Source organism: Anopheles bellator, chromosome 1 (genome assembly GCF_943735745.2).
Source record: "Anopheles bellator chromosome 1, idAnoBellAS_SP24_06.2, whole genome shotgun sequence".
In the NCBI taxonomy this organism is placed as follows: domain Eukaryota; kingdom Metazoa; phylum Arthropoda; class Insecta; order Diptera; family Culicidae; genus Anopheles; species Anopheles bellator.
This window is the reverse complement of record NC_071285.1, coordinates 19,736,127-19,808,215: the sequence shown is the minus strand read 5'-3', so window position 1 is coordinate 19,808,215 and position 72,089 is coordinate 19,736,127. Positions and strand designations below refer to the sequence as shown.

The following is a 72,089-nucleotide window of genomic DNA, read 5'->3' as shown; positions in this document are numbered from 1 at the left end:
ATGCTACATGTTTTATGCTACAGTGGGGTTCCCTTATGCGCATAACCTTACGACCTCGTGGTGTGATTTCGTGAAAGTTGAGAAGCATCAAATGCTGCAAATGAAAGCTCCATCGTACACGGCGACATGAAGCGGTTTTTCGGTCAGGACCTTAGCGCGTCGCATGCCAAAAGTCATTTGCAGGATGCGCTTCAAATAACTCTACCTAATTTAGTGCCTTGCCCAAACCCGTCGTTCTTCAGTCGAGGGCCGCCTGCCGCCGAAGAAGGTCCTGCGCGGTGGTCGGCTATCGGCTATTCACTTTTATAAGGCTTAAGCGCAGATATGTGATTCGTGTTCGGATTCAATATAAAAATGTAAATTTGCGATCATAATTTTCGGCGGTCGGCCCGACGCCGACGACACGGACGGCCACGGACACACGCGTGCGCGCACCACCAACGGCGAATCGAGAGCTCTCGGGCGGCCAAACGCATCATCTGGAGGAAGCGTGGAGCACCCCACCGCTACATGGTGCATTAAATTCAAATTTGATGCACCTTGATTCGAATTTATACCCACCGGAGAGGTGCGTACACATTTCGGCACTTACTCATCCCGTGGCCAGCGCGGTATCGCCAAACTAGGCGCGCATCAGTCAAGCTGATTGTGTGCCAAAGCCAAGGGAAAAAAGACGAAGGAAACCCGGAAAGACTCACCCTCAACCGGATTGACCCGAATGCATGCCAAGGGACAGCGTTCGCGAAATGCGCTCCCGACGGACGGAGACGAAATCCGTGTCATCCTTGTGCGTTGCTCTTTTTTTCTTTCGGTGCTCGGTGCTTTGACCCAGCGAAAGCCAACGAATCGGCGGTCCTGGCCCGGACTGTTTGTTCCTTTTGCTTTCTCGGCTTCTTGCCTTCGCCATGGACCACGACATTCTCGCGGGGTGCACGAAGGTCGTCGAGCAAGCGACCGGCGACCGGTGGGCTCGGGTGTGGTGGCCGCCAGCGGCCAAACCGAAGGAATTTATGTGCCAAATAAAACGTAAAGTTATTTACAGTTTGCCACGAGTACGCGGACGGCGCGGAGTCATTAAAATCGATACAGCCCGGTGTGCCGAACCGGTGGTGGTGGGCCGGTCTCGCGCGGAGTGGACGGTGGCCACCGAGGGGATGCAATCGATGTAATTATGCGGCTTTGCAACGCGACCGCATTGCGCGACGCTTCATAATGCGCGATGCAGCGCAAAATGTAAATTGTTCTCTCCGCTCCGGTTCGGGATCGTAAATTTGTGGAAAATAATTTGTACATTTTTGACGCTCATCAGTCGCCGTCTTACGTCGGTGGCCGCCATGCAACCTGCAATCCGATTTCGTTCGAAGAGCGCTTCCTGCTGCTGCTGCTGCTGCTGTGAGGCTTCTGGAAGGCTACAGATTGCGACATTGTGATTTCATGTTTTGGGCGGACCTAAGCTGAGCGGATACAGATTGCCGTCAGTATTTTTGATGAATCTCATCCGATTGAGATCAATATTTATAATATTAGGAAAATCCGAGTTTTCAAAATTGTCAAATGTCGCGAGAGTCATGAATCAGAGCGTCACATTTCGTTAAATACTCAAATCGTTAAAGTAGACTTTAAAATTGAATATTTTATTTAACACTTGTTGTTAGTACCAGCCCTATTAAATCTAAAAATAAAACAAAAAATCGTTGAACAATATTAATTGTAATAGACAAATAAATTTATAGACATTGTCGTATAAAAAAACACAACAGCCTTTTCGACACCTTTTGCGTACAGAAACTGTGCCGATTGTGGAAGTTCTCTGAAAATCTTCCCGTAAGATATTTCCTCCGGTTGTTTTTAACTACATCCATCTATTTATTCCGGTAAAATGAAATATTCAACAACACTTGAAGTGGCCACCTTCTGAAACCCGTATATTTCAGTGCCATTTGATCAGTGACAACAGAGACATAGAAGTTTCCGGATTGAAGCAGATTCAAATGTCTTTAATAAATTTTTCCCAAACGGCTAAAACTAAGCGGAATTTGTCTGTTCGTTAACGTTGATTCTTCTGATTTATTAGGCGAAACGAATGCCTCGCAGAACCTCACTAAATTCCCGTCTAGTGAAAGTTATGGTTCCCTATTATTGCTCCAAATTGCTCCATTATTGCTTAAAGTATTTTCTTCGACCAATATGGCAAGAAATTCCTTGAAGAAATTCTCAACTCCTTCCGAAATGCCTTCAATTTCTCCTTCCGAGAGGCTTTTAACTCTATACATATTCGTATATCTTCCATAATATGGCTTTCGGTCAGTAAAATGAACGTATTACATAGATTCCCATTAATGATGTTCATGTTTAGCGTGTGATGTTGGTCCTTGTACATTTTTAACGCACTCTGAACTGTCAATCTGCCAGCGATATCTTCTTCCTTAATTCTGGTCCCAATAGTTCCATCTGAAGCCACTTTAGTTTGCTGATTTAGTACGTTACTTCCACCGTCGTCATCAGAATTGGAAGGGAATCGCATGCACCGTCTCGAAGGATTGTTTGAATGTTTATTTAAGTTCTTTACACTTTGATTTTGTTACAAGACAGATTTTTTTCTTATAAACAAGGCTTGAGGGGTGAAGCCTGGTTAATTTCATGTTTTTATGCTTTCAAATGAAACTCGTACGAAAGTTAGTTGAAACCAATTTATGGCAACTTGGGAGAAACGTTAATGATCGACTGGAAATGTTCATGTTCTATTAAACCCTACGGTGGAGGAACACAAAAAAACGGAAACTAATAAATAGTAAACATAAAACATATCTCATAAGTCAAACAAAAGTACAACGCTCGAGAGCACTTTGTACCAACGGAACGGCCAACGAAACGTAAACAAAGCCCATTCATCTCCGGCACCGGCAGCTTTCACCTTCAAACCGCCGGGCGCCGAGGCAATTACGCGGCCTCTCCAAAGCCCAAAGCGCGTTAGTACCAATTAAACGTACCAAATCCAAATGTTGAGCGCCCCCAAAAACGTTCGGCGACCACACGCCGTAAACTGGATCGATCGCGGCCCCGGATGGCAGCCGCGGCCATCGCGGCTGTTGAAGAGCAATTACTTGGCATGTGCTACGATTGCTGGACTAATATTTGCGTCCCGAGTGGCCCGATCCATTATTAAACCGACCTACACGAGAAGCCGAGAGGGAACCCTATGGAGCCACCAAGGCACTTCGAGGCCGGCCCTCACGCACCGGACCCGGTTGTGCTGGTTGGCTTCAAACTATTTTAATGTTTCGCAAATATTTGATCAAACGCACGCACTCGGATGGCGTACCATCGCCCAAGCGATCAATGGTCGGGAGATGTGTGTACACAGATCGTCGAACTGAGCCAATTCGCCGGCCATTCCGTAGCTCTACATACCACGACCGAGCCGCCGTTTGATCGCTCAGAAAACATTCGAAGACGATCCGGTTTTTTCGGGGTTCAACTTTGTGGACAGCCCAAAACTGGAGTACCGAAACCTATCTTCCCCGTTGGCGTCCACGGTGGGCATGTGGAAATTTATTAACCTCATAAAAGTCTATCCGGTGACGCTGGTCAGCAAACGGTCGCTCTGAGGTACGGGAACGATTTGTTCCACTCCTATTCTTGCTTCGAGAAGGCTGCGAGCAACCCTCGGGCCTGCCATTGTGGCGGGCCTGGCCTGGTGCTCGAGTTCTTCAAAGGTCCTGGAACAAACGTTTAGCAGTCCTTGGTGAAAATCGAAAGGCAAACAGGGAAACGAGTACAAGGGAAACATATCAAAACATTGTTAGAAATTCATAATCAATGACGTCCCGGGTTCTCTTGCACACGGACCCGGCGTTTGGGTTCTTTACCCCGACCCGGTCGTCGCCCCGGTATGCTTCCTCCTCTCGCACACTGTCCCCTTGTTCGCCACACACCCGGGATCTGACACTTCGGGATCATAAATTATGCTCCGTTGGGTAATGAAAAATTGTCACGGCACTCGAACGGCGCGCGCAGGATCGCTTCACCGGGCCCTTCACCGGAGTCAGGACATTGTCTGGCGTCTGGTCGCTTGCGCACAATGCGCTAACCATACCGCCGTTCGTGGTGTGTTTGGAAGGTTTTTGTCAATATTTACACGCGGACCGGGTCCATTCCATTTTCAGGGCCCGGATCGGGATGGGTCAAATGTTTAGATATTACTTTGATGAACTTCTGGTTCCGAGCGGGCTCCGAAGTGATCCGGTTTGGGCCAGTGTTTTTCGGGAACCACTGATCGTTAGGCCGCCAAAAGCTGTCCATATCCATTTCGGGGGGGAATCAGCGAACCTCGGTTCGGTTCCATTTCTTTTGTAGTGAACATATAGTTCTTCTTCTATAGACTTTTGCCTTGATAAGTGACTCTGCTCCTTATTCGGCAATTGCACCGGGCGAGCGGTCTTGATTTGCAACAGAGACGATATTAATCGCTGTTGCTTACTGTAACGTTGTATCGGGAACGGGAAACGGTTGACCATGAATTCTTTCCAAACCGCCCAAACTGGGAATCAAGAATTCTATTCTGGTAAAAGAGATTAAATATTATGGAGGGCCAATTCTTGGTTCAACTTCCTCCGGATGTTTTGCATTACATTTTCGTGATCACCTTTTACAGTCAATATTTGTGTGATCGGAGCCGACACGAAGAATGTTTCGAAGGCTTGTGCTAAAAAATCATTCGGGACTGTTTCAAAAATTAAAACAAATGTAGACTTAGGTGTATTGCATAGAGTTGTGATCATTTTAAAGGCGATTACATACATTTAGAAGAAGCTTTGAGTTACAAGCAAATTCCCGATATTTTTTGGCCGCATTGCTATTCGAGTGCATCTCTTCGTATTTAGGTTCCTAATTGAATAAATTACACAAATTGTTGTACATCTTTGTCCAGCTTACGACATCTTGTTTTGAGTTGTTTTAAGCTTCTTTAGTCTACCGTAAAAATGAAATAGTCCGTTAGTTGACGTATGGCGATGAATCAACTGACAGCATAAATATGCTTTTGAGGCCTCGCGAGATCCAACCGATCCGGAACGAACGATGCTTGACATCCAGCGGCGGGCTAAGCCCGCCCAACAGTTGTCCCACGATTGACCCATTACCCAAAACAAAGCGCGGATTCCGCGGAGCCCTTTGCCAACCCGCCCGGCCTTCGGTGCCGGCCTTCGTTCGTTCGATTCCTCCGGCGGTTACTTACTACCGCCGGCGGTCCATAAATATGATTCCAAGTTTATCGTGTTGCGTATATTGTAGAATTAATTGGAATACATATTTTTTTCGGCAATGGCCCGGACCGGGCCGCTTCTTACACTTTCCACCGCCACCGCCCGCCTTAAGGCTCACGATAGCGACGAGCGAACGATTTCGACGAGATGCCTTTTGCGCCTCGCGATCCTGCGACCCAGCGCGCGAGGCCACATCACCTTCGGGCCACAAATGCGGTGCCTGCGAGTGTTGTTTGTTTTATAACGCCTGCGTTCGCCACACAGGGGCACGCACAGACACACATACACACGGCTCAAGGGAGGATTATCTCTTGTTCGCATGTAAAACCGTATCTTCTTCTCACTTTTTGCTGGCTTCGGGGCGCGATATATTGCACGTCGCGTCGCTCTCGGACGTCTCTCGGTGGGCCTAAAACCCTCCAAAGGTTCCTGGGGCCCGACGCCACACTCCTATTCGGGGTATCCTTTTTAAGGGAAAGGGAACCGGGCAGCAAGACAGCACGGCACAGACCCATTTGCTCATCCGCGGCACGGCTAATTGTTTTCCTTGCACCGTTATGTTTATGTTCCACCAACCGCCGGGACCGCGCCGGGGCTCCAGGGGCTAAAAAGATGCCGAAAGCGGGCAAAAAAGGTAGGAACAGGTTTTTGGTGGCACGTTTCGAGGATGTTGGCGCGCGTTTTGGAGCTGCGCCGACGCCGAGCAGACAGAGCAGAGAAACCCAAACCCGCTGTTACCGATCTGAGCCGGCCGCCGGGGAAGTGCCGGCCGCGAAAATGACAACAAAAATAAAATCGTAAAACCTAAAACCTGACACAGATTGTCAAATTTACATCCGTCAGGGTACACTCAGGCCGCATTGACACCCACGCACCCTCTGAGCCGGTGGCTGACCGACCTGTGGTCAGCCGAGTCCGCCGGGGGTTGCGTTGCGTTATGCCTGGTTTGGATTTATGATTTGATGCGTCTGACGCCAAGCGCCATTTTACGCTGCGGTTAGGGCGGGTGACAATGGCCAGAGCGCGTAGGTCTCGCCTCGAAGTAGTTCGCACAATGTCCAGTGTGGTAGCTGAACGGGGGCTCCATATTGCTACCTTCGAAATGGTGCGAAGAAAGTGAACAGAATATTATTGTGGGTAGTAGCAAGTGTACGTTACAAAAGTGTGTGGTAGACTTCCATTTCACCGTTGGTCGAATCGAATGGATTGTGCCGAATGTATTGAAGCATTATCGGAGTTTTAATTGTATTGTTACTATTTTAAGTTTGATATATGTTAGTAAGTTTAAGCCAATAACATTTTCATTGAATCGGATAAAGGGTAAAGCAGGACATTTTAGACCACTGTACTAATTAATTCTTGAGTTATTATGCATTACTTACTCTACGTAAAGCATAACATCTCAGGAGTTGTGCAATTTAAGAGCATTTATTCTCAGTTCAAACGAATAAGTTAAAATGTTGGTTTAAACTTTAGCGCAATATGAAGTAATCCAAAAATCCAACACTAAACGGACTACACTGTAAAAATTATTGATTTGTCATAACTAAACGTAAATTGTAATGTAATTAATGTTGCTGTTTATTATCCATGCTGTAAATAAATTAACATTGACTGAATCATAGTTTGTTAAAAACAGTCTTCATTAAAATAAAACACATAATTTTTGACATGTTTGTGAATCTGGTAAAGAAAAACGTTTTTAGTTGTATGTTGTTATTTGCAGTCTAAGACCACCTAAGTCTAAGTTAGTGTTTCTTGTAAACATTTAAAAAGGAATTCTTCTTTTCTCAAAAGGGCTAAAATTATTCTAAAACGCAGTTCCATTAAATTTTGTCTGCGGAGTTGAAAAGTGGTACAAAATGTTCTAACGAAAATTCAGGAAGACGAGGCACGGCCAAGACGTCCCTAAACATCAACGGAAGAGCTACATGGCAATAAAATAAAAAAAAGGTGCTCCAAAATTGTCGATTACCAGTCCGAAACCTTCCTGCGCTTGTTGGAATATTAGAAAGATCAATGGAATCCATTTTGAATGACCATTTCAGCCTCATAAAAGTTGATTGATTGATTTGGTGTACTATAGAGCCTCAGATAAGTGAAATGTCGATTAGTGCCAGAAACATTATGTTTTTAATTCAAATTTTGTGATCGTTTCTCCACAAACTTGATCTAGATCGTTCCGTCTCCGAGGACACCGTGTTGAATCTTTAGAAGAGATAGAGTTCGAAATGAAAAAAAGCATTGAAAGGATTACCGGAACAATTTAGAAGAATAAATATAAAGTTTTTTAGTTATGAGCAAGTTTTCATCATTTTTCGGCTACAGTAACACATACAGAAGGTCCATAGGCGATCGTCATAATAAACAATTAAGAGCCTTACCGTATCCAAAATGCAAAGATGTTTGAAGCAATGAAATCAGCACCCTGGCCAATAGAGAAATGGAAAAGCGAAAGCCAATTTCTGACAACATTATTGTTCAACAATCGAATAATGTAACTAATTGCATGTTTCAAATAACTATGTTTGCTATAATAATAAAAAAAAACAATGTATTTCACAATAGATAAGTTGCACTGCGATCGATTCTTACGCCAGAAAAATGTTACTCTTTGGAGGGCATTTTGGCCGTTTTTAACCTGTAAGTAACTTCAATTACGCGATGGAGACGAACCCTCTTAGTTTGGTCGTAGCAGAAACAGAGAATGGAACCGCCGACCTATGAAGACCCTGTTTAATGAGCCCGCGGCCTCTAATGGAGGCCGCACCATTTGTCACAGGAAACCGCGATGCCGCCGCGAGCAATTAGTGTGCGTGCTACAGCATCATAATAAAAAGAAGGTTTTTTGGGAGATACCACCACCGGACCGGAAATGAGAAATTATGCGCGCGGCCACCAAATCAGTGTGCGAATCAGGGCAAGCATCGCGCTGGGTTTTGAGGGCCCGGGTGACAGTTTTCGCATGTCGTAGAAACTGTGGCCATGGTTTGTAGTAAAACTGTCACAGGATTTTATGCTTATGCATATGCTTTTTGCGAAGTTTTTAAATTTCTTGTTAGAGGAACTGCCTGGTTGCGGCGAATTGTGTCAGAGGCAGACCACGGCGGGTCCAGCGGGCATTTCAAATATTTACCTAAATAATTGAAGGACGCCGTCGTGGTGGTGTGCTGTATCACGATTTCGTGATTGCGTTAAATCATTACGGTCCCTGCCAGGTTTTGCGCAAGGTGGCAAGTGTCGATAGACAGCCGAACACATCGTGTGGCCGTTCGCCGCTCGACGCACTTTCTTCTTGCGCATCGCTCCGCTCCGTACGATCGCAATCAGTGGGGACGCGAACGGACGGACGGACGGACGGACGGACGGATGGACGGGTTGTCGTGGCATGCCACTGTGGAACCATATCTCTCCCGGCGAGGCCCCGGGGAGGATGGGAGAAAAAAAAACAGAATCCAGGAAAAGTGGTAGTGGCTTTATTCGACAGGAGCTGCTGGACCTGCCGGGCGACGTCGTTGTCGCCGCTGGCAGCTGGCTTCACGCTGGACACCGGGCACCAAGGCAAACATAATCACCATTCAATAACTAATCGCGCAGCCAAGTCGAAAGTCAATTTGACCCACAAAAATGAACGGGCAACGCGCGCGCGATGGACGAACCCGGCCCGCGGCCCGGCGTCGTGGCGTTGGCGCCCCAAACCCGCACGTGAAAGGGAAGCGATCGTGAGGCTCGTGGCCGCTCCTGCGGCAGGGCCCCGCAATCGAGGCCCCCGAGCGGCAGCGCATGTTGGCATAGCGCATAGTGCATCCACCGTGCTGCCTGCGCAACGGTGGCGACAAGTTGGCCCGCGTCCGACATTGGCGCGCAGCACACACGCCGGGCCGGTATCCTGCCATTTTCGCAACCAGCGTGGATTAGAGCTGGACACACAATCCAATCCGCGCGATGGGCATCGCAAGAGGGCCGCTGCTTCATCCGTCCGCGACAAGATAGGCGAGCCACGGCACGGCGCACGAAGGAAAAGTTGCCGCTGACGTCGCGCCGTGCGATACGGAAGATGGTGCGCGCGAGCCGGGCCGTGGCAGATCTTTATGGAAATAAATACATTCGAATGGCTCACTCCAAAGCGCGTGAAGATGTGCAGCATCCCGACGGACGGGCGCAGCGCAGGTCCGGGTCTGCGGGCCCGGCGAGAAAGCGCATCGCGAATGCACTTGCTGCGTTCATTGACACACTGCAGCAACGTGTCGTTCGTGTCCGCCCGAATCGAGCAGGAAGGGTACTCCGGAGTACCTTTTGGGTTTTGTGCTGGCCGAAAAAGTTATCGTCGAAGACACTTTGCTGAACACTGCTGCTGCTGGCCGGAACTTTTTCGTGTGTCAAATTTACCGATCCTGACACACACTGACAGCCGTTTGGCCGAACGATGGGTGAGTTCATTTCTACCATTAAACATCGGTCAGCCAGATGTCTGAGGGCTTTATTTAATGAAGGCTGTGTAGTCGAGTGGTGCTCGGCTGTTGACTGACTCCCGAAGGAACCGAGAAACTTTTACTAAACATACTGTTCGATCCAAAGAATTGAGACGATACTATTTTGTATTTGAGTCCATATTCGAAATGGTGGTTGACGAAATCAAACAAAAATTAAAATTGAAACAAATTTAAAAAAAAATTAAATCGAAGAATAATTTTAATTCGGTTTGAACTTCATTTAAAAAATGTTTTTGTTAACTTTTGACTTTACCGAGTTCTTGAAAACGATTTATGGCTTCGATTTTGAAATGAAATCAAAATAAATGAAGTAGTAAATAAATGAATAAACAATCAGATTTAAAAACGGGGAAAAGTTGGATTGATTGGTTCGCCAGAAACTAAAATTGCGCGGTCGTCTCGAACCGGATATAATGACCTGTTTATATAGTGACCCGTTACTTTTTAATTTTATAATGACCCGTTACTCCTTGTTGTACGTATATCCATTTTAAGTCGTTTATTAAATTAAGTCTTGGCTTTAATATGCCCCTTATTAAGTGTCGTGATGTTTTTTTCTTTCGTGACGCCATTGTAACCGTTTACTTCAAGTTACTGTTTCACTCATGTACCAGGCTGTTCAATAAGTTTGTCTCATCGATAAGAAACACTCATTTTTATGATTTGAAATACATTTTTTTATTCAATATGGTCTCCCTGAACATCAGTACACTTGTTTCAATGAGACTCCAATTCATAAATTCCATTTTCTGACGAGAGAAACTTGAAGGGCTTCAAAATACGCCAAATTCCACAGTTGTTATGACCTCATCATTTGATGAAAACGCATTTCACGCACCAATTTGTTTAGGTCTGGAAAGAGATGGAAGTCACTAAGGTGAAAATGTGATGAAAACGCTAGATGCTCCAAGAAATTGAACATGGATTTTTAATCGGAGCTTTCTGCTTACGTTGCCGAATGAGATACGCAGTGCTTCTAGTAAATCTCTTTTAGTTACTCGACGAATTTCCAATAGGATATCCTGTATTTTTCTACGATTTCAGGAGTTGTGTTTTTGTTTGTTTTGCTTATTAATTCTGTTTATGGACGTCTTAGACGTACTTCATCACCCATGCTTGTAGGCGATCACATTTACACTCAGAAACACTCCTTTCAACACCCTTAATTAAATGGAAGAATCCTTACACTAAACATTCATAATTTTATTTAGCTAAACTTTAAAAAAAATTAAATCATCGCATGATACTTGATTTTTTCCATTGTAAAAAATACTTTGGCATGTCGATACTAAATGACTTGTAAAAAAAATTAAGTGAACGATTGAAATGAGACTTCAAATACGTTCATACGAAGAGTTGACCATTATAGCTCGTAGCTTTAACTTTAGCTCACCTCGTTATAAAAATCAATAGCAGATCCTTTTGTTATTGAAATGCAAAACTTATTGAACAGCCCAGTATGTCTTAGTGTACCAGTTAGCAGCTTGTTGTGATTAGTTGCGCTATTAGTTCAAAGTTAACCGTTGACTGTGTTTTGTACTAAAAAAATATATGGACAAAAAATACATGCTACTTGAAAAAAAGAATTATTTTCAAAGGATTCTTTTAAATATTTAATTCCAATAAACATCGTTTAATGAAGATCACCTTGAGATGTTATAAAATTTTCAAAATTGGTCCATTTGCAGGAAAGGGTCGAAAGAAGTTGTGCCCCTTCGCCGACTGATGGTTCGAAACCAGATCTAGTTCCTAGTGCAACTTCGTTCATTTCGCCAGTTCGCGAATCCTTTGCGGGAATTTAAAAACCGCACCCTTCAAATCTCGAACGAACGGACGAACACAAACCATGGTCGAGTTGTGCGAAAGTTTCGCCTTTTTCGCCATCTGACTGCGGCCACGGCCCGGAACGGACTGGGCGCGATGCGCACCCCGAAAGAAGATGCGCCAACCGAAACCCGAAGGAATCGTGTCGTCGGCAGACCACTCAGCGCGCGCGTCCTCGCATCGCGATCGGGGATGCTGTGTGGGCACTCAGTCGCGCGCGGAACCCAGCAGATGATCCGCTTAGGCGGCCGGGCGAGCGAAACGGGCGAGTGCGGCCGCAACATAGAAGGACCATCGCGTTCACCTAACGACGGACGGACGGACGGTTGGGTGCCACTCGGGGCCACTCAGGGCCACAACCGGCGGCCCGCGGCGAGGGCGACACACGCGCGCGGCGGCCGAGTGACGCGCGCGCGATGAGCGACGGAAGCGCGCACGGAGAAGAGCATCGCAGGCAGAGGCAGAAATAATAACACCGGACCCGTACCTTGATTTTACCTATATGATTCCCCCGCAGTCGTGATTTGACTCTTCTCCGTTACACATCTCGTCTGCGCGCTTGCGGTGCGCGGTTTGCGCGGTTTGGGTTCCGGTGCCTGTGTGCGACACCTTCCCCTAACCCCCACCTGACTGACGGCCCTTCGGATTCACACGCTTCTGTCCGGTTCGTCCGGTCTGGCTCCTCCAGCATGGTTCCGGTTTGCTCGGTTCCGGGCCGGGCCTGACTGCATCCCGGCCGGTCCCCGTCGGCTGTGAGAATTAAGTGAGCTGAGCTTTAAAGTGACCGTTTCGCTGTTAAATTGTTAAGATTCCCGCGTGAACATGTGTTGGTGCGCTGCTCGGTGAGCTAGCATTGTTGTGTTGTGAGTAGTTTCAACGGATGATCGAAGAAGTCACCCTTTGGGAAGGGAGGGCGCAACAAAAACAACGTGTCGCTGTGGGTGCGTTAGTGTGGGTGCTTAATGACGCCACCCTCCCCCAGACGACGATGGCGAGCGGCCCCCGAAGCGAAGAACGCACGTGTTAGACAAGTGATTTGAATGTGAGCGCAAGCGACGAACGCCGAGAGTGGATCGAATCGAGTGAATAGTTCGTCGGTTCTTCGATTAATCGAATCTCGCGTCGTCGAGGTTCTCGACTCGCAATATACAGTGCACTAAACACATACACACGGGCGCGGGTTCGTCAACAACATCCGCGTTGCTCAACTGACCGGTGGATTGCAGTGTGATTCCCAAAAATCGCTCACATTCCGCTCTAATTAGCTCACGCAGATCGCGCGTCCGAATCCGAGCGCGCCAAGGTAAGCAGCAAGTTATGACAGGAGTGACGGGCCGCCCGGGTCGAATCGGTTTCGGAATCAGACACGGCCAGCAACATGGACGAAAAAATGGAACAACACATAAAACTACGCGACCGAAAGTGACCGTCGGCCGGGACCTCCGGCGATGCTCGGTGTGTGCCGAGCTGAGCATCACTAGGTTTCTTTGGCGGGCTCACACAGAAAAAAGTCGACGAATTTTTACGCTTATGTTAATTACTTTGCGAAAACTCCGGCCCGGGTGAGTCGCCTCTCGAGGCGTATCCGGATCGGCCTCGACCGGGTGGGCCGCCCGGCTCTGGGCACTCCGTTCTGGGAAGTGGAATTGTCTCGGGGCGACCAGTCCAGGTTTATGGGTATGTTTATTTTTGGTGTTAGCGTGCGATATTCCTCAGATACGCCCTACGCCGTCCGTGACCGAAGAGGTGTTCCGTATCGATCTGGAGCTTTGTCGGGTCGGCCGCCTGGCCAGGCGACAAATTTTCCCATTTTCTGGGTAATGGCTGTCGCACCGGTTAAATGGTTGATAATGTGTTTAATCAACAACGTGCAACGTGCCGTGCCGTGTGAACCTCGCCGTCCTCCGGTTCCAGCGTGCGGAACTGGAGCTCCGCTGTTAACGCTGTGCTGATTAACGGAATTCCAGATCAAATGGCACCCGAAACCCCGGTGTGTGCTTGGTGGGCGTAACAGTGATAATTAGAATGGGGCCCTTTTTGTTGTTGTGAGGAACACCCGGTTTTTGGGATTAGTCGCCAGTCGAGCCAGGTGTGGAGTCGGGCAATCGGGACGATCGATGTCCCTGCGAGGCACTGTTCCGAGGCTGAAACCCAGAGACAGAGAGAGAGAGCAGGGGCCCATCTTCGTGTACCGCGCGGGAACCGGAACGGGCCCGGAATCGTAGCATTCCAGTAGATCAGCGCGAGCGCGGCAACCCGCGGCTAGGAGCCATTATCTTGATCGCTTGATCACCTGCCGCTGTAAAAGCCGCGGCGTGAGGCTGGAAGCGGTCGCTTGTCGCCCGACCGACTTCACTTTCAAAAGTCAAATTCCTGCGCGATCATCTCGCACAATGCGCGCGCGCCCGAACGAGATCAAAATGTCGTGAGACGGATTCCGGGGGCCTCCTCGCGAGTGGATCGTGTTGCACCAGATCCACTCCGTGTTTATGTGTCTGTGACTGTTTACACTTTTGGTAACACGCTCACTGCGCTCACGAAGGAGGTGCGCGAATGGGCAAAAAGATTTATCGCGGCGATAGGAGCGGACGACATCATGATCATAAATATCGACAAGCGTAAAAAGGCGGACCCTGTGGGGAGAGTGGAGCGGCCAGCAGCCCTGGGCTGGCCGATTGGCCACCGACTGGAGTGGAATGGATCTGTGGCAACTCTTTAATGCGTGCTCGCCTCGTCGTAACTAGGTGTAGAAATTGTCATCGTCGGGTCCGCGAGGGTCGAGCTGGCCAGGCCTGTCGTCAAGTCGGGGTTTTCCAGTTTTTCCCCGGAACACCCGGTAGAAAAGGCCACCAACAGAGAGCCAGAGAGAGCGACGGAAGACCGAACGGAGGGTTAATCCGATCGAACGCATCGCTTTGGGCGCGCCTATCGGCGAGTGACAGTTGGACGGGGAACCAGGGAAAGAAGAAAACCAGGGAAACCGCGGCGTAACGCGTCGCCGGGGTTTTCTAGCTTTTCCCGGATGGTAGGGGAAAAGTTGCACAATGACCGGCTGGCCGTGCCGTGCGCTAGCTCCGCCCATTGTTTACGCTTGATAGTGTGCGGTGGTCGGTCCATGAGTGCATATGAGCGCCACTATCGGACGGATTAGAACTCATCGCATTCGCCGTCTTCGGTTCTTCTATTGCGGAAAGTTTTCACGACCAGAAAGTTATCTCGAAATTTTGTTGACGAAAATGTAGAACTATTAAAAGTCGCCGAGTTTTCCTCTCTACTCAAGATCGCTTTCGCGGAGTCCTTTTTGTAACACATGGACTGAAAAGTCTTGAGCCCAAGGGCCTAAAGGGAGCAAAACGCTTTTTTTGTTCAAAACTGGCTTTATTCATCATCACTAATCTGCTTCAAGAGCCAAACAATCACTGCTCTAAGATTTTTATCGCACTTTTGTAGAAGGAGTTATCTTTCGCCTCAAAATAGGTGTCAATTTTAGCAATTACCACTTCATTCGGGAGATGTTTCTTAATTTTTTTTTGTAAAAAATTTTTGGTGAGCATTTTTTTAGGTTTACTAATAGAGTGAGTCAATGTGCAATAGTGCGAATAGTAATTTGAGGTGGTGCATGAGTGGTGCTATTTGAAGCTCAATTCATGAAGTTTTGCCATTGTTTTGATTGATTTGTGATACGGTGCGCTGTCTTGATGAAAAAATTGTTCTCTTTGCCATATGCGATCGTTGCAATTTATGTCGTCAACCGCTCCAATAATGCTGTGTAATATTCACTGTTGATGGTTTTTTCCTTCGCAAGATATTCGATGAAAATTACACCACCGCTACACCGCTTTTGGTGAAGTTTACTAGTTACTCTACACTCAGATGACATTCTTTTAAATTCTGGAGTGGAACATAGATTCGGAATGGAGCCATACTTCACCCATTACCACAAATCGATGCAAAATTTCCAATTTTTTACGTTTAAATACTGTTCATTCAACACGTTCTTGGTTTCGACTAACAGTGAGCAAACGTGGCACCTAAATTTAATGTACAATTTTCAATCAGGTGCCGTTTATCTGTAGCCGAGAATACTGCAATTGAAGTGAACGGTATTGAAAACTTGCTCCCAAGACAGTCATCTTAGTTCAAGGCAGGGAACTAAATCAGATTCATCAAGGCAGGGAAGTAAAGACGCTATGCAGAGTTCAAGTCGATAACCTTTAACCCACTCTTCAGAAGGTACTATGCCGCAAGCCTTGAGGGGAAACACATAACTACAATCTCGAGTTGGTGTTGTGATCCAGATATTTTTTTATTGTTTATGTCAGTGAGGACCATTTACCAAAACACTGTACACGTCCAATACGTTCTTTTGATATCTTTACAATGTCAGCTAACACACGGAACATCAATTTTTGATTATTCAAAACGATTCTGTGAATTTCTTAAATGTTACCGCCTCATTTGGAGCGTCCCTTCGCCCACGTTTGAAATCAGCCAATTAACGGTTTATTGTTGATTCTGACGGAACGGAACGGAACGGAGACACTTTTCCCAGCCATTATCTCCCTTGAGCGGTATTTTTCCCCCACCAAGAAGCAGTGTAAAATTAATACACGAAATTGTTTTGAATCCATTGTTTTGAAAATAAAAAAGTTGTGTCCTTCTTAGCAACTCCACAAACTTGTGAGTATCATGAAATTTTAACAGCTTTGTTTTAAAGCTTAGTACTAGCGAAGCAGGATCCAGGTCAAGCATTTCAGTGCAACGCTTTTTAACAGTAGAAGACCCGAAAGGCGTTTCTCTTGTCACCGTGGGGCAGAGCGTGTATCCCGATCCATAGACAAGTGGGTACAGTAAACAACATTTGAAAGTATCAAGGGTTTGTCACTATAAAAGGACCGTCCGACCGGGCCGGGACCAACCCTTTTCCGTTGAGCTTGGATTAATATCTGTCGAGGGGTGGACAAACAAGAGTGGCCTCCCGGAGCGATCCGAAGCAGTCCACTCGGCCAGCCGCCTGAAGGCGGCGCGTCTTCGAAGCGCTGGAGGACGTGGTGAAGCCGGGCGGCGGTTTGCTAGCTGATGGATGGACCAGAATGTACGGGCTTGGCCATTAGGTCAGTGATGCTAATTTGAGTGCGTACACGGCGCGCGGAATACTGATTAGTGCTGCGCTCGCGTGTGTTCGAAGGAATGGTAAATGATTTACGATTCACCGGCAGTGTCCGGCGGTGCCGATCAGAACGTCAGAAGTAACCTTCACCGCACGGAGGGAATGCACAAATGCTCGGGTCGCCAACTTCCTTATTCGTCGTCGGTGTCGTCGGCGTCCAGTGGCGGACATCGCGGAAAGCATTCGGTTCGGATTTGTGTGGGGTCGTAAAAGATTGAAGAGGAGCCAAATTCTTCCAGTGCTTAATGGCTGGTAGCTCAGATATTGCTAGAGTCTCTATCTAATTAAACTTCCTTGGTAGTTCCCGTAGTACTCGACTTTAGTTGACTGGCGCCATCAGCCAATGAAGACTGCCAACTTTCGTCCAGTGTTGGCCAAACGGTCCGAGCCGTCGTGGTTCCCATGCCATCGCGGTGACCTGCCGGCCAAGCGTTCCCGGGGATGAGAAGGTGATAAATATTCAAATTATTTATTGAATCGGCCACCAAGTGACACTTGTACTATGCTAATGCGGCCGATGTCCTGGGCCACTGTAACACACACATTGTCCAGACTTCGAGGTTGAGGTCAGGCGAAAAGCCCTCCCGCGGCCACTGAATAGGGTAGCCAATCAGCCCTCGGGTCCCCTTGAACCCCCACCCAAGCTTTCCATATTGTCGATCAACCGATCCTGCACCGCCGCGTTAGGCCAACCACGATCCAGATGCTGCTGCTGCGGTGGCGATCGCTTAGCAATTCATTGGAAATTATTATTGGTACTATATTACGTTTTATTTGCTCACGATACGAACCGCCTGCTCGAGTCACTCGAGGCCTAGCTTCCTAGCCTGGGGATCCTACGGTCGTTGAACGATTGTCGCCGGGGCCCCCTAAGTGCCAATCCGGTACGCTACATTATCATAATCTTCCGTTTGCCGGGCGGGCACGAAAACTGAACGCCCCCATAAGAGACGTTGGCGCCGCACGTCGATCGTCACTCGGGCCTCACGGGCCTATTGTAGGACAAGGTTATGTGGCACTGCCGCCGCCACGGCCCATCGCCAGCGCCGTTCGTCGTCGCCGACGGACGAAAGCCCCATACGTGAGATCTACGCTGGCGAGCGAGACAGAGGTTCTGGACGAGAATTGCATCCCGAAACGGACGAGGCGGGCGAGGATATGTTTTCATTCAAGCAACGGCCGGGCAGAGAACATGACTTCTGTTTATGATAATTTGCTCACCGAACATATCCTCGATCATCGCGCTACAAGTGCTGCTGCAGATCGCGGCAGCGGGACCCGAGGAGCAATTCGATCGTGTCCCGGCGATGACATCGATCGGCAACAGCAGCACACGGTAGCGGTGAAAAGTATGTTTTCTCATTGTCGACCCACGATGGTGCTCCGATGGTGGGAAGATCAACGATGGGGGCCAATGTTATTCAAATATATTTGTTGGGCCGATTGCGCCCAACCGTCAGCCCAAGCGAAGATCACGACGACCGGGCTCGGCGGTGGCCGTGAATCTCGTGAATGCTGGGCATAAAGAATCTCCCCCACTGCGGGGGGCTCCGAATCGCTAACGCCCCTGCGCCGATCGATGAGGGGCGAGCGCATTGTTTCAGTGCTACCAAAACCCGGGATCCTGAGGTGCTGAGTGCTCTCGAGCTCTCCGTCACGCCGTTCCCACTTGAGCGCTAGTTGCTCCATTTACTCCTACATTGTACAGTACTCCACAAATGTTTCCCAGTTTTTTCTCCCCGGGTTTTCGCAGGGAACGGTTGGTTAAGTCTCATTTCGTAGTGTTGATGATGGTTTTGTTGATAGAATGGTCGATAGTGACGTTTCGTATCGATCGATTTGCAACAGTCTTGTATCGAAGCAATCTGCTCGAATCTGCTCGAATCACGGGTTCCAACGGCCATCGCTGAGTGGAGCATGCTTTGAAAAGTTCCACTAGCAGTCTGGCCTTCCAGAATCGACTAGGGCGCTGTCAGGCGCCTTAACCTGGCCATCATTCGGTTTTTGCCACAATATTTCATCTTTTCTTGGAAAACAGCGATCGCGCTCTTTTTTCCTTGCGCTCGTCTGCTCCACATTACAGTGGTAGCGTCAATCAGTCGGCGTCTGAGGCGTGTGTTTCCAGTGTGTTAATGACATGTTCATGTTGCCCATAAGCAGAGGCCTCCGCTCGGTCCGTAGGTTGGTAGGCCGGTCGGTGGATCGGTGCCGATCACAGACAGCCGAGCCGATAATGAAGCATCCGATCGGGGCGAACGATGTGCACGACCCGATCACAATCGCGTACAATTTGACATCCATCCCGGGGGCTCCGAGGGAGTTAACTGGTTCATCCTCAAGCCCCTTAATTAGAGAAGCGCCAGGCCGGGCGTTAGCCGGAAGAAGTGCTGGAGAGAAGTGCAAATTGTGCCGCTCGATCGGCCAAAAAATTCATACTGGATTCCCAGTGCCAGTGCCAGGGGAAGAAAGTAAAAAGAAGGGCCACCGGGCCACCATTACGCTGGGCCAGCTTTCGCCTTTAACGAGCTCGAGAAGGCCCGAGAGTTCGGGCTGTTATGACATCTTAATAATAGACGATTGGTATCAATTTCGTGGATCAATATTTGCTTAGAGTTTTGCTCCACTTTTTGCTCCCCCCCCCCTCGAGAGACGTTGAAGAAACGAAGAAACTCTCACTCGGCTCCAGCGAGCCACCTGAAGCGTCCGCGGGTGTTCTGTTTTTTGGCGGGACCTCAGCTTTTGGGCGGCGAAGGAGGTGCTAAGACATTCGATACGGTTTGATCTGCGGCGATGCGTGGTGTGCTACCTAGGCGCCGGCTCGAAAGTGACTCGTTGAAGTTGAAGCTCGTGATGTTTTCGGGCGCATTCGATCGCCGGGGCGATCGAGTGGCCGATGCTCGTGACAGACGGGAGAGACCTCTCGAGCCGATCCAGTGGCAGCAGCCAGTAGGCCTGCGCGTCTTGTGTGTGGTTTTTGGAAGAGCTCCGTTTTTTTTTTGCGCCGAATCCGTTTCCTTTTTTAGCTCTTCTTACTGCACTGTGTGTTGACTCGACACTTTCGTTGACCCCGAGCTCGTCGAGACTCCGGTCCGGTTCGGTCCGGCGAGACCGTGCCGTGGGTGCTTCGCCTTTTTTGCTGCTGCCCCCTGACGTTCCTGTCTTGACGAGCAATCATCTTGTTTTGAGGCGCACGAGGGGAGTCAACTGCGCCCCTCGGGTGCCCTGCAATTTCGTGGCCGCCACAAGCTACCGTCGTCGTCGGGTTCGTCGCTTGGAGTCATGCAACGCACAACTTGCCACAACCTGCAACTGTATCGACAGATCGTCGGTCCACGTCGACGGAGCTGTCATCGATCAAGTCCGCTAGTGGCGCGACCACGGCAAAAAAGGGGAGACCCAGCAACACAATAGGGCACAGGCACAGGTTTCGCGGACGGATCGCGACGGGCATTTGCGTGAGGATATTGCTGCTCGGCAGCGCTATTGGGTCATCGCGCAGCGCACCCGTTCCGTTGGATCCGCTCGCGATTGCGTGAGCTGAAAATTAAAACCCTCGCCCGAACCATCCCCCCATTGTGTCCGCGCGTCGGGATTGCGTCGGGATTTTATTTATTCATTCTTACCCGCGCCCGAATTGGAGCTGCGTGGTGGATCCGAACAATCAGCTCCATTGTTTCGCCTGCGGCCCCGATGAGGATCCTCCGCCGCCGCGGGGACTTTCTGGCGTGTTTCGTTCCACATTTCGAATGCGGAAGTGCACATTGACAGGGTCAGTTGCTCTGTTTTACTTTAGTTGTGTGTGGAATTTTGAAAATTTACGTAAAAGTCGTTCAATTTATGCTTTGCTACTGTAGCCAAGAAATAATGGGAACTAGTTGCCTTCGATTATCGTGGTTTGGTGAACCGTTTCACCAACTGAATTTGTGGAAATACAATTCTTAATTCCAGTTCCTTGTCTACAGAAAGTCGACTCAATCGTTCCGCAACGTTTGCATTCGCCTGACTTACCACCATGTGACTTCTCAAGGAACCGACACGAAAATTGTATTGAAGGCTATTCCTAAAAAGAACTTTTCAGACGCTTTCGAAAAATCGAAACAAATGTAGATATAGCTGTCTGGCAGAGAGCAGCGATTTCTTTAAGGAAATGACATAGATTTGATAGAGTAAAGAAAAATTTGCCCAACTTATGAGAGAATTCCCGATATTATTTGCCCACAGTAGTCCTGAACTCAGACCTGAATTTTGAACCCAAACGTATCCGCAATTTTCGACAGTTTTGATTTTCTCAAATTTGTAAACCGTAACGGTACCTGAAGGCTCTTGCAACAGGTTCAATTGGACAAGCATCGAAAGACAGGACAATGCCGTACGCCGCACTGCGAGCCAGCGTTCATTGGTAAGCGAATTGTTGATTGAGATATTTCAGACGTTCGTATATTTTATTGAGAAACGTTATCGAACGATACCCGGCTCGAGGATATCGGGTAGACCCGAAACTAGTTTCGTGGCTGCAATTGGCATTGCAAGTTGCGAACGCCGTTGACGAACCAATTGCTCTCGAACTCCCTGCGCATGGCAGGGAACGCTGATTGCGAACCGCATTCCACGGATCGGTGTAATGTGCCGATAAAATTAATCATACAGATAAAAATCATTGGCCGCAGAAGGGCAGCAGTGGCAGACGGTGTTTTAGGGTTTGTCCTTGACGAGGCGGAATGGAACGCTTCAATCATCGTCGGCTGCTTAACGAGTGAAGCCTCGGTTTGGCGCTTGAGCAGATGTGCAATAAACCAAACGAACGATGATTTTATTTCAGTCAGTACGCAAAGCTAGCATAAAAAGCATAATTGTGTCAGCTACCAGGCGGAAGTTGGTGTCCTTCTACGAGCACCCAATGTGAGAGGTTAGAAAAGCGTGATTTCGTTTTATTGCAAGCAACGTGCTGAAATTATGCACCAATCGCTCGGGATCACACAAATTAATCCTTGATTGGATGTGTCCTAGGGCCGGTGGGGAACTATCGCTCGATAACGATATTTTATACTGTCCATAAATCTACTCTAAGCAAGGCATATTTTTTTGGTTCACGGCGTATCGTGCATTCGTTAGCTGGAACTGAGCAGCATTCCCGTACCTATCTCCAATTTCCTGATGTAAGATAGTCAGATTACCGCTAAGCGAAAACAGCGTCCCATTTGAGCAAAGGGAGCATTCTCACCGCCAAATTTGCATTCGATACGAATCAGTCCGAGTGTCTTCGTCCTGATCGCTTCCCGTGCGATTCTTCTGACCGTCATAATTGCAGGCACGATGATGCTCTTCTATCAGTCCTTGGTGTTACCATTAAAGAGCGCACCGTTTATTTCGCTTCGCTGCACTTTATGGTTGGTTTTCGAGCGCCATTCACCACCGGCACTCGATTGTTTGCCCGATTCGGCCCCACGCCGTTGTTTCGGTTTTTCTTTCGTCTCCCCGTTTTTACGATGGTAATGTTTATGGCATGTGTAAATTATTTTGACTGCCCAAATTGTGCATTTCGGGGCATTTTAATTTAATTAATTTCTGGCGGCAACCGGCGCCGACGCGCCTCGATTACCGATTGCCGGCACACGGGAAGAGAAAGGGATCGGTTTCGGTTTGCGTCGGCGTTGGCGTTTGCGTAAGGTTGCGCGGCTTGTGCAATCGATCAGGTCCAACGAACTAGGGGTTATTGTAACGTTAGCTGTGGGCAGTGGATGATTTGAAAACATTTGCACCCATTTTGTAAAATATTTTTGAAGCAGACATCATATTTTAATTACGTTTCGCTCGTTTAAAGCGTTTCTTGGAAGTACAGAAAAGAGAAAATAAAATAAGAGATCGCCCCTGGACATTGACCGTTCGATTCTTGTTTGGCCGAATTGCGAAGCGGAACGAGTTCATCTCAAATGGTCTTTAGGTAAATGGAATCGCCTCGGGATACTTTCCCAACCTTTCCCGAGATAGCACCGGCACCGGATTGTTGCAATCTCAGACAACTGTTCATAATTGCTTACTGTTGGTGCCCACTACCCGTCACATTGATAACAAAGTGCTTCGATAAACAGATTTTAGAAAGTGTTCTGCCGACGCACAAACGCAGATATTGGGGCACCATTCACTGACCGTTCGTGCAATCTTCAACCATCTTCAATGCCATATGTGGCAGAGGGGCAGAAAATTGTAAATTTTTATGGCACGTGACTCGTCTGCATAGCGTCTGCCGGCGCAAAAACAGGCAGAAGATCCCCATAACAATAACAGACAGTCCAAAAAAGTGAAATGATTGTCATAAAGCGACAGATTTGGTTGAGCAATCTTTTATTGGTCTTAAATATATCGAACTTACTGCACACGTCACCGCCAGTGATCGGTTTATGCGGAGATTTATTGCGTTTAGCAGTCGAGCAGTCGAGAAGGTGCACTCGAAGATCAATTAAATGAGTTCGATAAATTTTTGATTTATTTAATTATTTCCTTCTTTCAATTAATTTAAACTTACAGACCAACGGAACTAATGAGGTTTTCGTGCCGGCCCAACATTGCGAATTATTTTCAAATAAATGTTGTTACTTCAAAACCAAGTCTTGGGGCCTTCCAGCCTTCCTGATTATCTTTAAGCCAATGGATGTCCCGATGTCTTTCTTCTTCTGCCGCACCACGAATTAACTACGACAATAGATTGCCTTGTCAAGGAGGTGCAAATGCCCTTAGCGGCGAGCAAATTAGGTGTAGTAACGCGACCGTTTTTTTCGCTCGCTCATTAATTAGCATATTTATCATTTTGCGCTGATCGCTCAGGTGAGCCGAGCGACCGCGTCGAATGGCCAGGCCAGACCATGTATTGAACGGGGTGTATCGGTGTCGTTCTTGCCGAGCGCGCCGGCTTGCCGAGCCTTGAGGACTTAATTACCAGGCGTTAATTATGCTTCCGTGGCACGCACGGCTCTGCAGACGGAAGTGTGATTATCTGGAGGTCGAAACTTTAGTCAGAGTCCTTGGAACTTCCCTAGGGCAGGGGAAAAACAATGCAACAATGCTGGCTATGTTTTGTAAGCCACGCGATCTGAATAGGATTTCTGCGTATAGGAAAGTGCAGCGCGAAAGTATCTTTTATGCTGTCGCCTTAATGGGATCAGGTTAACATAATCTAATGGCCGTGAGAAAAAATGTGGCGCAAACGGGGCCGGCAAACGAGGAGAAAAGTAAGTGCAGTAAACAAAACTAGCGAACGATACTAAAGCGATGATAAATTATCCAACGCGATCGCGACTCCTTCTGCTTCTTCTGCGCGTTCGATTCATGCGGCAGCAGCAACGACGACGACGACGACGACGAGTGCCGCCCACTGAAACCGGGGCCCTTCACCGTGTGGCGAACCGTGCACTCTTTAGGCGTTGCCGACGCATAGAGCGGGGTGCATATCCCGCGACCGGGACTAGGCCGAGACTAGGTGTTGAACCGATAATTGATGTGATTAGTAGTGCCGTTTCGATGGCGTGAGAGCGGCTTCGCAAGGATCGGGCCGGCGAATAAAATTGGTGCACTGGGCTGCAAATGTCGGCGCAGAACGGTGCGTCGCGGTCGCCTTCCCGCTTGGTGTGCCGTGGCCGTACATTGAAAGGTGAGACATTCGTGACAGTTCGACACTTTCTTGAATTTTCTTGCCCACCCCGGGTGCGGAGATCGAGATTTTGGGCCACGCTTTGGTGACACGGAAATCCTTGACTTTGACAAATGATGCCTCAGATGACACATTAAAACCCGAAGCCGAGCCGAGCCACATTTGAAGCGTTGCCAGCAGCAGCTCTTTTTTGTTGTAGCTCTTCGTCTTCATTCCCATTTCTTTCCGTTCTAGTTTGTCAACAGTCGTTAAGAGAAAGAAAGAGAGCGAGAGGGAGAGATCAAAGAGAAAGAGCGAGCGCGAGAAGCACACCAAATCGGGGTGATGCGCGGCCCGGAGGCCCGGTCCTGATTGGACATCCTCGGCCTTCGGCCAGGATCACCGTGAATTCTACTTTGCATACGAAATTTAACAAAATCTGATTAAACGAATTCCAGCGCATTCGTTCTGCGCGCCGTCTCCGAAGGGCAGGAAGGCCGGCCAGTCCTGGTCCTGGCGAGCCCCCTGGTCATGAAATATCTGGGGAGATTTTTCTCCCGGTTCTCACCCCGGCTTGGGACCACGACGCTGGGCGATCAGAATTTTGGTCGCAATTCGATGACCGGCGTGTGCAATCGCGAAGCCCATCGAGATCCATCCGCAAGATGTCCACCCGAACTGTGTGTGTGTTTTTTTTTTACTTTTTGGGCAGCTCTCTCTCTCCCTCTCTCTCCAATAGTTCGAGTGCGAAAAATATATATTTAATTATAAGCCTGATTTATGATGTGTTTTTTTGGGTTTTTTCAAATGAAAAATAACGTCACGTGCGCCTTAACGGGGTGGTTACTTTCGGAGTCCTCGCACCGGCAAGGACAACGGATCCCCGGGCCTGAAACGGATCCGGGACAAGCCGGATGGATGGCCGCATGTAAGCTGCTTCGCACCGGTGCGCTGCGCTGTAATCCAAAGGCTCTCTTCGGGTGTGCAGTGATTAATGAGTCCGCGCTCCATAATGCTGCGCAGGAATTCGGGGCCTCGGCCCGGCCCGGCTCTGATGGTCCACTTTTTTGTCACGGGCTGCATATCAGTTCGCCAACCCAAATCTGATTCCGACCCAGAGCTCGAGCTCGATGCAAGCGTCAATAACGACGCTGCAGCATCGGAGCCGGAAGTGAGTGAACCGGGCCGCGGCTAGGGACGATTTTTTATCCCTCCTTGTTTGGGAAGATGTTCCACCTTTCGCACCAGCACCAGGACGTAACGCATGGCACCGTGCGGCCACCTTCATCCTCCGCCCCGCGGGGGGGGGGTTTCGAATCGCTCATCCTCGGGCTCTCCGTCACGAAAGTTGATCATTATTTACTTCGGGGGAAAACAGTTCCCACATTCTTTGCCCACCGCCCTCCCCCCCCGCCTGCCACCGACCGAACCCGATGGGCCACTTTCGGGGGCCACCCCAGCCCGGGTCGTGGTCGTAAAATTTTGTCCAATTTGGCCAGAGTGTCGTGTCGGGAAAAATTGAAATTAATTAATTATGAGCATAAAAATCAGCAAATTGTTTTTAAATTACTCTACAAGCGATATCGCATGTTGATTTCGATTTATGCGTGATCCCCCCGCCCCCCGGCCGGCCGGTGGCCCAGTGGGCGGTTAGTGTTGTAAATGGTGTTCGCTTTGTGTCTTTTCCCCTCCGTTTATTTTTCGTGCTGCTCGCACCCTGGCCTGCTGGAACGGCGACATAAGGTACCGGCCGGAACATTTGCCGGAACACGCCGAGTGGCGCTCCGGGGAAGGGTTTTGGGGGCGAAAAGTGCCTCCTACCAACGGGCAGCTATGTTTTATTTTTGGGGGGCCAGTCCCGGGATGATCGATCCGTAACCGATCCACCGACAGCGAGCAATTTGTTCGTTCGATTAAAGCTTGTCTTCGCTTGTATCAACTGGTAGACGATTAATTGTGTTTCCCCAAAGCCCGTGCCCGGCTGGTCAGGCTCGGTGCTTTCGTAGAACCGGAGTAATCCGAGATGGAGCTGCCCCGCCGAATTGGTTAACGTTCAACGGTGCCTGTTTCGGCCACTTGCTCCAGTTGTTTCGGTATCGGGTTTGTCCTCGGTTCATGCAGCATTCCGATTTCTTGGCCTCACTCATGATCACTAGAATCCCAATTTTAGTTCTAATCTAGGCATACTCTGTGTGTTCTAATCTAATCCGATCTGTGTGTTTGTTCGGTGCGATGACTTTTTCGTGCGTCACACGTAGAACACCGCACCTTATGCTACTCCGCGAGATGTCTTTCAGGTGGGCATTGTGAACGAATTGTGTATTTATTATTTTTTTATTATTTAATCTGAGTCAACGTGCTACGTAACCTGACTGACGATTTTTACGACTAACTTGGAACTAACAGCTAACCACAACTGGCTAGATGAATACAGAAGCAAGTAACTGGGCTAGAAATAAGGAAAAAAATCAGTTCCTATAAAAGTATTACAGCAAAAAATAAAGAGACTTATAAGCAAAATAAAACAAGTGGGCTTATAAGAATCAATAAGTGACGAAAACTTACTCATAAGTACGGCAAAGAGCCAGTAACGGTTCATTATATCCTGTGAGAGATAACCAGAGCGATAAAGCCCAACTTGTCAATGCGTGTAGTAAAGATCCTATGTGTGAAAACGGCTTAGGGCTGTCCGGTTACGATGCTTAAGCGACCGTAGAACTAGAAAACCGTGTATAATGTGGTAATCGATCAACGGCGTAATACGCAAGCCCCGGATTGAGCAATCCAACACTGATACTGTGCGATGCCAGATGTAATGTAATGTAATTCTTTCAAACCACTTTTGAGTGAACTCGAATGGTTAGGCCTACGGCATCAGATAACAAGTGCCAACTCAACTATTTTTTCTATATCAACTCGTACCTGTGCTGGGTGCAACATAAAAAATATTTGACTTCGACGCTTATGAAAAGAAAACGGCTAAATATTTTTCGATGTTCAAACATTCGTTTGTAAAGTAGATTCATGAAAGTTGTTAAAAGAAAAAGGGTGGAGAAAATTTGGTAATATTAAATATTTATTACCAAGTTCTTCAACTTAAACTGTATGAAGTTTGAAAAAAAAATTTTTGGCAAAAGCTGCAAAAAAAAAAATTGCAGATCAATTTGTTGTAAAACATAAAGCTGTGACTGCAAACACATGATTTGGCACCATTGGACCATTGGATTTCACCATCTTTGAGAAGCGGTGAATAAATTATGAACCTCAAGACCGAAATTAAAATTGTTATTGCCTAGAGAGGTCCAGGGACAATCGAAAATGTACTCAAAAATAGTGTCGATTGGATGGCCTACCGCCAATGCAGCCGTGGTGGACATTTAACATAAACCGTTTTTCATGCAAATTTTCATGAATCAACCTTTCAAACAGATGTATACGCATCAAAAACAATTTATCCGTTTCTGATCCGATTTTCCAAATCGAGTCATATCAACATCAAATTACGATCGTCGTGGTGTGCGTCAGCGGCCTGATCTACTGAGCTACATATTGTTGTTTGCGTTACGATTAGCTCCGGGGTCCGGAATGGTATGTTTAGAAAGAGAAACATCGCGGAACTCAGAACGTACAACGAAAACTTCCATTATATATCAACACAACAATTGCAGGGCCCCCTAGTAAGCAAACGAACCAAACGATTCAAGACATCCCAGACCTTCATCAAATGGGGATTAATTTCGAAACGGTCGAACGGTGTAATGGAACCACACACACTCTTTTACGGTCCCGACATTGGCTCGTCCCGACAAATTAAAACCCGACCGGCCCCGGGATCATTGCAACCGGCGCACCACCCGGGGAAGTAAAATCTTTTCACTTGTTTCCCCGATTCCGATATGCGCAGTGAGTTCGGGGAGTCTGCCCAAAAAAAGGCCAACGGCCAACATTAAGTGCGTCTTAAGTGTGCGCGTGTGGTCGTTGGCTGTCGATTTAAAATTATTAAAATTACCTCGCCAGCCAGCAAGCGACGGAGGTGTGGTCGGTCGGGGCGCGCGGAACATGGGCTCAATTAGTTCCTGGGTGGTCGATCTCATCAGCATCGCGGCATTACGACCGCGGCGTGTCTTCATCCCGCGGGCTGCCGGGGGCCCGCCAGCTGCCCGCCGGAGACAATCTGGACCACGGGCGGCACGACGGCAAGAAATGAAGTCACCGGCCCCCGGGAGCGGGGGAAGGGCAGGCAGCACCATTCCGCCACGGGTCCGCCACGGGACCGAAATAAGTCTTTAAATGTGCAGTTTATGAGATCGCCGCTTTAGAGATGCTTTCCTTTCGTCGTTGCGTCTTGCGTCGTTTCTTTCGCCGTTGAACCGGATGGCTCTCGGACCAAGTGTCTCTGGCCGTGGAACTCTTTCCGAAAGGTTGGTTCCTCATTCCCATTCCAAATCCGGTACCGGGGATGTGTGGGGACGCAATGTGCGTAAAATTTCGTGCCCATCGGCCCCTCGGCGATGATCGGTGATCGCGGATCACACCGCTTCAACAAATTCACCGAGGGAGGGTCCAAATCCGCGCAGGGGGTGGTGAAAAGAGGGTGGACGGGGGGTCTACCTCGTTTATGGACCGATGGGCCAACTGTCAAATGTAAATATGGCCAAGCCGAATACGGTAGCATAATAGAGACGGACTCGGACGGACGGTGATGTTCCGATAGTTCCGCCATGGGAAAACGTCAGCCGCGGGCGGCAGCGATAAGGCTGAAGACCCGGGCCTCGGGAAGATCCCGGATCCCGGATCCCGGATCCCGGATCCCGGATCGGCCCGAAGATACCATCGGCCAGCCGGTGACACGGTGATTGTCGATGCAGCAGCCTCCAGCGCGCGCGCGTGTGTGGTATCGTATGTCTCGGGTCCGAAGTGACCGTTGGGCCACTTCGGGAGGACCTCCACTTCTGAGGAGGACCATCTCCACCTCCGCTCCCTAGACACCCGCCGCCGGGGGCCATTCCGATTCGATCGAACTGTGACTATTGAAATGTCTCCTGCTATAAATGACATGGATTGCACTGGCCATCGCATTTGCCATTAATCTCTCCCCCGGACCCCCTCCCGCCCCGCCCCGGCCCCGTGGGTGTCTGTGTGCCTGTGTGTATGTGCGACGGACCACGACGCCGCGGCCAGTGCGCGGCGTTTTGAAATTGAAATAAATCACTTGTCCACTGGTCATCGGTGGCCATCATCGGGCACCACACATCCTACTGGCCAACGGGACACTCGGCGTCGTATCAAATGCACGCTTTCCCCACGATCACCCTCCCCGACACATCAATAGATAAATCATCCATTCATCATCATCCTCGGGGCCCGGCCAAAGTAAACCAATCAAATTGCATTCAACGGCGAAACGATTGAAATTACTTTTATTATCTGGCTGGCTGGCTAGCTGGCCGGGCTATGGTTGGCGCGGGATCCCTTGCTGGGAACTGCATCTCATCAGCCCAGCGAGCGTTGCACCGAATGCCACGACCGAAGACAGATCATCGATTCGCTCGCGATCACCAAGCGAGATGTTATAGAGTTGTCGATGTTGTTTAGGTTGAAATGAATTAATTACGGTGCTCAAACATTACACGCTCGTCCATCGGTCAACGGCGGCGACCGGGACACTGAAAGGGTTCCCGTGCTCCCGTGGGAGACGGGGGAACCAGTGTGTGAGAAAATCCGTGTGTCCGCGCTGCCCTCAGTCCCGGGGCCCGGCGCATGTCGAATTATTTTGAGTGATTTATTGCATTGTTCGAGTGCCCCGACCGCAGTACGCGTTTTTGTTGCCTGCGTGACGCTACCTTTCATAACACGCGGACAGGACACACGGGGATGTGTCCTGGTGGCGGAACCATTTAGCACCGGTAACCACTTTAGCCCGAGAAGCCAAGAACGGAAAGGGTTGCCGGTAGCCGAAAGAAAAGGTTTCATATTCATAGCTCGAGTGGCTCGTCGCGAGTCAATCCTCTCACGAGCGAGCGTCTCAAGGCATTCATTAGCATATAAGGGACGGGATCGGGGTTGTGTTTGATCGGACCCGAATAAAAAGGATCACCTGGAACAGGAAGTCAGACCGGCCGGGGGTTGTAGAAAGTGTTGAAAATCAAATCAGAGCAAACGGTCGAAGCAGGAGCGAAGATGTGATCTATCCTGAAGCGAGCCGAATCGTCGCCAGCCGGCGCGCCACGGACGGTCGGAAGTGTTGCGCCGTTTTTATGACATCATTAGACACGCCACGATTTGCTCGGATCTCGACGACGGAAGGGGACGAGGGGTGAGGGGGGTCGACCGAGTGATAGATGAAGGTTGGGACGTTGTTAGGGCGCACAAACGCCAATGTCAAGTATCGCGTAATCGTGACGATGGATAAATATTTAAACGGAACGTCGTCGTTGTTGGCAAGGATCATCTATCGGCTCCGGGCCCGAGGCAGCTGGAACGGAGGAGGTGGTATGGTGCACCCGGTAGCCCTAGGTGTGGAGCCTTAACCGAAATGCCTTAATGATGATGCGACTATTAAGACGATTTACTATCGGCATTATCTTTATGAGCTTCACGGGCAGGCAGATAATGAGAATAATGGACACAAAATGGTACCATCGGCCACATCGGACGGGGTTGTTGGCGAACCAAGACTAAAAAAGGAGCTATACGACAATATGAAATATGGGTGGTGGTGTGCTTTTCCATTCTCAAAGGATTGGTCGTCCTCGTGCGACTTTTTCCGCCGTTACGCTCCGTTTCGGATATAACACAATGAGTGAAGTAATTTAAATGAAGAGCAAAGATTTGCTCTCGTTTTAGGGATCAGTTCTCAGTTCTTTGCTATTTTCTATTCCAATAGTGGTTTGGAAACTAACATGCTTTCTATTTGACGTTCCTAAGTTCATAAACTGTTTACGAATTATTTTGCGATTGAAATCTATAATTTTTCAAACTGCTTTTTAGTGTTGAAGGAGGTCTGAAACTCAACATGAACAAGGCAACACCAGTAACTAATTGCCAGCGAAGTTCGTTGTCAGTCTTCTGACAATTACACAGCCATTTTAGATGCGCAGTTGTAATGTAACACTCGTTGGACTGAGTTGATGTGAGTGTTTTGAGAAAATGGAGTATTGGAGTGTCATTTAAATATTTATTTAAAGAATGGCAAATTGTCAACGAACTCCAAAGATTTATTTATTTGTTTAAATTTATTGATTTATTTTATTCGTAATGTCAACGATAAAAAAGGCTTAGTCGACATCTATTTAAAAACTTAAAACCTAAAATTTAAGACAGCATAACATACAACTCGATTAGAGGGACAAACAGGCACTAGACAATCCGGACAATCAGGACAGTATATTATAGCGAGGAAGATTATTGAACTGAACGAGGTATCAACCCGTCCTATCTACCGGCGATTCTTGTAAATTTTCTTTGAACTTTATCGATAGTGGAACGTCAGCTCTAAGGATATTGGAGCATTGAAACTTGTACGAAAAGAGTACCGGATCTTTCTTTCGCGAAAACGATAGCACATTACACTTATTAACGTTGACCGACATCCCATTGCAGATACACCAACGTTAAAAATAATTATAAGGTCCTAAAGGATCTTGCAATCAAAAATTTTATCAATAGGCAAAAACAAGATCATCGGATTTATATTTAATTTAAGGGATAGGGATTTAAGATCATCAGCATACACAAGATGACAGTCAGGGAGCAGGGCAGTACTAACATCATTCGGGAATATAATGCAGAGCAAAGGACGAAGATAACTACCCTGTGACAAAACAGACACGTTCGAAAGGGCATCGGACACACAATCTCAAAAGAACTCAAACCAATTAACGAAAGTAGAGCAGACACCAATCTTCAGCAATTTCTTTAACAAAGTCTTATGAGGCATTCGGTCAAAAGCGGCACTAAAGTCAGCATAAATTACACCCAATTGTTGGCCATTACAAATTGTACTATTTGCCAAATGGACCAGGTTGGATGCTGTGTATAAGGACACTGCACACTATCATTTACCACTGTAAAATTTTGGGTCTCAAAATCGCAAAAGCTCACGGAATGGAGCTACACTACCGCAAAATTACAGTGAGAGAGATAGCAGAGATTATAAGCGCATGAGATAGCATATCAAAAGAACGTTTTGTCTGCGCTATTTTGTTAATGTACATGTCAAATGATGGGAGCCACGCTGAGATTAGACAAGGTGATTGGATGTGGAAAATAAATTAGATTAAAAAATGTTCGCTGTTTTGCTAGGTCAGACCAGACCCTAGTTTATGCATTAATTATGAAAAATACTTAGCATTAGAGCTAGATCCTTAAAATATGGTAAAATATTAAAATAAGGTAAATATGGGCACCTTGCCCGTCGACATCTTCTTAACATAATAATGAATACATAAAATAATAATTTAGAGTTGGTCCAAAGGTTTCTCCGTTGAGAAACAAACAATAGCGCTAACAGCAATTATTGCCACGTTCTATGATTCGCTGCGGCAAGTTATCGGAAATAATTCCCGGAGCAAACGATCCGGCAATCGGGTTCGGGAATGTAGGTAACTGTTGTGACTGGTGTAACTGTTTGCAGGCCACAGGTTCTTTTGAGTGACTTGTTCCATTCTATTCCGCTGCGGTCCGTGAAACATAGCGGTGCTCGTGTAGCATGTGTTTGCTGGCTGTGGCCTGGCCTGATACAACCCACGGTAAGTGTTTCCTGCGCGATGCGCAAATGGCTGCCCGTGTGTCCCGCATGATTTATTGACATCTATGTTGCGCGGCCATTTGCATACGGAATGCATTAAAGGCGGCCCGACTCCCCTCCCTAGGTGGGGACAAAGGGCGCCGGCAACGCGGGCGCTCTTCTCACACGCGGGGCAATTATGACACTTACGCGCGCGCAGACGACACGCAAGTCAATTATAATCAAAGCCCGGACCGGATGACCGGAATCGGCGAGTGGCCGAATGTGTCCATTCATGGCCGAGGCTTGGAAATGCATTTTCTATGTTTCGCTTCATGCTTTCGCCGCTGAGCCGCCTTTGCAAGTAGCAGCACCCGGTGCGGTTTGAGTGCTGTTTGCGTATCGGGACCGGCGACCATTAGCCGGCGGCGTATCAGGAACGGACATGGGGACGACAAATTCTTGTCTCGGCGGACGATCGGGCGTCCATTGCGATCTTCACTGGCCAAGAGGCCGACCATAAGAGGCCGGTATGGTCCACCTTACCGGTGGACCACAAACTTCAATTAACACAATGCGGCAATTAAAGTGGCCACCGAGCCGCACCGGCAGCAGCATGCGGGAGCTATGCTCAGTACTCCGCGACCGGCCGCGTGGTGCGTCCTAAGTGCGCACCCTCCGAGTGGGCCATTTATGATCGCCAGTGGGAGGGGGGGTTTGGGGTGGTGCGGGGTGGTTCGGAAAACAAACCACAAAGAATGACCGCATTGCGCAGCGAGCGAGCACAATTAGTTCCATTTGCATTGTACGGACCAAAACAGTCTCCGGCTCCACGCAGCTTCCTTACGGCGGCGGACGAGCGGGTGAGGGGTGTGAAAGGGTGTGCATTCGGACGTGCCATCGTGCCCGAGGCGGGTGTGTGGTGACACCTCGCGGTTAACAGCCGAGGGCCCCGAGGTTTTACGAGAATTTTGCATGTTCTTCTGCGGGCTCGGGCCCTTAGACGGGTCATGCGACGACCTAACCTTATCGTCGTTACGCAAACCGTTGGGAGTTGCTGGGCGCAGTGAGGATGGACCAGTTGGGATGGGCCTCGCCCTCTCTAAGCTGCACCTGCGCGCAGGGTGCAGCCCCAGACTGACTCACCGACAGGCGCAGCGCCGTGACTGACTGACTGACTGACCGAGTCCCCCCAGAGACTTGAGTGACTGGATCGTTGCTGCCTCTGACTCCATCAATGCGGATAATCTCCGCGGCCATTTGCCAACCTGTCCGCCGGGGGGAACAGGAATCGTCGGGCACCGGTCGGCGGCTACAGGTTTATGGCTCGGTCGCGATGGCGGCGACGAATTTATGGCTGTCAACTTGGCCCGCGTGCGCCCATTTACGCCCCGAGAGGAGCAACAGGGCGCTGGGCCTGGGCCTGGGCCGTGAATGCTGCGCGTTTCATCGCTGGAATGTGTCGTTTTTAGCGTGCCAATAAAAAGTTTGAGCTTTAAAATGCACTTTCCTGTGCCTGGGCCCGCCTCGGCCGTCCCGAATGTTGTTGTTGAATTTGTTTTCTGACCGCCGGTGGTGCTCTCACTCTTGGCCCACGGGGCTGCGCGTTAGTGAGTGATTTGTGTGCCCCAGAATGGATGTCATCGGGTAAATAAACTTCATTTAAGGTCATTTGTGGGACGAGAAATATCTCACAGGCCGGTGTCAAGTGCCGAGCCGAGTGTCTTTGTCTTTGCCAATGACTTCTTGCGAATCTTTTTTTTTTTTGTGTTTTCCGAAACGCAATGCAATTCTGCAAAATGAACCGGGTACTGCTGGTTGGGAACAAAAAGTGCCGCAAAGTCGCTTATGCCTCGAACAATACTTCGTTATTCTTCTAAATCCATGTTAATCCCATTTTAAAATTTATAATGATTCCTACTCTATGTCTACTCTGGGTTGTTCAACAACAGAGGGTGCTGCTATTAGCCTTAATTAATTTTGTTATGTTGGTACACTTTTCTTATGAACGTATGTGAAGTTTCATTTCAAACGGTCACTTCATTTTTCTTTTAAAACTGTAGTATCAACGTGTCACATTATTTTTATTACAATGGAAAAAATCAAGTATCGTTAATCAAGTGATTGAATTTTTATTTTTGAAAGGTTTAAAAGCTAAGTAAAATTATGAACGAATGATGTATAAGAACTCTTCGCGTAAAAAGTTATGTTGCTGAATTTAAACGTGATCGCCTACAAGCGTTGAAGACGATTCACGTCAAGGACATCCAAATACAGCAAACACACATGAAATCGTAGAAAAAAATACAGTACATCGAATTGGAAAATCGTCGAGTTACTGAAAGAGATTAAGTAGATGTCCTTAGATTTAGTCTAAGCTCTTGTCTACATTTGTTCTAATTTTGGTTGGTAATGGTTCGAAAATATTTTTTTAATAGCCTTCAACACATTCTTCGTGTAGGCTCCTACCTCAACGAAACACGATATATTAATCGATACGGGTCGATTCGGTCGATCAAATGATCAATAAATGATCACGAAATGATCACGAAAATGTTGAATCAAGAATTGTCTTTCCACAATTTTAATCTTCAGATATAGACGTACGCAAACGGCGCATTACACAAAAATAGTATTACTTGTTGACAGTCTCACATAACAACGGTATATCTCGTCGTATATCTCGGTACCAACCAAGCAGAAGGTGGTAATGAAGTGGACGAGATACGTCGCAGAATACACATAGCCAACCGAACATATTTCTCTATATTAGCTATAATCAAGTCAAAGATAGTGCACAGACGGGGTAAATTCAGATTATAAAAGACGATAATCCACCCTGTCCTGTGTTATGGATCAGAAGACTGAATGACTGACTTAGTCTTAAGAAAGCAGAATAAATGCGTTCGAGAAAAAGATCCTTAGAAGAATCTTTGCCCCAGTTGGAGATGGAGAATATTGGAGGATCAAACGTAATAGAGAAACCTATGAAATATTTGATGATCCAGAAGTTTGTCATAATAAAGAAACATAAACTGTAATGGGCTGGGCAAATTGTACGAATGAATGAATTAACGATTCCAAAGAAAACGCTCTTTGGAAAGGTACAAGGCATGAGGCCAGTCGGTAGGCCTAGACATAGATGGGAGGACACTATCCGCAAGGCCAGCGAGGACCTGCTCGGTTTTGGTGATTGTGAAGAACAGCGCAGAGTTCCGATAGGACTGGAGCGGCAGGATACAAGCGGCCATAGCCCGAATCTGGCGTTTGCCCCAACTATAATAATAATAAAAAGTATAACGCCGTTATAATTAACTACACAAAATGGAGCCGAAAATGCATTTAATTCGCTCCCTTCGCATCAAAAGCCGTAGCTCATCATCGACTCGCCAAAAATTCTGCGGTTGAAGTCCGTCCTGCAGGTGCCCGGGAACCGGGTGTTCCTAGCAAAGTACACACCAAACAACTGTGGCCCGCCCAATACAATGGAAACATGAATGATTGCCCCCCATTATGTCATGTCGAATCAAACCGCATCGAATCAAAAGTGGGACCCCGTGGTCGAGGGCCGTAAATGATTTTAAACGATCGTTTGCTCGACCCCAGTCGGGTGTGAGTCGTTTCTGGGGCGATTTGCCTTGCCCAGCCCGCAACTAATCCTGGCGACCTCAGACTGCTGGTACAACCCGGAACATGAATAAGTTCACCGACAAAAGCCGCATGTAAATTATGCGCCAGCACGTGCCGAGTGCCAACGCCTAGGCCCGTGCCCGTGCCCGAGCGGGGAGCTCGAGATCACTCTCTCGGGCCCCACCATTCCGAGGCTTGGCAATGTGTGAAAAGATAAATAACTAATTTTCCACTCCCGGAACCGGGGGAGTCCGATGGGGCATTTGAAAAGTCTCCAAAAATCAAGATAAATGACCCTCGGGGGGGGGGCCGCGATGACGTGACTGTCCGGGGCCCGTGGTTTGATCTACAAACTGGACGATGTCCCAAAAACTGTGCCTCACAGCAGAAGAAGCTCTACTTAAGGGTTACCGGCAATGGAGTTGTCTCTGCCTCGGGTCGATCGGGGCACTGTCGCCCACGGCTTGGTTCGGACGCCCCCACAGACGCCAACCTGAACCAGCGGCCAGGGTCCGGCATAATTTAAATAATTTTATCAACTCCCCTCATCGGTCATGTGCGCCCGATGTGACCGAAAGCAGCGCTCAGGAAGGCGAAGAAGAGGGCAAAAAATTAGCTTTCTTGTCCGGGTACGGACTGCTGCTGGCCGACTTACTGCTGGAAGTTGATTGAGTACTTGAGGCCCGCGCTGTCGATCTTCACCGGACACTGGACACTGGAGTGTGGAGCTTCTCTCGAGTGACGCTACTTAATTTTTGGGCGACGGCAACTCGAGATAGCGTCCGGATCTGCGCCCGGATAGCGTGTGTGTCAGGCGGCGAAGTTGAAGCCCATTAACCGACGAGACCGGCCGGCTGCCGAAATCGTCCGTCCGTCGGGACTACGTGGAGAAATCGGTCGGTCGCAAGGAGCACGTCCTTACATAAGTTACGATTAATCTGGGTCAGCCCATCAGGGTGGGTGCGTCGCGTGACGCGCCTCTGTGACCTGCACGAACTGAGTTCCGTGAACCTACTTACCGGCAAGTCATAACATTTAGGAGACTTGCCCAAGCCCAAGCTGCGCAAGATCTGGCCGCGCATTCTTTGCGGCGTAAGACACTAACGCCACCTCGAAGGGTCGTTGCCAGCGAAGAACATCACAACGGCCAACAAAGCGAAGCGAAGAACGAAAACAAAGAAGCGAATGACCGCGGGCGCGTCTTGAAGGTGGCTATCGCATCAGAAACGTTCCGAGAAAAAGCGCTTCCTTCTCGCTTCCTTCTTGCTCACCTTCCAGATGTCCTTCAGCCGCCCCGTACCAGGCCGTACCGAAGCCGTCGGCGAAGAAACAGAAGGCGTTAACCAATTAATGTTTTCAACCTACTGACTCAGTGACGACCACGAGCCCGACGACTGGACCGTTGGCTCCTTGTGCGCGAGCCCCTTAAACTTGTCGCGCGTTAGTGCATTGCCCCCTCTGTTTCTCTCTCTCTCTCTCTCGGTCTTTCTCTCTCTCGTTCTCCTGTGCTCGGTAATATCATTTTAATTATTTGCCAAGAAAAAGCTCCTGCCTGATTTGATACGCACGCGGAACTGGAGTTTTCGGTTGCGAATTTTTTTCTTGCGTTTTCTTTTAGGCGGTTTTTTCGAGTGCCCGCTGATGATGTGCCAGGAGTCAAGATTTCAATCAGAAAATTGGTTTTTTGGGGTGGCCCGTTGCGTGTGGCGCATTGATTCACGCGCGCGCGAACCTTGATTTAATTTTTGGACCATCGCGTGCCCGATACCGGAATTAAAACCTTAACTGTTTCTTGTTATTTTTTGGTCTACGGGACATGGATTGTAATTTTTTTATTTAACTACATTTAGTTATGAAGCGTCAAGCGGATGGTCTCGTCTGGTCTGGGTTCGATTTGGCATCGATTTATGGTTGAAGTTGTCTAATTCGATTCGACCCGAGCATCCATCGTGCCGTGAGCTGCGATCGCAACGTGATCGTGACGCGATTGTGAATGTGGCCATCACGAATCATGTAGTACCGAGCGTCCCAGCGTTTCCCATCATTACCGACGTATGGAAAACGTTACAACATCATTGACACCGGCGTCATGACCTGCACCGGCACCATCGTCCGAGATGAGGTCCACTGGTCCGCTGATTATGTGATCGGACCTTCGGAGACCCTAGGCCTAGGTAATGGTAATGAACATATTTTTTCGTTGCATGCAGCATAATCAAGCACCTCGGTCAATCGCACCTACCACACACATGAGCGCAATCGTTTTGCGTAAATCATAACATCTCGAACCGAATTATTTGTTTTTACAACCCTAATGGCTAAGATTTTCCAAACTGAAATTATACTCCCAGCCGAGTTTTGGCCGACGCAGCCCAATCAGCGGCCCAGCGGTCCGCTGAGTCCGCCTCCTCGACCTAACGAACGGGGTCCGGTCATGTTTTTGCAAAAGATGTTTGCATGTTTTCTCACCAGCTGCGAGAAAAGCGTAGCAGGAGACGCGAGTAATGAATGATTGCGCTTAATTCGGCCCCGAAGATTATAAGACGTCCATCGGCATCGCCGCTCTTCGGTCCCAGGGGACGGCGATGGGATCGGGAGGCCCCGCCAAACTGACAGGCCCAACAATCGAGGCATGGCTTAGTATTTGCACCGAGCATCGGTTATTAGTGGCGCTAGTTTTGACTGACGCTGTCCGCTTGCCCAAAAGGTCCGCCCGTTACGGAGGATGCATCGGGTGGCATCATTCTTGCTGCAATCACCCGAACAGGGTTTTAAGGTGTGCGCTCGTTATGGCCAGAGATGGTGATCTACGATTGAAAGGAGTGTTGCTACCTGCGGTCAAATGGAATGGAGAACTGGTTTTTTATTGCTCGAATCATCTTATGTCATTCTGAGTCTGAGTAGTTACATCAAGAGTACTGCAGCTTAAAATTTATCCAAAACCCTGTAGTCTCTAGAACACCATCAGGTTTGAAGATCTTTTCCTTCGGTCGATCGTTATTACCTGACAGACATTCTCCCAATAATCAGCTGTTGGGCCAACAAACCGAAGTCCTTAATGGGTTCACTCGGAGTACGAAGAACCGTTTGCTTTCAAATTGACGGTTCTAAAAATAAGGGCGAGAGCCCTTCCTTTCCCGTAGAGCACGTAACGATAGGTCGATAATGGTTTCCTGCGCTCGTCCAGAATTCGCTCCGCGTAGAACGACACGGGTATCATTAATCAGACAAAAATGCAGTTCCAAGGTGAAAGTGACCCCGTCCAGGCTTCCTGTTTATGAAACGAAAGAAAACGGTGACAGGACAAGTCACATTCGGCAATCACATGTGACAGAGTTTCGCTAGGTTTTTTTCCCGCCAGAATAGCGAAACAAATCGTTAAAAAAACCCGGATCAGACAGAAAAAGAGGTCCCTAAACGATGCCTTTGTGTGCTCTGTTTGCCTACCAATTGTCAGTCTGTTGCATCAATGGAGATCAATTTATCAAACAAAATGGAAAACGGTGCCATTTCATTGTGGTTTAAATGGGATAAGGAAAGATTGGATTCCTTGCACGGTTGGCACAGTTTCGATTGTCTGCGTCAGAATCCATATATTTTTAACATAAAAATGTGTCGTGGTAGCAAATTGTTGTCTTAACGGTTTTGTTATGTAAAACTTTCGGGTCTTTTAATTGGGTCTAGCTTTCTGGGGTGATATGTGTGACTGCTCGAACCATTAACATACGCGAGCTTTTCGCTGGTTATCTCGCCCGGCCCGATTGATTTATCGTGGCAACCGCGCGTGATCTGCGCGTCCGATGCTGCTGCGGGTTTTGTGGGGGGGTTTATTATTAGCTCAGATTACTCAACATTAGCCGACCCATTTCCTCAACTGTTTCGAGCGTTCCTTTTGCTGGGACCGGCTTGATTGCCGGTGATGGGTTTACTTCCACCTACGGATCAGCGCGTTTGTAAATTATGTCCTCACCGCGGTACGAAACGCGAGTTAAGCCAATTTACGAGACAAAGATAGTTGGGGAGATTTCTCCCCCGGCCCAGAGTGACGGTGTCTCAATCGGAAGCCATTTGTCACAGTGCGGGAAGCGAAGGAGTTTTTCGGCCCGAAAGCGCGCTCCAAGCCATGGTGGACCGCCGTCGCACACACAAGATTATTTAATTCCGACGCATGGTCCGCTCTTTCTTTCGTGGTTTGTGGCGCTAAATATTTTTTGTTACAAATTTACACATTACTGCCCGAATGAAATCGTTCAATACGCGAACGAAGACTTCGACACTTAGCTCCCACCTGGAAGCCGTTTTGATAGGATTATTACAATGCCGAGCAGTTAGATGCGTTTCACGCGTCCGAAAGTCGCCGTTCGAGGTGCTTTCGTTTCGATTTTCGGGTTTCTCGAAACTTTCGTCGCCCCGAGCGATGATACTGGTCGGGATCGGCCAACGCCAGCAGATGACCCTGGCGCTGTGTGACTCAAACGACCCGAAAAGTGGCTTAAAACGGCGCATAAGACGGTCGGCAGTGGTCCCTCCAAAAAAAACAGGCGCGAGACACGGAAGACGGAAAATAATTCCGTTTGGAGAAATGGTAAAAAATTTAATAAAGTCATTTATCAAGCTCGTCGCAGAAGTGATTCCTCGATTTCGCCCAAAGTATGACGATCGATTCTCCAATCGATTCCGTTCGTTTGCCGATCCCGGCGCTGTCACGGCCATAGGAGGATTGCTCCACTTAAATTTTAAATTTATGCATCATTCTTTCGTTCCGGTTGCCGGTTTTGTTCGCACCTTCTTTTCGGTTGGTGGCCACCACGAGCGTATGCCAACCGACGCCCATGCCAATTCGGAATCGATAGAATTTCAATTTGTTATTGTTTGTGCATGATCGTGTGGCTGTGGGATGATGTACGGCCGAGTGCAACGCTGACCCCGCCAGTATATTGCCGATCCTCGCTTTGCCGCCGTATTCCGGTGCTCTGAATTAAAAAGTTGATTATTATTCATGTTAATACTTTTCTTTGGGACTCTTTTTACGGTTAGTCCTTCAACATGAACGTTAAAATTGTTTCGAGATCAACGAGGTCTACCCAAGGATTTCAGATTTCGCAGTGATATTGGTCAACCTCACCCAATCCTTGGAAAGTATTGAAATCGAGCTTTCGGCTACAGATTTGGTTCAACCAATCGTTTCGGGCACCCAATTCTTCAATTCCCTCTCGAAGGAGATCGCGCACCGCGGTACAGGACCCTCGAATCCATTGTAATATCGATTGCCATTAGTCTTGATTCGTTCCCGAACGCAACGGCCCCTGCTGTGCCGACCTGCGAGCGGGGTCACTGGCTACTCCGGCGCACCGGGATTCCGCAAGTGGCCTCGTTGCAGTGGGTTTTCGGGGAAGAAAAATTCGCGGAATGTTATTTTTAATTAAGACTGACAGCGCACATCAATTCATCGTTCGGGCGTTCGGTAGTCGGTGTGACCTCCGGCTTCAAAACGAGGTTACGCGCCTGACAAGCAAGTGCATGCAAAATCGTTATCATTGTTCGGATTCGGGCTCGCACTTTCCTTCCCTGATGCTGATTCGTTCAAAACTTGAACGGTGAAGGTTTCACTTCTCAGCATTAATTTATTGCCGTTGTCATGCATCTTGTCAGTGACGGCAGGAGCATACATTTGCACCCAATAACTGGACTGATGCAGGGCATTTTTGGCAGGTGATAGGATAGATAGTCAAATAGCAACCGAACGGAGGGCCAAAAGTTAAAGGTAAACAAAATCGGCACCCTTTTCCATACGAGGGGGTTCGTCGCTTAATGAGTCTTTCGTTTCGCCGCTCTTTTCGGCGAGGCGACGGGTACCGTTAAAATACCGGTGTCCTTTCCACGCGGTAGCCACGGCCACGTCCTGGGACTAATTTGCGAAAGTTACGCTCAGAGTATCGTGTTGCTCCCGCGTGTGGGACCCCGGGACCAATAACGATGATTTGTTGTTTCGTTATACTTGTCCCGCTTCGTCAGCTAATTGATTTCTCACGGATCAGTGTCGACGGCTACCGGGCACTGGGTCGTTTTCGGGGGTAGCAGCGCGCGGGCTGCGCCAACTAAACGGAGCCTGTGAACGAAGCGGATGACTGACAGCTTTAGTTGTTTATTGCTGCGGGGCCGGCCCCCGGACATAGGACGGTTGCCGTTGACGGTCTAATTAATTATAAAGACATGGCCGAACTCGAGCTGCCGAAGCCGTGAAAGATTATCATCGCTTTAAATTAGATTTACAACTTCTTCGATCGGGCGCTTCGATCGCCCGATGACTAGGGCTTAGGGAAGGAGCTGGCCGTGCTACGGGCGTCGTTTGGTCTTTGGCCTTTGCCTGTCGTTCGAACACATCCCGATCCCATCCCGGGGATTCGAAAGTGTCGTTGATGGACCACAAAATGGCAGCATTAACAACGTTACGAAACGGCTTCATAACCGTATCATTAAATATCTATAACAGCGCGCGCCCCGGTTCGGTCCGAAATTGATACAATTCATTTGCTCCGCTCTGAATGTCGTCGCTGATTGGAACAAATTGACGTCATTATCCGGAGCAGTCGGTGCACGGCGGTCAGCGTTCGGTGCCCTCTCCTGCCCTGTGCCCTGCACTCGGCTCGGCCCGGGTTTCCGTTTGACAAATTTCGAAGATGCATCCGCGAAAGGGGGTCACATGAGTAGTGAGTGCAAATTATTGAATTTTAAGCGAGTGCCATATTTCTTCATTTACATCGTAATTGTATGCAAATTCAATTTCATGTCACCGCGTGGAGCGCACCGCATTTTCGGTGCCCCCGCGCGCGATCGTGTCTTCGGGGGAAATTGATCGATCATCGGGTGTAATGGATGAAGACAAAACCCTGTGGCCGACGAAGGCCCAACCGTTGCGATATGCAAATGAGCAGCGCAAGGGCACTCAGAGCGGCCGGTGCGCGAGGTGTGACAACTGTTGTTGAGAAAATTTTAACACAATTTTGAATTAATTTTCCCCGAAAACCCAGAAAGCCCAGAAAACCGGTATCGGCGACCGTGTGCCGGAAACCGTGCGCGAAGAAAACGGGGGCCCGGTGCAAAAGATAGCCCAATTTTTTTGGCTTTCGGGTGGCCCCGGGTCGGCGCTTCGACTTTCGACCCGGCCAGCCATCTTGTGTCGAACGGCGGACTAACCCTTTTGCCCACGATGCGCGGACAATCGAAAGACAAAAATATTTAAATGTTTCTCTCTTCTCCGGCTGTCGAGGGATGTTGGCCGTGGCGTGGCGGGATAATAAAAATAGACGATGCTATTTTTTACCACCCGAGGGTCTTGTTACGGGGGTCCGCTCGAGGGTCGTTAGAGACCCCTCCGCCGGCCCGCCGCCCGAAAAGGAGGAAATCGAAACCTGTTTCCTAATGAAGTTAGCCACGAGGAAGACTCGCCACGGGGTCGCCGGGCGCTCTCTCGGCGGCCGCGGCGCGCGGTGATAATCCGACCTGAAATCGACTTAAATGGACCAACAAAATCGAAAGAAAAAAACCGACAGAGACGCAACAGAAATGAGAGCAAACCGAGGCTGAGACCCGAAAGCAGGAAAGTGAAAAGAAGATGGGCCTCTCGGAAAGCCGGCCAGTGTCAGGTGTATGGGTCCGGGCGAAGCCCCCAAATGAAGATGAATGAATCGTAGAGAGCGAAGTATTTTAACGGACTCTGGGATGGCGCAAGGTGTCTGGTGTCCGGGTTCCAGATCGATGCCGTACAAACGTGTTTCCGTCTATGCTGCATTTCGACCCAGTCGTCTTCCCCTTAATTAATGCGCCCTCGAATGCGGTGGTCTATGGATTTCGGTGTCCGACACGCGGGCTTTCGCGTATTCGGGAATTCCTCGGGAATCGCTCCAGTGATGGGCAGATACATCGTCATCGGGGGAAGAATGCGGCCTTTGCCACCTGCGCAGTGAGCTAGCTCGAGGCGTACTCGAGTCGATCGAGATCTTAGTTTGGTCCTCGGTCCGCGTTTATGCAATTATCGCTTTTCCACTGCAATGGAGTCATTGCCAGCGCCCGATGCGCCCGGCCCAATGCTGGCTGGCCGGCCAGTGGATTGCAGGAAATTAGTTGACGCCATGTGAAAGGAGCTAACGGGTTGCGAACAAATTGAGTAGTTTTTTCTCCACTCCGTTGCTGCTGCTGTTTCGGGGACAAGAAAGCCCACCACAGACTGGAGGAAACAGCGGCTCGGTTCGAGGCTCGTGGTGCGTGCTCCGGCACGGCGTACCAGCTCCAGTAGCGATGCGGTCGCGGTTTCCTGCGCCTCTGTCGAGCCTTTTATGGAGCCTTCGATACAAATTGCTTTACAATCGTGTAAGGAGAGTTTATCAAACGGTGCGCGATCACCGCATCGGTATGCCTAGGAGTGCTCGGTGTTCGCCAGCCGGGGCACCATCTACAAATGGTTTGTTTTTGCGCCCCCGGCGGCTGCGGGCTATCGATACGCGGCCCGAGGGCTACATCAATCGGGCAGCGGGCGTTCCATTGTGCCCCACAGGGCACACGCACCGTTCGCAATGGTGCTCCATAAATTGCATTATAAAAGTGCTAACAGGCGGCCCAGGCCCAGGGCCGGGCGATCTTGTCGATGGAACAAGATCACACTTAAGACGGGAGCTGCTGGGGCCACTCGCCACTTCACCGGGTCGACCGGAATATTTATAATCTTGCGTGAAGTGCCGCCTCCTAGAGAATGGTATCGCGATCGCTCCAACGTCCTGGTGACTCCTTTTGTGATTGGAAATTGGAGGCATAATTTACACTTTCGTTGATTAGAACGCCAACTGCTGGAACGAGAGGCTCGTACGATCTAGTTCGAACGATTGCTGCAACCTGCTCGAATGGATGAAGAATTTTGCAGGATACAGGGTCCATCTAGTGTTTGGAATTTAAACTACGAATTACTTTACTTTCAAAACGTCAAACTTTAAATTAAAAAATATGTTTAAAAGCTTTGAAATTTACGAAATGGGACGCTACAAACTTACTGAGAACTCCAAAGTAGTGAGTCTTCAACTCAAACTGTACAAATCTTGAAAATGTTATTTCATTTAAGTTCATTTCCACCTCGGTGGTTATGTTAGCAGAATTGTCATATTTGGGGATCGGAAAATTCACACGTCGTGCAAGAGAAGCCAATGCACCCACAACGAGTGTTTGGTGCAGATTTTGGTCTGCCGGCCGTTGAAGGTGAAAACTTGGCCGACATTTGAAATGAAATTCCAGTTTTCAAACTCTGCGATCCTTTTCCACAAAAGTTTGAAATCGATAATCAAGAATCAATAACTATCCGAGCAGCAGTCCCCAGCAGCAGTGTTGTAGTAACAATAAAGATTTTATAGATGTGTCATGCGTGTCAGCAGCAAAAAATGCTTCAACCCTACGACGACGACGACGACGACTGAAGGCTGCAGCAAAATTACCACCCGCTGTGAGCTTTCACCGCACGAGTCTCGTTGTTTGGGTTAAATTTATAACTCTCCTATCCGGTCGGGAAGTGTCGGTCGGTTCGCGGATCGCAGAATCGACGCCGGCCGGGGCTCATCCATAGGCAATGACGCGACGGACGCCGCCGATACGGCGGCAGGCTTTTGACTGACGGCGACCCGTGCTTGACTGTGTCTGCCGACAATAATCTAATTTGTTACGAAGCGGAATAAAATTACATGGAAATGCTACCTCCCAGGAGAGTTCCAGCCGCCGCCAGTCGTCGCCGCGCTCGTCGTCGTGGTCTGGAGGGAACGTCATACGCGGGCACATTCCAATCACTTGCGGCGCGGATCGCGGCGACGCACGAGTCTTCGTTGCGTTTGCGCGCATACTGACAAATGCGCATCAGTGTTTACAACTCCGGGCGCGCTCTCATGAATGGTAATGAGGCTGTAATGATTCTGTGCGGCCGCCGACAGCCGGCTGTGCGCAAAAGTCGAGCAATTATTATTCCACCGAAGGGACCGAACAGATGAGCCGTTTTTGTGCCGGGGGAACGGTGCAAGTGTTCCACATAATTCTTCATTACTCGTGCTCTTTCAGTGATTTAATGCTGTGACACTAAAGGATGCATGTGCCATATCACAGTGTCCTCGTGAGAATATGCTGTAGTCTAGAGAAGGATAAGAATTCCGCGTAAGCGCGAAGCTCAACTCTTGGCCACTGGTTCAACCATATCGGCTGCTGTGGCACTGCGAAAGGTTACCTGACCTCACAAAGATCGTGCAAAAAGTGCCACTTTTTGCCCCTTTCGTTCGTGAACCTGTTACGTATCTGTATCTTTCATCGCATAACCGACCCACCGGCGGACCGCACGCTGATTTATGACGACTTACCGGGCCGGGGATCGTTCGGCTGCCGCAGGATCTTTGGAGGACGATTTCGGCACGACCTCGTTGCCGAGCCTCCCCAAGATGGTTCGATAAGTGTCTTAATTAAAATTGACTTCTGTTTTGCGGCGCGGTGTCATCATCGGTCAATCGGAATAACATGTGCGGTGTGTGTAATCGCGGATCTACAATTTTAATAAAGTCCTGGCCAAAAGATAACAGGAGTTTTGGGAATGGGATGCAATAAACGGTTGCCCAGGTTTTTTCCATTTTTTAAACAATTCCACAAATTGTTTTTCCTGTAGAGCCTTTCAATGCGTTCTCTATTTCGATTTCCATCTCTTCAAAATGGTGTCCATCGAAGGTCCTCTTTAGTTTAGCGATAGGACAGCCAGGTCAGATTGTGCTCAGAAGTCAGGTCAGGTAATGATATAGGTCGAGTTTGTGGCGAAATGATCACGAAATTGTGAAGCAAAAACATCACGTTTTTGGCACCAATCGACATTTAACTTTTGTGAGGCCCAAATGATCACTCAAAATTATTTTTTCTGATCCTTTCGATATTCCAACAAGGTCGGCAAGATCTCGGACTGTCAATCAACGATTTTTGAGCGTTAATTCGTGGATCAGTTAGTGTTGGAGCTGATCAGTTGATGTTGATGGTCGTCCTGACCGTGTCCCATTTTCAACGATTTTCCGACCCTCTTTGAACATTTTGTATCACTTATAAACTCTTGTTTTCGATAGAGCTTGCCCATAGAAGTCTAAAATTTCATTTCATATACAAAATGCAATGGAACTGCGTTGTTGAGTAGTTTCAGATAATATGAAAAATGAAGAATTCACTTTTACCTGTTTACAAAAAAGGACTCGTATCGTAAACACTAATCACTCCCAACAAGCAAGTGCATCCAAAGTCGTTATCATTGTTCGGATTCAAGGGCTTGCGTTTTCTTCTCTATACTGATTCGTTCAAAACTTGAACGGTGAAGGTTTCACTTCTCAGCATTAATTTATTGCCGTTGTCATGCATCTTGCCAGTGACGGCAGGAGCATACATTTACCCAATAACTGGGCTGATGCTGGGCAGTTTTGGCTGATGATAGGATAGGTAGTCAAATCTCAACCGAACAGAGGGCTCAAAAGGCAGAGCTGGGACAAAAGTTAAAGGTAAACAAAATCAGCAACCTTTTCCATGGGTTCGTCGCTTAGTGAGTCTTTCGTTTGGCTGCTCTTTTCAGCGAGGCGTCGAATACCGTTAAAGTACCGGTGTACTTTCCACGTGGTGGCCATGGCTACGTCCAAGGTTTAATTTGTGAAAGTTAAGCTAAAAATCAATATTCCTGTAGATTTTTGCCAACTGGAATTGATATCTGGTTATGTTACCTAATAAAAATACTCTTCGACCGTGATGTTCTGCTCGCGATGAGGCTCTATTCTTTATCTCAAGTTTCTATTCCCTCAGGTGTTCTATCAATAACATATTTTTCTATTTTACTATTGTTTCAGATGAATCAACAGTGCAAAGTGTGCGGTGAGCCAGCTGCCGGGTTTCACTTCGGCGCATTTACCTGCGAAGGATGCAAGGTACAGCTCACCTTCCTTATTAATTCTTCACCCAAATTAGGAAATTAGCGATCCCTGGCGACTGGACCTGGACCATTCCGAAATACGTCCAACGGCGGCAGAAAGGAAGCCTGACCGCGTAGCCGTCCGCATTATTATCAATTCGATTAGGCGAAGATTAACAATCGAAAAACGGCGCCGCCGAATGCGCAATTTTGCGCGATTTTGCGCGATTTTATAATCAATTCACCAAATTGCTTCAATCACGAGTTCAACTCTCTCCCCACCACACCGAACGAAATGAAATTAAAACATCCAAAAATAAAACACCGCACCTCAGCGCCAGAAGCTCAGCTCGCTCCAAGCGCTAAAGTTCGTTAAAATCCTGTCCCGAGCAGCGCGTTGAACGCCTGTCCACCCCAGCAGACCAGACGGCCCGGAAGATCTTTGCCGAAATCGGGCGCGAGATGTTCCGACGCCTCGCGGGCCCAAAAGCCCGCTTCTCCAAACCCGAGTGCCGAGCGCTTCGATCGAAGCGCAAACCTCGTAATAAAGTTATAAAATTTTATGTTTACTCGAAAATATAACTTTATAAGGATTTATAACCTTTTTATGGCGGCGCGGTTCATCGAGTTCGGAACCTTCGGCCGCGACCGCTATTTAGGGTGCTTCGGTAATTCGCCGCACGGCGAACACCATTTTCCTGGCCGAGCCGAGCGAGGCGAGCGACCGGTGAGCACCCCCGAAAGCAGGTCGATCATCGTCATCATCATCATCGGGCGGCAGCAGCATCAACCGAGGTCCGCCAACCCGGCCACAGACCACAGGTCCAATGTTGCTCCCGATAATCAGCATAAAGTTGGTCCCAAACGTAAACTCAGCGACCGAACGGTGGGAAAACAAAAGACTCTCGGGCCGCTCTCGGGGTCGGGGTTAAGTCAGGAGGTTGCCAAGGCTATCGAGCTGGCGTACGATGGTGGCAGGAAATGGTGGCCAAAAACACTCGGCAGGCTCGACGATCGGCGCAGATAACCTGTGCCGGGCCGTAAGTGACCGTCGGAGTCCGAGCAGCGGAACAGTACTCCCGGCTGGCCTAACCAAACAAAGCGGTCGGCGGCCACCGCAATGTGTTACCAAATTATAGCTTGTGCCCGGGCGACACTCCGGACACTTCGCAGAGACAGCGCATCCGTTCGTCGGTTGGCGATAATTTAATAAGGCTGCCCAAAGAAAGGCTCCCAAAAATGCGGCACCATATTGGCCGACTCCGCGAGGTCTCGGGGAAGACAAGGAAGACCTCGGCTCGGCTCGGCACCAAAACGTGCCAGTTTAATAATAATAATGCCATCACTTTTTATGAACAATCATTAGAGGGAACCGCGCGCGCCAGAGAGTCACAGAAGTCGTTCCGGCCTCGGCCCGACGAGGTGAAATAATTTTATCGTTATGGAAGACTTTCACGTGATGCATCGATCGTGGGGATCCGTGTCCGCGCCGGTCGGCTGGGTCGTGCCGAAGTCCGGCGGTGGCTGCGGCGCGTCACTTCCTGATCCACGCCGCTTCGTTTCGCTTTTGTCGCTCGCTTATTAAACCGCGAAGGATACGGCGAAGATAACGGAAACGAAATTGCTTCATTTACCGGGCCGTGGCCGGACCGGGCCAACGGGGGTACTACACGCGGTGTCCTCGCGTAAGTGATTCATTAAATTTTAGAGCTTCGCTGATAAAACAAAACGACTGCACAACAACGGCCCATTCTGTGGGATCCGTCCGTGGGCTCTATTGCCTTGAGTGAGGGTCTGTTGGGAATGTAATGCCCAAGTACTCCACTCTGCTGTGGAACTTCTAATGCTGAAGGCGCAATGTTCCAGCTTGTGGGGCGTAGAACTCTTAGCACTTCCGGATTGTTGAAGGTTCTGGACTTGCCGCGTGAGCTCGCGCTGCCTCGCTGGGAGCGTCAAACCTCGCTCATTACCTCAAACTGGAGCGTAATTGCTCAATTAGGCGATCGAGCTGTTAGATTGCCATTTGACGAAGGATGCCTGCCGATCATCATGCTGGGAGGTATCCAGGTCGCCCTCCGTGCGGTACCCGCAGAAGTCTGTGCTGGGCGCACGAAAGTGAAGCACTTGTTTCGGGCACAAACCGCGCCGTAGCAGTTCCGTGATTCCGCCGCCGAAGCCATGAGGTGAGCCGTAATTGTGGTAGATTCAAGGTAAACAAATGGTCAGTCTCGTCGCCGTCACGCTTGATTTACGCGCGCAGCCCGAAGATGGAGCCAACGGCAAGGAAAAAAGCGATCCCCAAACCGGCCGGCAACTCTCGCACATCACTCGCGAACAGTGAGGGTCGGATACGCCGAATTATATAGCACCGTAAGAGGCCTTCCAAAATCGGCGTTCCTGTCTGTGTTGTTGTTGTGTCCTCCCATTTGCATAGCCCCCCATCAGAGTGTGAGCTCTGTGCCGACAACCGACCGGCCGGCAGACGGGTGGTGTGTGCTCCGAAACTGTTTGATTGATGATGTTTTTGATCCAATTTATGGTCGAACAAATTACACTTCTGCACACACCGCTCTGCATCCGCGTCCCATCCTGCCGTCAGTGGACTGCGCAGACGACCGATCGACCGGCCGAACCTTTATTCCAGGAGGTCGACCAAGTTAAACCGGCACCGTCTACTTAGGCTTCCGCAAAGGTTGCATGACGCAGCACCCCGGGAACCCGACCGTCCCAAGGTGTGCTTTTTGTAGCATTGACCAATTTAGTGTGACCAGTTCAGTCATTAAATCAAGCGATGCGTCCGAATCGATTGATCGCGCTGGCTGCGGCTTCGGCTTCGGCGGAACAATTTGAGCCAATGTGGATCATTACTTGATCGCCGGCGAGATCCGGATCCCATTTTATTACATTCATTTATTCAAACTATAATACCGGGCCGTTCAATAAGTGTAGCGGTTCGGTAAGAAAGAAACACAATTTTATCGTTAGAAATACACTTTCTTATTCGGTGTGGTCTCCCTGAACTTGTTCCAACGAGATTCCTATTTATGAATTCCATCTCTGTCCTGAGAATCTGGAAGGGCCGCTGAGCACGCTTCCACTGCTTTTATGACCTCATCCTTTGAAGAGCAACGCTTTCCACGCATTCGATTATTTTAGGTCTGGAAACAGATGGAAGTCGCTAGGGGCAGTGAGTTGCTTTGAGTTGCTGTAGAGCTCCTTCTGTTCATGAAATATTTCACGCATTTTTTCAATGTGAACGTTAAAGCCAAATTTCGGCAGGTATTTTTTGGTATCCAAAAATACTGCTAGTTTTTCGACAGCGGATCAGATTTGAACAAAGATGGCAATAGAAGCAGAAGGTAAGGAAACTGAAAAATCAAAACAAAAACAAGCGAACTGTCATTTCACTCACAGAAGCTCGCGGATTTTTCTGTCCAAAAGCTGCTAGTGTGGACGCTAGCATAGCAAAAACCCGTAGAAAAAACTCATAGTTTGGTCGAGGCGTAATGAATACGGTGGATGGAATAAGAAGAACTTTCATGGAGTTTTTCTTGGGTCTTTCTAAACATTGCTTACACTGACCAATGAGATGCCTAGGGCTTCTACGAAATCTCTTTCAGTAACTCGACGATTTTTCAAAAAGGATTTCTTGTATTTTTTTCTACCACTACAGGTGTTGTTTTCGTCCTTGCCGTTGCCGTGTTTTGGACGTCCTTGACGTGGATCGTCGTTAAGGCTTTTTCGACCACGTTTAAATGCAACAATCCATTTTTACTTTACTTACTTATTAATTGAATTATTAATTAATTGAAAACGAAGAGTTCTTGTACACTTTTAACACTCATTCATAAATTTCATTTGTTTTTAAACCTATAAAAAATCAATCACTACACAATACTTGATTTTTGCTAAGACAGATGAATTGACGGGTGTCGCTCTCTAAAACTGGCATGCATCACATGCGGAGACTATGAGATGCGCGAAAATCGCGCCAAAATAAAGGAAACAAAAATTCCAAAGCACCTCAAGTCTGACCGGGACTAGCCAGTCCTATGTCTTAAGCAGTTCACGCCTCTTCGCGGTCGGTACAATCGGCAGAGAATCAGGTCAATTTGCTAGCCCGATACTGCTGGGGCGCCGCTGTTGAAAGCTCCACCAAAAACACGGAGCGCGTGGTGGCTCCCACCTAGGGTGCATAATGAGACATGCGCTGCCGCTCGTTGGGCACAGGCCCGGCCAACGGTAGCCCGACCAGGCCGGGCCGGGCCGGGGCTCGCTTTTCGGGCCGAATGATTTATGAACGATAGAGTTTCCTGCTTGTGGCGCGATTAAAATTTATGTTTGCCCCTTACACGAACCAGTACGTCAAATTATCTAATGGGCTGGCTACCGTTCGATGCGCTTTTGTGGAACCCTTTTCGTCCCGGAATCAGAGGCTCCTACCGGGCTCCACCGGGTCGTGCCTTGGAGGGTTCGTATGGGCGATAATTATCGCTTCCCATGCTGTGATTGATGATTGGCTCTCTCAGCTCTCCGTGCTGGTGATCCGGCTCATCGCGAGCTCAATGCAAGGAACTCTGTCGCCTTCGGGTTGTCGATACGTCCCATGTGTTCATGTATTAGGGACGTGCGAATCCGATCCAGTAAAACCCGGCGTTGAACCGGCTAAAGTGCCGTATGCTGTCACTTCAGTCCTTTCAGACTTGCGACATCAGCCAAGCTCAATAAATCTGGAACAACTGTGGAAAAGCAGCAACATGACGGGGTTGCTCTTCATTCGAACGCCCCCCTCGAGGGGACTCATAGAAAATGGCTCGTACGCGGGGGTACAATAAAACTGTACAATTAACTTCATTAATTCTTCACGACGCGTTGGCGCGTTGGCGCGTTGGCGGGTTGCGCCGCGGGCCGTGTTTGAGCCGGAATCGCACATCCCAACACGGACCACGACGGATCCGAGTCGAAAGCCGATTTGCCAGCCGGGCGACGAATGACTCACCGCACTCGCCACGGAAGATGCTTGATTGAGGAAGTATTTAAGGTTTTACGTGTATGTGGGACCGGAACAATCGGCAGCCAGGTCAGATTAATCGTTAGAAGAAGGTGCCCGGTGAAGAAAGGAAATTGTATCGCGCGCTCCCTGCACCCGAAGCGAGTGGGTTGATGGTGGTGGCTCTCTTTGAAGTGTCGAAGGCATTCGTGTCAAGCAATAAGTTGAAAGTTTGCACGGTTAGCTTGCTACTGTGACCCAAAACAAATGGGAAACTTTGCAACTCGTTCAAACTGTTAAGTATTCGCCTGATTCGTCACCATGTGATTTCTGGCCAATCGTTAAGAGACTGACCCGAGGACACCTTTTGCTGACTATAGTTGACATAGGAGCCGACACGAAAAATTCATTGAAGGCTATTCCTGAAAAGAACTGTCGGGACCATTTCCAAAATTGGAACAAATGTCGACACAGATGTCTGGCAGGAATTATTTTGAAGGTAACGACGTAGTTTCAGAAGATTAAAGAAATATTTTTCGAATTACAAGCGAATTCCTGGTATATTTTGGCCACAGTACTATGTATCGGATATTGTTTCACTTCAGCGATTCCTGATATGTGGAGCACGATCAACTACAACCAAGTGCAGCTCAAGTTGAAAAAAAAATAGTGTCACTTGTTGAACCACTGCTTCGAACTCGGAGGATCCAAATGCTCTCGGTACAACTCGGCCAAACGAGCCCCTCCACTCGGTAATCTTTTCCCGTACATCAAAGCATCAGTCAGCTCGGACCCGGCCACGAGATTTGTTGGCCAATAAAATAAATGCCCCAAAAACTGTTTCCCTTCCCAACGCGAGACCCCTTCGTCTTTGAAACGGGCGTCTGCGAAGCGGTAAGACAATGATGGTTATGAAGATCATGCTGATCGCCGTCATCGTCTTCGACCCGCGTTTCGAAACCGCGCTGATCGATCGATCGATCGTTTGCGAAGCGAGTTTGATGCGCGATTACAGTTCCTGAAACGACTCGTCGACTGCGACGTCGAATTTATCGATCGTCCGGGCGCGGAGAGGAGCGATCGATCGATCGATCGTCCGGCCGCTCGTTAGCCGAAGGCCCCTCGAGCGGTACTCGAGATTCTGGACAACTCACGGTTGCAGCGCAGTCGAAGAGGCAGCGCAGTTTGGAAAGGCAGCTCGACAGCAAATGAGTGTCTTCGGCGTGATCTTGTTTCGCCGATCGTTCGCTCACCGACCGCCAGGCTAGGGGAAGGGGCTAAGGGAAATCACGGCTAAGGGGCCTGCGTGAACGGTCAGTAGCACCGGCCTTCTTCCTACACCCGTGCCATAACCGTGTCGATTTAGTACTTCAATACGGAACGCAAATTGACGTGAGAACCTTGCTCTTGAGCTGATTTACCGATCCACCGTCGCAACGATGACGATGCCGATGATGATGATGGTGATCTGCACGATGACTTTGGAGACGAGCGCGGCGCAAGTGTTCTGGTTTGCCAAAGGTTAGTATGTTTTATGGTATCGCGCCGAGCGCTGGCCGGAGCCGGCCATAAATCGCCGAGCGCCGAAGACCTCCACATATACCGCGATCCAATCGCTTTGGAAGGTCACCGTCGAGGAGAGGGTTTCAATTGGAATCGCCATTTCTCGGTCACCATATTCGTATCAGTGTGTCAGTCAGGTTGCGAAACGGCAAACGTCCGAGGCATCTCGGGGTGGCCTCGCTGACCAGTCCGATCGTAAGCATCCGATGAATGGAGGTTAACAAAGCATAGCTAACCGTTTAATTCAGACCTGAGAAGAGACCACCAGAGACTGGCAGCTCTCACAACTCACTGTAGGGGCAATCGTTGTGCTGTTCCGCATTATCACTCCTCAGAAGCGGCCTACACAGGGCCACTCGAGGATTCATTTCACAATGATTGCTTTATTTACACTACAACTCAATGGCAGGTCCCCCGGTCGATAGGTCCGTGCAACGATGTTACAGTTTTCTGCTGACCTTTTTCACGTCCACGACCATGATTCTGAACTTGGACGGCACGACCTGGCCTGACCGATCGACATGCCGACTCATCGCTCCCGTCTTTCCCACACCACCCGGCCTTATTCAAATACGGGCCCACAAATGAGATCAGCCATTCGATTATTGTTATGATGCGCTCCATAATAGACCAATCAGGCTGGAGGTGATGATGAGGCCCAAGCGCCGTCCGGAAACGGTCGGGACGTCTCGGCAGGTCTCGGGGCTGATAGTGATAAAACTGCTCCACGATCGGAAAACGGCTGCCCTGCGTTTATGGGCAACGAGAACGAGCCATAAAACGGGGGGAGGGGCCCTGGCCGTGGTCGTGGCCAGCAGCCGGAACGTTGGGAAATTGCTCCCGTTGTTTATGGTATTTAAATTGGGCGCATTCTGGATTCATGGGACGGGGTGCGTAATTTGGTTCGCCAAATCGAGCAGCACCGAGGAAGGCTTTTCCGGTGATGATGGCGATGATGACCTGAGGGGGGGCCGGATGCACACACCAATAATCCTGGCGTCGCTGGGTTTCGCTCTCGGTCCCGGCCGCCCGAATCGTATCGGTAATCGGTTGGATAATGGGTAAAATTAGAGTAATGATGATTATTGATGAGGTTTACGTTAATTTCACTTTTGATTGCTGGCCGCCGGCGCACCGGCCGGAAAATTCGATCCACCGACTTGGCCACGTGTGTGAAATTGCATTCATTTTCGTTGGTCTCGGAGGCTCGGCCCTGGACCGCTCCAGCGGTGGAGAATGTCGCAACGCGGCGCGCTACTTGAGATGATCCACTTGAGCCGCTTGGGTCACCATCTCCGCGGGGCCTCACTCATTCATCTTGTGGCCATCGGGTATTAGCTACCGGGCATCGTTTTTTTCGGGAGATTTCTTTCCCCGGCCGGAGACGGCCAAGCTTCCAGCGGCGCCTTCATTAAGGTGCCGATGGCACCGCACGGGGCGGTCCAAGACAGCTCTTCCTTCGGCGCCCTCAAGAGAGCTCCTCACTTTCCAAAGCCCTTGAAAGCCCCGGTGGCCACACCGAAGAGCGTACCGTTCAAATTGCATTTGCTTCAGTTTCGCATCAAACACACGCGCGCCGCACATAACCGCGATCAACTAGAGAGAGAGAAAAAAAAACAGTAATTTATCAAAATTTAGGTTAATACAATCATGAAATTTCTGTTTCTCGAGGGTATCAATTCAAGTGCCGCACACAGGGCGAGCGAGAGAGAGAGAGAGCGAGAGCAGGGTGGTTTCGCTATCGACGTGAAGCTACAAATTAAATTAGACGAAAAGGCCCAAGATCTCATTAATCATCGCATCGGGCCCAGAGTGTGCAGTGCCGTCTCTGCGCGGCCTCCGGACAGCGGCCCCGACTCAAGCCAAGAGTAAAAGTATGACCCTTGATGGCGCTCTCAAGTGGCCCGGGCTCCCATCCGCGAGTCCGCGCAAACGAAAGTGAAACATCGCAGCCCGCTTTCCCGCATCCTGTCCTGACGCGCCATTTGCATTTCGCAGGCACCGAAAAGCCTCCAAGACCTCCAACTACAGCAGGTCCGGTGCTTCGCCATTATGCAAGACCACGACTAGTCGTCGAGTCTAGTTTGTGGCTAATCGTAATTGTTTCGAATTAACACCGCGTAACGCCAGGCATCGGGAGTTTCTCTTGTTTCGCGGAATGGCTCCACCGGGGGCCACTGCACGGATCGGCCTTGCTCGGTAATGTCGGTTGCGTTCAAACACGGATCTTAATTAGATTGATGTCGAAGTGCGTCCGTAATTAAAACTCGGCTCCCAATCTGCACCCTACCCTCCAGAAGTTCCTCCAGTCGCCGAGTCGAGAGTTTCTACCAACTTCTTCCTGATCGCTTAGAACGAACAGAGGATTGTTTCAGCCAACCCTGGGTGTTAACACGACGGACCCAACACCCGACACGCCGCGGCCGTGGCAGCTGCTAATTGAATAATAAATTAATATCTTTTAACACTATCTGCGGGTTGTAATCTGCGGCAGGTACATTATGTTGCGTCCGGTCCGCGTTTGCGTTTCGCACCGCGACGGCAGCACGCTCAGCCGTGTCGGGTTCTACGCCGAGGACCCCTGGTGCCCGTACTCTCTCTCTCTCTCTCTGTCTCGGCGGTGCTATTTGAGGCACTTATCGAGCATAAATTGTGTCTCTAGTTACACAGAGCGGGCCGCGTAAATCTATCGCACCCGAGGAAGTTGTTCCACGCTTGTACAAACAAATTGATAGCCAGCGATAGTGTACGGCGATATCGGCGGAAAGTGGATCAATGTGGCTCGGCCGTGGTCCAGGCGTTTGCACGGCAGGTGTATCCGGTCGATGGGATGGAGATCGTGTTGGAGATTGTCACACGATAGGGAAGGCGATGGTTGAACGTTGCCGGAAGATTCCAGCTGAACAATGAGCTGGGTCGTGTCGTGACCGTCCGTCCGTCCTTGCTGTGGTTAAGTTCATTGCAGTTGCAGTATTTCTTAGCGGAAGAAACTTGCAACTATTTGGCACATTTCGCTTGCTTGAAGTGTTTCGAGCAGAGTAGGAATCTGAATCTTAAATGCAATGATAGGATCTGTGTGGGTTTTATGGCGATCCCCGCGATCGGACGACGGAGATCTCTAGGTTATTGAGAAACACTGGCATCTACGGTACGGGTTTACTTAGGCGGTTCGAAAGTTAAAGATGGTCAATGTTGTTGTTCGGTTCGATTTGCTGCTAAATCAATCTGAATTTACAAAAGTCAAAGCGTGTCGCTGTCGCAACCGTAAAAGGTGTATTCGATTAACTTTCGATGCGATGCTTTGAGGAGAACAACTAATGAACGAGCTGCTTTGTTTCAAACGCCTATTGCGTAATCAAAGTTTAGAACAGTTTCGATCTGCTTGATTCAATTGACACGTCTACGTCTTGATCGGCTGCCGTGTTTAAGGCGATTCCGGTGTTAAGAAGCGACATTCGATGTGTTTGAGATGCGATGCTTTTCTGCAGAGCATTTTAGCGTTCCTTAGTTTAATTCTTTGCAGAAAGCTCTTAATAGACAACTATACTTTAGATGAATTCAAATACTGATTGCTGCATAGCCCAGGTCCTTCCGGGGTTATTTATTTATTTATTTATCGTTTCCAATGATCAATTGTCCTGAAGCCCTGTCATTTGTGCCTGCCGATTTCCTTTTCCTAGTACAGGGTCATCCATTTCGTACATTCAAGATTACAGGGCTGGCCTTTTACAGTTTTTGATCCCGAGTGTCAAACCTTTAGGTGAATGTCTGCCATTGTAGAAAATGAATCGCTCAACAACAGAACGACGTATGAAACGACGAACGACCGAATGAATTGAAAGTCTTACAAATGCAGACAGCCGCTCACTCGTGTCGATGTTTTAGCACATCACACAAAAAACATCGCTCCTTGTATCGAGTTGCAATATAAATTCGATGTGTTTCTGCTGAGTAGTTCTCTAATTTTTACAACGGTCAGTCGAGGACAAACAAGGCCAAAACATCGGTCCATTACTTGGAACTCCATTCGAAGCGCCTCGAAGATCGTCGGCCCCACCAATGTACTGCACTGTTTTCGGTACGGAGAAATCAACCTCCGGTATTCTCGGTCCGTCTTGTGGCTTACCTATTCCAAGGCAGCTCCACTCCGCCAAGGGTACCATCTGCCGAGTGGCAACAAATTGAACCGTCCATCCAGGCGCGACTCAGGCGCGCTGAATGATTGAGGCTAATTAATTTCAAAACAAGATGCACCAGGTTGCGCCGGTTAGAAAATGGTCGGCCGGGGCTAGGCCGAAGATTGCGCTAGGCGCATTTGCGCTCACGCCAGAAAAGGGTTGGCCACCAGAAAAGTAGGTGGCTCCCGGGGGGTGGGAGGGGTTGGCAGCGGCCTGTATCAATGCACCAAGTTACATTCTCGGGCCGCAAGGTGTCGGCCCCAAGGTGTCCTGGGGAAGCCTGGTCGGTCAATTAACCTTTTCGCGAACTTCTTTGTTCGACGGTGCGCAGGTCGTGGGGCCACTCGGATGAAGCCATAGAAGCTGCCAGCGCCGCGGAGTGCGAGGAGGAGCACCGCCCGTGTGTACGTGCCCGTGACAGGTCATAAATCACGTTCGCTGTTCGCATCGGTCAGTCGCAGGTTTCCGGGCCGGCTGCCGCGGGTCGGCTAGGTTTCGTCCACATTTTCGCATTTTGCGGCCATATTACAATGTGTCGAGAGTGGCACAGAGACTGTGCGTGCCCCACTCGTAACCCCCTTTCGCCGGTGCCCCCTTGCAGGGTCTAGTTTTGGCGCAGGAGGAAAAGTCAGCCGCTGCTAATCAGCGGCGAATAGATGTTTATAAATAATCTTTTATTGAGTCGTAAACCGTGTAGTTACCGGCGGATGTTATGCGTGATCACTAGGACAAATAAAACCAATCACTACGCCGGCGCTCGGCAGGTTTGGGTGACCTGGCCCGCGGACTGGACTTGCTCCGGACTCCGGTCTCCGGATCTCCCGGAGAGTTCGAGGAGTGGAGCTTGACGCACAGTGAACAGTAAGGCCCCGTTCGAAAGAGGCCTGCTCACCGAGTCCCGGGACCAGTGGCTAGGAAGCAGCAGGCAGGATCGTCCGGGGCACGCACTGCACTGCTCGGTGCTGTTTTTAATTTCATCGATTATACACGTTTTATTGCACTTGTAGCGTCTTCCTTCCTGTTTCGGACTGCACCGGGTTTGGAGGGCAATAAAAGAAACTCTTAATTTAATTGATCTGCTTCGAGGTACGAGGTCGCCACGAGCGCCCGGTCCGAGGCCCGGGAACCGTACTGTTTTGCCCGTTTGGCCCGACCTATTTTACAGTGGCCTTTCGCCGCGATCCTCGGGACGGGATGGGACGACGCACTTTGGTGCACAAGTCGATCACCGACCCGACGCATGCGGTGGGGACGACGCGCATGTCCCGCGCGAGTTGACTCGAAGTTGACAGAGAGATAATTGTTCGTGATCATCTTCACCGCACCGCGGCCAAGATGACCTGAAAGGCGCTCGGTGGTCAAGACGGCGGCCAAGACGGCGACCAAGACGTCGACGGTCTTTTCTTTTCTCCCTGGACCCTGGGCTGCACGATATACGACTCTGTTTTAAAATTAATAGTCCGGTTAACAAGTCTGCTGCGCTTTATGGGAATTGCCAACCTGCCTTGGTTTTCGTTTTTTTTGTTGCGTCGACTGCGTGCGACTTCTGCGACCATCTCCGTGGGGTTGGAGCGGGGTCTAGAGGCTGGAACTGAAAGTGATTCCGTAAATCAATCGCTTCGCGGGCATTGGCCGTACTGTTTGCCAATTAAAATCGCCATTCGAGCAGTTGCCGGCAGTTTGCTAATCGAGCCAGAAATCGTGATTTCTGATCAAGAATTGAAGCGAGGATCCTGTTAACGAACGAATCCTGCAGGATTTACATAAAATGTTATTATCATATTATAAATTGCAGGAACTGCAAAAATGGTTCGCTCCTGTTTCTGGAGCTCTTGCTATAAAATCAGGTTGCGTTGGTTATTCGTGCGAAAGTGCGTAGAAAATCCTTGCTCTAACCCTCATCCTGCACTTACCACAGCCCCACACCGTTCTTATCGATACGCTCTCTTGCGCTCTGGCCTTCGCTTATCGCCGCCTGTGGCATTTTACGAGTTTTACGAGGCCCCATTAAGCTTCGAGATTATCGAAATTAGTGCCCATCGCATCGCATCGCGCCGTCGTCGTTGCGAATGGTCCAAACAAAACCTTCCCGGACCTTCCGTCGGCCCGTACTCTCCGTTGCCATGGGAAAGACGACGGGCTCAGGATCCGGGTCTTGGGTGCTTCAAAAAAGAAGCTGGGCCCAAAAAGCGGTCCGCGGTGCGACCCATGACGCACCGTCGCCGCCGCAGCGTCCGCGCTCTGAACGGATGCTGAAATTGAAATTTTTACGATCCAATTGAGAGCACTCTTAAAAACCGATTCTCATTCACCGAAATGGGCCGCCCGGAGATCGGCGAAACGAAGGCTGGCAGAGAGCAAAAAACTGAATCAACGTGCGGCCGGTACGGGGAGGAGGGGGCCCGTGCGGGGAACAGGAAAACCAAAATCATGCTGCTTAATTGTACCGATGCCCCCATGCTAATGCCGTGATGTGTCGCATCCCCGCGGCCCCCACCACCGGCCACGAGATCGCGATCGCGAGCTCGTTGACAAAGAGCGTTGGCTGGCGAAACGGAGAGAGGGGCTCTCGGGACCCCCGACAAACAAGTGCGAATTTTATCAATCGCAAAATCTGTTTTCTCAGCAAATTTCGAGGATCGCCAAGAAGCCCCGTCGAAAATCGTCGGCCTCGATCGTCTTGAGCGATCTCGCGCAAAGTGCAATCGTCATCGTTATCAAGGGACCGTCATCAGCCGTGCGTGCTGCGCGCAACCACGGACCACGAACGATGCATCTCGGAGTGCATCCCCAGTTCCAGAGGGTAGGTCGAAGAGGCGCGGGGCTGTGCTTCTTGTGTCGGATTTCGTTTCGGCAAATTGCACCAATTACCCGGCAGATCCACAACTTAAGAAAACAGTTTTAGAGGACGTCGGCACTAGTTTACTTAATGAACAAAGTTCAGCCGTATAGCAAACTCGATTAAAACAGTTCTCGGACGATATCTCTTTATTGCTATAACTCGATGAATCGATCGTCATTCAAGTCCTCAAAACATTTTTTAAACTCTGTTGGGTATCTTCACTAGGATCATCTTCGACTTTCTGGAGTATCTCTTCTCGGAGTTCCAACCCGATTCTGTCAGTGGTTTTTCGATTCGATTAAACAGGAAGAAGTCGCCGTAGGTTAAATCAGATGAATTCGGTGGTTGTTGGATGATCTGTGGTGCAACATTTGTTCGCCTACAAATTCTGACGTTTTTGATGTATTGATTCATACAAACGTTTCAAAACACCCAAATTGTACTCCTTGTTGGACGTGGCAAGAATTTCCTATGGATGCGGTTTCGGTTGGGCCACTATTTATAAATCCTTCACAGCATCGTTGCTGAAACACAGTTTGCTCAACATTTGCACGCTTTGCGAACCGTTTCAATCCCATTTAAGCTAAATTTACTTGTTTTTTTACTTATTTAGTTTTATTAGAACAGGCTGAGCCGTACCAACCATCAACGTAAAGTTTTGAATACAACTTGATGATTCGTCAGGGATCGAACAGACGTCTTTCGTTTAGAAACCGATGCAGCGAGGAGGATGATCTACGGACGAGCCATAAATTTACTCGCTGTTGCTCAGTCAAATCCATTTTTAGCATCCTCAAAAATCGCCAACACTATTGTAATCATTGTGGGAACTTTTCGATTAAGACTTATGTCAATCCAATCCTTATAATTATTATATTTGAGCAACTTTATCGTTTGTTCACTTCACTGATTGACTTTAACATCAAAAGGCAGCAAAATGTAGAGCACAAATGCTGTTTAAGTACATTAACTACTCAGTACACTAAATACCATTCCCAGTTCAGCGATCTACTAAATATTTAGAAAAAATAAAACATAATCATTTCAGGAACGCTGGAAATGTTCATAAACAGACTTGTTGAAACAGAATGTTCAACATAACTTGAATGCCCATCCATAACTTGACTGAAGGTTTATAAGGCTATTAAGAGAATGAATACACACTAGAGCGCAAGGGTACTGTACTACTATCCTTCAAGAGTCTAATGTTCCACAACAAAGGTCAACAATCGCGCTACCGATTGCGGCTGCCAACTGTCACGTAATCTCCGAAGACACTCCTAGATTGCGCCCTGCAAATCTTGGGCCCCCGTTCGAAGCCATAAACTAGTGCCCTCCGTACCATCGCCATCCCAGCGCTGCTGAACCACTTCAGCTGTCAAGCGGCGCAGGCGCAGGCGCAGGCAGTTCCCGAGTGAGAACGAACCCATTTAATTATTACATTTCTATCCGAAAGCCGAAGGGCTCCTGGTGGAGGTGCGCGCTAAAACCCCGCGGCTGCGGCTTCCGTTTAAATGCTTGCGCTGGCAGATTAGCTGGACGCTTTTAGCCGCGGGTTGCACGCAGGCCGGCCGGCCGGTTGCACATTAGCTGAGTGCATCGCTGTAAAACAACGCTTCGCGGATGATCTGCCATTTGCCGCTATCTCCCGAAGGCTATCGTTAGCTACCGCCGCCGCTACCCGAGGCCGATTGACGAGCTTTCGACGGCCCGTCAGCTGCGTCAGAGGTATGAAAACCGTAATAAATTTTACGGTCCAATCAAACGCACAACCTGGCCCCGGAGACTGGCCGGTGTCGCTGGCCCGTCATGTCACAGTCCGAGTTCCAAGCTGAGCCTGTGGTGGTGGTCACAGCAAATGGAAACCGCGCCACCGCAGCTCATATCGCCACCGCTTTCAGCCATTTTCAGCCCGGTGAAAATATGGACGCTGACTTATTCGGAGCCCTCGGAGTCGGGGTGGTGACGCTTTCGTTCCGAGTGGTCGCGAAGGTGTGGTCCTCACCGCCGGGGTTCCCGGGAACCTGTCGAACGGGATCATTATCTGGCCACCGCCAGCGAGAGGGCCGCTCAATCCAAACGTAATTTTTCACATCCCTTCCCGATGGACTGGACATTTCTATTCATATCGGACGCTGATGAGTTTGTGGCTCCATTCTGAGCCGATAATGTAGTGTGAAATTTGATTAAACGCTCGGAGGCTTAGATGGTGGACCGATGAACACCCGGGAGATGCTCCAAAGGACCGGGCGGCTCGTTCGATTAAAGCCAAACCCCGATTCCGTTTCGTAATCCGATTTGTTTGGGGGTTTGGGCCGTCGTGGTCATCGGTGTCTTCGGTGAAACCCATCGATTCGATATGGTTTTCAATTATTTTCTGCTTAGGCCGCGGGTCGCTAAAATAGGAAGCTTCATGTTTTCGTTTCAATCAACGTCGGTAAGAAATGAGGGGAAATTTGAAATACTTTGGTGCACAATGTTGGTCAACAACAAGCGGCGTGTTTTGAGGAGGTTCAAAAGGATTGAAGCGAGCAAGTGACTCACAGTGACCCAGCCACAAAAGAGGTTTTAAATGCTTTGAAAAATCTACTTTAGTACTGACAAAAATCGGTCTGTATTATAACAAATTTTTCTACCAGCTACTGAAATATCAAAATTGTGAAACATTACACAAACTGCAGCGAAAAGTATATTGTGTTCCGGAAGTTACGAAATGTCTACAGTTTACTTGAACATAGCTATCGCTCGTAAATTCCTTAAATTTTTGTTTTTATGTCATTCGAGTATTCATCTATTCAAATTCCTCGTTTCGTCCGGTTTTAGCAGCTGATGATGAACGATTTCCTTCCAGTAAACAAACACACCACAAAATCGTGTTCGTGTCAGCCCAGGCATTGAAGTCTTATGTAGAGGGTCACTTGCCTATGACCGTGGTCGCTTGCATTTGTTTGTCCTCACACAGATTCCTCGTAATTGGTCGCTTCCTAAATATTCGCTTCCGATTTTTTAGTTTTTAAATAACATTCATCTAATTTCGATTACATTATTGACCAATTGAGCCAACGACTTTCGGCAAACCAAAAATTGAAGTATTAGATAATTAGAATCAATTTTCACTCAACCAATTGTCTGGATCAATCTGGAGATTTGCTTTGAATTATGTTTATCAAAGTTGAGGTTACTTTCTTTTTCCACTTTAGCAAAACATTTTTTTTTGGATCGTCTTGGGCTGTTTTTAGAATTTATTGGGCTTGCAATGTTTATTTTTTTTCAATAAACGCATTTAGTTAGTCTCATAATAAACTCGCTACAATATAAATGCAATATGTACAATATAGAAACTTGGAGCACAACCACAATTTCAGTAAATGTAGATTTCAACAGATACACCTAATTCATAATTGTTCAGCCGCTACCGGATCATCCGTTGTAATATTGAAATTAATTCAACCAATTGAGACAGCGCATGTTTGACCCAACTGAGCGATAACGTCACCAGAACGTGGCATTCGTCCATTCTCGGCATAAAGCCCCAGCTGACAGCATATGATTGCCTTACATGGAGCAACTAGGAAGCTCGTCTTTTTGGCCTGACTTCTTATTTGGTTATGGGAACTGAAAATTACGCCTGTCCTTTACGATTTGGGCAGACAAATTTTTTGTTACACTTCCATAACCTGTGCTATGGCATTTCATAAACGGTACCGATCGCTCGATGGTTAATGTTGCGTTTAGAGGTCAGCCAGCACCACACGCGGTTGGGCACGACGAACGGCGCGATTCCATGTTTGGACCGGTGCCAGATATTCGGGTGCTATATTTCTGGGGGTTTCCTCCGATCTGTCCATCATTTTTCGAGGTGTTTGGCGTAGCTTTGACCATTCACACGTATTGACGCATCACCCGAAAAAAGCGTCCTGGGGCCGCGTGGTGGTACCGAGGCCGGTGCCACTCGAACGGCGCACAGCCTCTTCAGCCGGTCTTCGGGTGATCGACCTGTCACGAAAGCTGTGATAAAAGAAGCACCTATTCCGCGGATCGGACTAAAAACGGTTAGCCCGGGTTTGGGACCACTCGCCCGTCACCACGGCGCGGCGACGACGACGTCGGGCGCTCAATAAAAGTCGGTGCGCAGGTGCAAAAATTCAAATAAACACAGCGTCTTCGGGCGGCCACATTCCTCGGGGCGAGAAACTGCCGCCCGGGGCCGCGGGCTACGAATGGCAAAAGGCAATTGAAAGTCGTGTTGCGCTGCTGTCGAAGATGTCTGAACTGTCATCACCCGACGAGTTGACGAGTTCCTCTTGACTCTTGGGAGCGCGGACCGGAGCACGGGCCACCCTGGGCGGACCCCAGTGGCAGACGCGCCCGGCGATAATAAGCTGATGTTTCAATCAGCTTCCAGGTCTTGGGGCACAGACGAAAAAAAAGGCTCCTCCTTTGGGCTCCACGGCTGATATTTTGGAGATGTTTTGTCCTACTTACACCCCGTTCGAGGGCCATTTCTTCACGCCCCGGGCGAGGCGGCGGCGTGATTCCGAAAATTTCTCACGCTTCGCACCGTCGACGAAACCGGAGTGGCCAAACTTTTTCCTGCGGACCTGCGCCACCGCCCCAGTAGTGTTCCGCCAATTTCACTGCCGCAACGCGCGAGACGTCAACCGGGGGTCGGTGTGTATGTGTCTGGAGAGCCTTTCCATCGTTGTGTTTTATGGCCAATTTGCTAGATTTATGATTCGTGATGGAATGCCACGAATAGTAGTGGAAGTCAGTGTCGTAAAAGGAGACTCCTTGCCGTGGCCCAACATGCATGATGGATGCCGAGCTCTGAAGGTGAGCTCAATTTAGATACTGCCGCACGCGACAGCCAACCAGCCAGTCGAGTTGGACCAGCAGCAGCATCCTTACGTCACCAGGTTCAGGCTTATCCGACACCATCGACAACCGGGGTCCGCATCGCATTTCCATAAATCGCATCGACATCGTACGTGATCGTCTTTTATTTGTTCGATCCTCTCACACCGGAGCATTGTATCTTCATAATCTTTAGCACTCTTCCAATTCCCGAGCGCTCCAGCGCTCCGGCTCTCGTCCGAAATTGATGACACCTCTGTGGGCCGATGTGGGCTGGCTTACCTCACCGGTAGCGGATTCGCGATTGTTCGAATCATTGTACGGCAGCATCTTCATCTGCCGAAGGTGATCGCAGAGCCGCTCACTTCGACGGACTGTGCGATTGCCGAGAATTGAAATGTGTTTAATTCCGTGCGTCCTTGATCTGCGTCCCCGGCTCCCGGGCGGAGTGGGAGAAGATCAACCGGTCGTTACGATTACCACCGCGGCACGATTGCGGATCTTGCCAACGGATTTGCGGACGCTCTGTAGTTACACTGTTTATCCGAAGCGATCGGACTCCGAAGCTAGGTGCTATGGCTGTAGGGTACTTGATTAGCACACTCACTCCCCGTGAGCATCATCATCATCATCGACACCTGTGGGCACACCTGTATGTGTGGGTGACGTGGCGCACAACACTTTAAGCTACTCCCGGCTCTCTGCCGACGGGTTTCGCTGCTACACTTTCAAGTGGCGTCGAATCCCCCAGAAGGTATTCCAAAGGCTGCCAACTAATTCTGAAGGCAGCAACCGGAGATCATTAGTCGATATTTACGACAGCATCTATCACGATGGCAATTGTGTGTCGCGTCGATCTAGCCCGATCTAGCTGCCGGAGCTGGAAGTGAACGCAACCGGCAACCTTGGCGCTACACAAGTTCCGCCATCCGCCATGGATAATCCCTCTGATGGGCTGGCCAATGCCAATCACGGAATGATTGGGACTTATAACTGGGATCACGATCACTTCGGAAATGAGTCCGTTTGCTGAAATAGTGGTACTATTCGATTAATATGTAGGTGTTTGGAATGTCTAAATATGTGGGTCCTGGATCGCTCCAGGGTGGCCACCTGATGGGTCGATCGAAAATGGAATTAATTACTCATGGACGCACGGCCCAACCTGCTCCTGCTGCTGCTACTGCTGCCTAGTTCCAGCTGATAATGAAGTTGCAATTGAAAATAAAACAAATCTTGTGGCAGTGGCCGGTTGGCGGGTCTTCAACGCGCTGAGGGAGGTCTGTGGCTCCTGCTGAGTCGAATGCAGCGCAGGACCACCACCACCGACATGTAATGAAAATGAATTATGAAATGTTGCTACGTTTCGACGCAACGAACACATAGTTGCCACAGGTTGGCCACAGGTGGCGAAGTGTGGCGAATGTTGGGCTGATATATCTCGTCACTAGCTCCGCCAATCATTCGCGCGGTTGATAAGACAGTGATGAAGTGATCAGTAATATGTGCACCCGGTTAGGTTGCGATCAGTTCGCATTTCAAAATGAGTCGATGAGAATGCAATATGAGAGGCATGCTGGAGCAGCAGGCCCCAGGACCTAGGCGGACAATGGCGGACTGGGACAGAAAGATTTATCGTTTCTACTTCAACCATCTCGAGGTACTTTCGTCGTTGAGCCGATCATGTTTGCCGATTTCAAGAGTCTGTCAGGATGAATAAAGTGTCAGGATGTTTAAAAAGTTTTGAGTCTAGATAAGAAAAACACCATTTTATGGTTTGAAACACACTTTATGAATTCATTCATGAATATGGTTCTACAGCTGTTATGACGTCATCATTTAATGAAAAACACTTTCCACGCATGATTTGTTTGGGTCTGAGAACAAATGGAAGTCGCTTGGCCCCAAATCTGGTGAATACGGTAGATGTTCCAATAATTTACAGTTTGATTTATGGATTTTTTTCATTTTCAAAATGCTCTTGTGACATGATACATTGCCCTAATGAAAGTGGATGTGTTTCCTCTACCAAACGGGTCTTTTTTCATGAGTTTTTTCCTTCAAATGGCCTAAAATAGGTTACAATAGGAAATTAAGGATTTATTGATTTTTCAGTTTGCAAATGATCCGCTCACAACATTCGATTCGCATCCCAAAAAACTGATGCTACAAACTCGTTTCGAAGCCGAAGAACATAATTTGAGCCACTTTCATTGTGTACACAGCTTTCGGAAACCCAATACTTCATTCAAAATATTGCTTACACTGCCTAATAAGAAGCCTATGGCTTCCATTAAATCTCTTCACTAATCACTCGACGATCTTCCAAAACGATATCCTGCATTTTTTCTACGATTTCAGGTGTTGTTGCAATTTTTGAACGTCCTTGACTTGGATCGTCTTCAATCGTTAATCATGCAAGCGATCACGTTGAAATTCAGTAATCCATCTTTCTGATGATCACGTTGAAATTCAGTAACCTATCTTTCTGATGCACTAAAAGAAGGCGAAGGTTCCTTATATGCTTTTAACATTCGTTCATAAATTTCCTTTAAAAGAAAAGGAACCTTCCAAAAATAAAAACTCAATCATTGCACGATACTTGATTTTTTCCACTGTAAAAAACACTGTGACACGTCGATACTAAGTGACTTATAACCACAGAATGAGTGTACTATTATAATAAAATAAAATTAAGCGAGTAGCAGTACGCTCTGTAGTTACAAAATTGTTGATACTTTTGCCCAACCGCACATAATATTTCCTAGTATTGCCTAGTTCCTGGCAGTCGCTGGACCTCTGAGGGGCCAGAAAAAAAAATCTACAAGTGCCGCAATTTGCTGTCATGAATTTATGTAGCTCTCATTGTGTTCTATTCGTTTTCGCCAGCGACAAATGAAGCGAAGTCAAACGCTCTATAATCATGCAAAAGGTTGCCATTTAGGGAATGCAAATTAGCTTAGCGACCAGAGCCTCATAATCGTATACATTCTTATGCGCCCCATAAATTGCACATCCGCCAACTAACGTTTCGCCTCTCTCCTGTCTTGCCTCCCATTCCAGTCGTTCTTCGGCCGGACCTACAACAATTTGTCGTCCATCTCGGAGTGCAAGAACAACGGCGAGTGTGTAATCAACAAGAAGAACCGTACCGCCTGCAAGGCGTGCCGGCTGCGGAAATGTCTCGTCGTCGGAATGTCGAAAAGTGGCTCCCGGTACGGGCGGCGCTCGAACTGGTTCAAGATCCACTGTCTGCTGCAGGAGCAACAGCAACAGCAACAGCAACATCAGCAGCAGCAGCAGCAGCAGCCACACAGCCAGCAGAAGACCTCTGGCCACGGCAACAACAACGGCGGCGGTGGTGGTCTCACGAGCAATCACAATAGCACTACGACCACCTGTAGTAGCGGCAGCAACAATAACACCGCCAGCACCATCAGCAACAACAGCACGAGCAACGAGAACAGCAACAACAGCACCAGTTCTCCGGGCTTGTCGATCTCGAACGGGTTCCTCACTGGTAGCTTTCTGTCGAATCTCTGCCACAACAATAACAACAACAACAATAGCAGTAACAATAACAACAACAACAACAACCCCAAGACACACAATAACAACAATAACAGTGTCACGGTGAAGAAAGGCTTGAAGCGGCCCAGCACCCCGAGCGACTCCGGGGCCTCCTCGGCCGATCCGGACGACGGTGGCGGTGTCGGTGGCGGTGGGAGCGGCGCGTTCAAGGATCCGTTCCTGGCCACCGGTCTTGACGAAGGGGGCCTCTCGAAGCTGGGCCCCCGAATGCCGTGCACCCCTCCAGCGTCCGCCTCGCTCCAATCCCTGTCCCATTCCGACAGCCCGTACCGGCCGCTGCTGCTGGGCGATCGAATGTCCCCGTTCCTATCGACCGCTCCCCTGCGGCCCGATGGATCCCCCTTCTTCCCGCCCTTACCCTTCGCGATGCCGCCCCTCGAGTTGCTCGCTTCGGCCCACCACCATCACCATCACCCGAAGCGGGAGCACGAGCAGAGTGAACCCATCGACCTGTCCATGAAGTCTAAGTCATCGTCCAGCTCCGGATCGCCGGAGTCACCACTGCGGATAGACAGTAGCTCCCCGGTGCTCGCCGATGCGCACGAGCCCACCAACCTGTTGGTCCCACTCGCCAGCAAACCCGTGCCGCTGGATCTCTCGACCTTCGTGCGAAGCAAAGCCCTGTCCGGGTAGGAGTCCTGTCTGCAGGACGTTGGTGAAAATTCCCTCGCATTGAGAAAGTCTTCGACGAGACTTTGTGGACAGCTTTGGGCTCGCGGACAGTTGTAGTAGGTGTAGCCAGTAAGGGACAACACTTTGCCAGTCGTCACGTCCGTTGCGCCAGGAGGTTTGCTCGCTCGATCCTCGCGCGCGTTCCGGATCGTTGCCCCGTAAATCAGCTGCCAGAAACAGCCGCACACACGGTTTCACGGAACTGTACGATGTGAGCGGCTGTTTGTAGGATTAGAGTTTCACGCACAATCGCTGTCCTCCTTCCCGGTGCCAGATATCAGTGTACAAATTTTCGCACATTGCTCTTCGGCCACGGCAAGCTGGCGCCAGCCACGCAGGATTCGTCATACTTAATTTATTTATTACCAAAATTGTACCGAAAGGGGTACACTCTACACGCGGATGCTTATAGCGGAAATTCGAATTCGATCGGCGTCAGAAGAAAGGCTGAGGCTGCAGTCGAGGATAGTACGAACCAGTAAAGGCCAATTAATTCTCTTGGTTGAAATATCATTACACGAGGTGGTAGCGATCGCGCGATGCTGCACCACCGACAATCGACTATACGCTGTAACTGTACATAAAGATGAACGTTTTTGTGAATGTTTTGTTTTTCTTTAATAATTTGTACTGAGAAAACCTATTTATAATATACAAGCATTTGTAGTAGAATAAAGTATTTCTTGTTTGTTTAACTGCAAAATCTGAGCGGCGTCCGT

General features: G+C 48.9%; 1 protein-coding gene across 1 annotated transcript; it reads left to right on the top strand.

The window, feature by feature from the left end:
- The first annotated feature begins 12,789 nt into the window (after positions 1-12,789).
- On the top strand, positions 12,790-71,331 carry LOC131215179 (protein embryonic gonad). Its single transcript, XM_058209565.1, has 3 exons — positions 12,790-12,884; positions 48,619-48,696; positions 70,171-71,331. Exons 2-3 carry the CDS (start codon positions 48,619-48,621, stop codon positions 71,329-71,331), a joined length of 1,239 nt encoding a protein of 412 aa, XP_058065548.1. The 5' UTR covers positions 12,790-12,884.
- Positions 71,332-72,089: the final 758 nt, after the last annotated feature.

Bases quoted from the DNA above. Each gene is read 5' to 3' on its own strand.
- LOC131215179 (XM_058209565.1), top strand. From the start codon at position 48,619: ATGAATCAACAGTGCAAAGTGTGCGGTGAGCCAGCTGCCGGGTTTCAC. The intron at 48,697-70,170 runs GTACAGCTCACC...CTCCCATTCCAG, and splicing joins TTACCTGCGAAGGATGCAAG to TCGTTCTTCGGCCGGACCTA.